The sequence below is a fragment of the Mytilus californianus genome, unplaced genomic scaffold (assembly GCF_021869535.1).
Source record: "Mytilus californianus isolate M0D057914Y unplaced genomic scaffold, xbMytCali1.0.p SCAF_4, whole genome shotgun sequence".
NCBI classification, from domain to species: domain Eukaryota; kingdom Metazoa; phylum Mollusca; class Bivalvia; order Mytilida; family Mytilidae; genus Mytilus; species Mytilus californianus.
This window is the reverse complement of record NW_026262690.1, coordinates 123,461,353-123,533,441: the sequence shown is the minus strand read 5'-3', so window position 1 is coordinate 123,533,441 and position 72,089 is coordinate 123,461,353. Positions and strand designations below refer to the sequence as shown.

The window sequence follows — 72,089 nt, the reverse complement described above, 5'->3', positions numbered from 1 at the left end:
TATTATGTCATATGTGTTATAGGAAGAGCTTTCAAATAAGTATTTAATCTCTGTAATCCTTTCAAAGTAAGTTTTAATGAAACACTCTGTAAATATGGAAACTCTAAATCATTTTGAAAATGCAATAATCTTACTCCATTTATATAATTTTTAATAGAATGCATCGATTTAAAAGACCTGCTAAAAATTGAGCATACAAAATCACAGTATTCAAAATTACTGGTGAAAATTTAAAACCTTAATAAATACAAAATGTTAAAAAAAGTATACCACTGAACTTTGACTTTTTCAAAAGTGCCCCTAGTAAAGGCTGAGTTGCTCGATGTCTGTTGATCCACTTTCAACAAATTCAGCTGTATATCTACAATAACTTTCAAATAATGAGTGAACTGAAAAAGACCTGAATAGACAAATTTCACAAAACATCTATCCATTATTATAACAGACAATGCATAAAATAAGTCTTCAAATCTGGGATCAGATTGATATCTTGACAAAATATCTGCTGTTCTGTTTATAACTCCAGGAAAATGAACAGCCTTAATTTCAAAATTATATTTCGAAGCATCAAATAGAATTTCTATTAAACATCATTGCATAAACGCATCTCTATTTCAAGCAGAGTATTATCACTTTTGAATTTTACAAAATGATCAGATGTGTGAAATAATGATGCTACAAAAAATAGTGTTCCAGATTGTGTCTGCCACACACACCTAACTTATTAATTCTTACACTGAAGAGTTCTGCAAGGGGAAATAACTCTTGTTTAAAATAATGAAGAAAGGGGGAGTTCAATAGGCTTATGTTTCTTAATCAATAAGCATAGACCCCATCAATTTTTGTTTTGATATATGTAGTTTTATATTTTTTCTTTCATATGGGTACCGAAGTAATTCTTCTGATCTTGACAAAATAACTTTTTTTTTTATCAAAAATAGGTAAGCTGGACAGAAAAGAGGGGCGAAAAATACCAGAGGGACAGTCAAACTCACAGACCATAGTACCCATAGCATTTAAATAAATCAATGTTATGTTTTTCTTTATATATATAAGAAGGTCCTTCAAATGTATTTCTAAATTTGAAAAAAATATGTTACCATGCATTTCCAGCTAATATTGGTCTGTACAGATAATTGTTTTTAAAAGCTTACGTGACACATACTCTAACGAAGCAAACAAGTGTTGGTATAATTCTATAGAAAAACAACAAGACTACTTTGACGCAATTTTTATATTTAAACAACCACAAAAGTGCAGTCTGGACTATTTGCAAACGAATTCCATTAGATCAACTTTATATCTACTATTTGTTACGTAAATTTGTCTGAATGTATGCAAAATTCAAATGTGATGAAGCCGAATAATTGAAATCTAAAAATTTATTTCAGATGGCTTAGCAACAATCAGATAACAACCTTGGAGGCAAATTCATTCCAAACCTTGACGGCACTTGAAGATTTGTAAGTAATATTTTTTCTGAAAACACAACTTGTTTTCGCTTGCATTTATCTCACATCCCTTTAACGTCATATGTCATGCGCAATGATAATTTGTGCAAGTATATATATTCAACAATCTTTTCTTTTTATTTAAAAGAAACAACGATTTCCCAATTTCGTAGTAATGTTTAACTTTCGTTTTCAGTGTACTAGTTCTAAGAAATAGAACATAAGTGTGATTTGAATGCTTGTCAACTACTTCTTTGCAAACTCCTCTCTAGGCAATGCATAAGATAACATTCTCAAAGTTGTTATGCATCAGGTCACTTATAAGGTTGTAATACTTTGTTCCAATGCATCAATAAACATGATAACTGCCTCAGAAGATAAGTGCTTAGAAAAATGACTTTCATTGCATCATAAAAATCTGTCCATATATTATGCAGTAGATTAGCTAGTTTCATAAATAATAGCTGATTCTCACATTTGATTGTTTGAACATTTTCTTAGCAAATCTATTGTTATTTTTTAAATTGACGAATAGGGGTAAGCAATATATTTTCAAAATATCATTTTAAGGTGGATGCACAACAACCAGATAGCCATGTTGGACGCAAATGTCTTCAAAGGCTTGACGGCTCTTACAAATATGTAAGTACATTGATGGCCAATATAATGTGTGTCGCACTTTATTTTTATCAAACCGCAGCCTTGTTTTGACGGTAGATGAGGTTTGTTTAACGAAATTCACCTCACGTGCGTACTTATAACTTTTAATGTACGATCTTTATACCTCTCACAAACAAATGTCACATGTATGGTTCGGAATTACAAGCGTTTGTCCATCAACAATTACTAGAGTCACGGCATAATATCATGGTACGCTTAAAGATCTAAGTTGATAATTTGTGTCTATTGAACCATACATATTACTCTTCAGTCTCTGGAACATGATCGCCCATGTCATTTTTTCCAATAGGTATTATGCCTCATGTTCCATCGCATTGTTTTAATTTTTGTGTTCTTTTTTTTTTATTGACGCAATATTTATTTACAATGAGAATGTGACATTCCAGATCCATGTTTTCTAATTCAAAACATAGGATAACAATAACAATCAATTATGACAATAGTTATAGCTAAAGAGTGAAATAAATAAAAGAACCAGCAGTATACCGCATTTTTGCGGCGGCTGTGCAAACTCAGGAGGCTCTAGCTTTGTTAGTATTGTATTTCGATTTAAATTTTTGTCCATTTATATGTTATGGAGGTTAATGGGATGTCTATTTTCATTGAACTAGTTCATATTTTTGTTAAAGGGCCAGCTTAAGTCCTGCACCGGATTGGGATTTGGGCACTCTGTTGAAGGCCCATTGGTGTATCGGGCTGATTTCTGCTTTTGGTGGAGTTGTTGTCTCTTTGAAAATTTTCCAATTTCCATTCTCATTTTTCTAATTCGAGTAAGCAAAAAACAACAATTGCCTCATAAAATTCCTTAATTTATTTTTAAATCTGAAAATAAACATTATATGGAGAGTTGTCGCATTGACCACTTTTTCTTATGTCAAGACATTGAAAAACAAACACGTCAACATGGTTAAGGAACGTCGCTCGTTAAATCCACTACTTTTATACATTTTCTACTACATCTCTTTTGAGTTATATATTTAATGGAATTTAAATTATTTAAGACATACAAGAATGATTGTTTAATGTTTCATAAACACATATCAGTGCATATCCAATAAGGTTACACACTCTCAACTTGTTCAAAGATCTCTATATCATCTTCAGTTGCTTACTTAGGAGAACATGGCATTTGAAAAATCTCTTTTGTATGTCTCTTTATAGTAATCAGATTAATATCATGGTAAATGTTTTTGCTTTTGAAGGCTTGAAAGCTCTAAAAATCTTGTGAGTATATAGTTTGTCCAAAATAATTTTTCAAACCATGTGCTATTTGCATCAAACGTCTCAACACGTTTTACCTTCCATTTCAATGTACAACTACAGTCTATATATATACTAGTAGAATGTTTAATTAAATTTTATACCAAAAAAAAAAAAAAAAAAAAAAAAACCCAGATCGCCAATGGAAATTTAAAAAAAGAAATCCTTTATAGAATCTCCAATATTTCGTATGAAAGGTAAACAACTGTCAAATTCCTAACTTAGTACAGATATTTTTCTAATGAAGAACATTGTGAATAAACCATATTATTTACCTAGTTTAACCTCGCAAGTGTATGCCAGTCTAATAAAAACAAACATACATATTTGATACAAACGTCAAAAATAGGGATAGAGCAGTTAACATTGTAGTATACAAGCTTACCACTATAAAAACAAATAACTGTTTCAACAAAAAAACACAAAATGGCATGGAGACAAATTACATAGGCCAAATTAATGGCAAGAAATCAAAATGTACCATAGCACAATGACACAATGGCGGGATGTATGAGCACAGGTAAAGCAAAAAGATAAACAGTAAGTGCAAAATTAATATTTCTTTTGTATTTATTTACAAGTATTTGTTTTTTAACAATTATTCAAATTAACAATATAAATATACTACCCTCGAATGAAATTGCGATGGTAGATTAACACACGAGGGAAACATTATCACCCAAGACAAAGTAACGGGAGTGAATATTTTTTCACCGAGTGGTTAATAAGGGGACAAAGTCCCCCTTATGGTAAAAAAAAAAAAAACAACATTTGAAAAATTTCCCGCAAAGAAATCATTCTACTAATGAACTCAAAATAACTTTTTTTCAGACTTTTTTTTATTTTCGCGCATTTAAGCAGAAATCTACTTCCTTCTTCCGGTCTCGTTTGTCATGAGACTTTGAGTAAAATATATATATTTATCAGTCTAGTAAAATATAGGAAGGAACACAATACCAATTTCATTTTTCATAATTCTGTGATATGAAAAAAACCGTTACCTGATGATAGTGTTTCTTTGTTAACATTGAATATGACGTCATAACTTATATAACGTCACAACTTAATCCCTAACAACAGAACCAAAATCGGAAACGTTACGGTACTTGCGGTTTTTTTAACAGATTTTGAAGTTAAAATATGTTTGAATTAAAAAAATAATTCATACAGACTTCGTCCCCTTTCACAGGTAATGCCTGCCTCATATTTACCCTAACACCTTCATCCAAGGGCAGTCTATGTTTTACTATACTGAATGCCTTATGATTCAAAAGTGCGCTATTTCATCATGACAATTGTTAAACAATAAAGTGATAAGAACAATAAACTGACATAAATGATGTAGAAATAAGGATCTATAAACCTCGGCTTGAAAGTAGGTTAATTGTTAAAGTTGACAAACCGCGTGATAAACGGTTTTTGATTTCACGTATTAACACTTGTTGCTAACATAAACATATGTTTCTATGGGTTGGAGGGGCTTACGAAAGGCTATTAAAAATAAACAAATGCCGTGTGTCCAATGAAATTAATGGGAAATAGAAGAAATTTGTATAAAGTATAATGAACCTAAATACACTGCACTATTCTTTACGGAAATTTCTATTCCCAGGGTTGCATTTCCTATCATGATTTCCTTGATAGAGGGTTGCTCTGCTCACAAGCAAGCTATTAAACCATTAGTTTCAAATCATGAGCCTGAAATCATCCCTTCGTAAATTTTACTGAAGCTATCACAGGTTGGTTGACCGTTATTGGAATTTCCGTTTCACAGATGATAGCGGATATGTTCCTTAATGCGTAACTAACTACAATCCAGTTCCCTTTTCACGAATATTACCTATAAAATTAGACTTATTACCGGTTTTGTATTAACATAAGCAACATGACGGTTGCAACATTTTGAGCAGTATCTGCTTACCCTTTCAGAGCACTCGAGAACACCCCTAGGTTTTGGTTGGGTTTCTGTTGTTTAGCCTTAATGTTTCTATGTTGTGTTTAATGTACTGGTGTTTTTCTGTATCTCGTTTGTTATTTTAGCCCTGGCGTTGTCAGTTTATTTCCGATTTATCAGTTTGAATGTCCCTCTGGTATCTGTTTACCCTCTACTATTCATGTGTAAAGTTTATCAAATTCAAAGTGATTTAACAATAACATTTTAAAAATATTATTTTTCAGGCTTTTGCTAAACAATCAGATTACAACACTAGAGGAAAATGTATTTAAAGACTTAACGGCGCTTCAATATTTTTAAGTCCATCGATTCCTTTTAAAAATTGTTGTCGCTTTCTGTTTAAAATTTGCTGAAACATTTCATTAACTCAGCTTTATCGGGTGGTAATTGCTCATTATTGGCAAACATTGGGCTCAGCGGTTTCAAATTTTGGGCATTAACACCATTTGCTTATATTATCACATGTTGCTATGACTAGCCGGGGCTTATGAAAGGTTAGTTAAAATAAACAAATGCCGTGTGTCCAATGACGCAGCGATGTTAAGGCAATTTCGATAAGATTTTGTCAGGGGCAGATAACCCCGCAAGAACCTCATTATGTATTCATATATCCATTAATGGCGAAGATTCCGTAAGCTTCGTCTATCGATGAAACTGTATGAAATCAAATTTCATACATGCCTGTTAACTAAAAAAGGGTATCCATATGATGTAATTTGTTTATCGAAACACGAATATTGTATGTTTGTGCTTTAATTATTATGGCAAACAGATGCAATAGCTGTTTTTGTTGACGAGATTGTCGGCTTGTGGACTCCGCCTCCTTTTGCAGATTAACCAATCAGCAGACGATCGCCGTCAAATAGATGTTTGTAGTTTGCAGAATGGAAAGAACTTTGCAGCGAAAATTATTTTCACTTCTATGTGAAAATCTAACCAGAAAAGTAAGTGTGAGCCTCCAAATATGTATTATTTATGAAACATACGTTGTTTTTTGTGTTAATCATTCGCTTCAGAAATCAAAAAACTGTATACTTATAGATAAAAACGAGTTCAGTGTTGGCAAGCATGATATACACGTGGTCATGGTGGGCACAACGAAACTAGACTACAACAAATATCTGAAAGGAGTAGGTCCAATAAGACCCCTTTTTGGCCCGAAAATATAGCAGTTTTACAAAATTGTTAAAATGTAAACTTTTAGTTATTTATTGGAAAGAAGAATGCGTCTGCTACGTAAATATGGGCTGTTTTTGAAAATACAATGCCCATATATCGGGAACTAGCATCATTAATTCGTGCAAAGTTACTGAAATCTTCACAATTTTAACATTTTAGTTAAATTTTAGACGGTTTTCGTCTGAAATGAAAGGGGCCGCATTTGTGTTCATTCTTAATATTGAAATGTAAGTTGTATTTGATGATAATACATAACATATATAAAGGTTGAGGATGAACACGGATGCGGCCACTTTCATTTTTGACAAAAACCATCTGAAAAGTGACATTTTTTGGCATATTTGATCGATTTTTCATATGTAAGCTAGAATCGGAGCGTTTTTAATGACTTAATCAGTTAAAATCTTTCACATGAACTAATTGAATCAACTGAAATAGACACTTAAGTGTTTAAAAAGTGTCCAAAATCTTTCGTCAGATGAACCTGAAATTTGAGGCCAAATTTGGCTCTTACCAGACCTACTCCTTTGAATAATTTATCGAATCCCGTCAATAAATGAACAGAATATCGAATGAAACAAGATCCCTTCATTATACCGAGAGCCCATTCTCAACATTTACCCTGAAATTCGTTTCTAATTTTCGTTTAGCAGGTACCTGCCATTGGGGGAAAAGGGGGGGGGATTCCACTGTTCACTTCTCTCCGGCACCCACATTGCTGGAGCCATGACCCCTACTTTCAAAGCATGGAGCTCTTAATTTGTAACACAGGGCAGACAAACTTGCTCAAAAGGAAGCCTTGCAAGACGTCAAAATTATTTGGACTACCCCCCTCCCCCCCCCCCCCCTCTTTCCAACTTCTACTCCCACCATTTAATTAGTGTGAAGTCCATACTATATTATTTTCTGCTTAGTGCTGTTGGTATTAATCAACTTTGAATTAAAAAGGGCGGTAAAGGGTTAATTTTATGCAATGTTTTCTATTTACCCAGTGTTTATATTTTATTTCACTTGTTTTCGTGTTTTGACGTTTGACCTCTCAATACATGTATCTCGTGTTTGGTTCGATGTGCGTGCTACATGTTTCCCCTTATTTATTTCCATGTTTCCTGTCGTACAATTGATTTCTCATGCTTGTCAAAAAAGTTTTTGCAATTCTATTGAATATTTATGGTTCATGTATGTGATAAAGAACTTCAAATTTAAGTGTTCTATAAATAATATTTTTTTGAAATCGGATGCTTAAGGAAGTTAAAAGGTGACAGCAACATGATTACATCTTAATGTCCATTAAAAATTACAGCAGAAGGCTGAGTATCTGGGTAATTATTTGGTAATATCCTGGACAGTGCGTCTTTCTCTGGAAAAAGCCTGTGCACCTTGAATAAATTATCTTATTATCTGTGAACCAGTATTTTTTAAATCATTACCAAGTCAGAAATATATATATAACCAATTGCAAGTTTATGTACTTAAATTGCTGGCTGAATAGAACAATTTTTAATACATAGTCAAAATAATATTATAATTTCTTGAAAGGCTTTGTTAATGATTAACTGGGACGCCTTCCTCATGTTCTGATGACCGTCATTATTAGGAAGGAATCGCAGCAAAAAATTGAAGAAACTTTTCATGACACAATAATATTATACTAATTAATATGTAGTTTGCTCATCAAGACTGCCCACTTTGACATATTCTTTTTATGTATATGTAGGACTCTAAAGTGCGATGGTCACGCTAAAGTGCGATGATCCAAGCTAAAGTGCGATGATCTAAGCTAAAGTGAGATGGTGTCAGACGCTAAAGTGCGATGGTGTAACGGGAATGGGATTCAGGCGATGGTTTTTGTATTTTTCTGTGTTCATATTAGTTTTTCGTTTATTGTATTGTTTCTAAATCATGTCGTTGTTATTCTCTTTTGAATTGTTTTACACAAGTCATTTCGTGATCCTGTATAGCTTTTTATGCTACGTAAGCCAAGGCTCCACATTGAAGGTCATAACGTTATTAGGTGCATACATCAACGATATTTGGTCTTTGGTGGATATTTGTTCGTTGACAATTACACCACATCTTCTTATCTGTTTTTTTGTTTATTGTTTATTTTCTATATTAATCAGTCCGTAATCTTTCTCGTTTGAATTGTTATACACTGGTCTTTTGATACCCTTTGGTCGTTATAGAATACTTACTATCTGTGGGGTTAGCCATACGGTAACCTATAGTTAATTACATTAATGACATTTAGCATTGGATAGCGACTTGTCGCATTGGCAATCATATTATGATACTACACCTCTGGTCGTTATGTTACTGTCTTGTTGACGAGTATCCATCTCTTTTACAGACATGACGAACCATATTTTAAAAAATTGTTTTTACAAAATTATTCAATTAGAAAGTTAAAAAGTAGCTTTTATTTCACTCAAGTAAAAAATTGAAAACAAAACATTTGATAATTTCATGCGTCCGAAGCGCTTTTCTGGATTTACCTTTATCAGGAACGCTCAAAGCCAAACATTTGAAATCCGAGGATGTATAAGTACCAAAACAGTTGAAGAGCTATATGCTTTCCAGTAAATGACATGGACCGAATTAAATACTTTGACACTTGGTGTATTTTGCCATTTTCGCTCTCTTTTATGGTATACACCTTCCCCTTACTAATGTCAGTTTCAATCTATGTTTATGATAAGTATTTTATTCCAGTATACTGACAGAATCATGTTTGTTCCCGCCGACACAGCGGGATCAAAGGTTTGCATTCTGTTACTGTGGATGATTTTTTGGGAAGTAACTCCTCCGCATACACACTCTTCTAGCACCGACCAAGAATGTTCCGGATTGGGATAATTTGTTTCTTGTCTATTAAAAAATCTGTATCTGCACTAACATTCTCGTTTACCGGCATGTCCATTTTTGTTTGTACAAACGGCTTGTAGCGTCATAATGCGATTTAACGTTGCAAACGTCAATACTTTCGCGAACAAACGCACTTTAGCGTATCGAGGCATCGGACTTTAGCGTGTTCCATTAAATAGCACAGACTATCACACTTTAGCGTATCAAACCATCTCACTTTAGCGTGACCATCGCGTTTTAGCGTCCAAATCTCACTTTAGAGTCCTACATATATATATAAGTAAAACAGTATTTAAATTGAATAGAACACTATCATGCATCATCGTTCTAAAAATAGAGTATTACATAAAATATCTGAACTGTATCCCTGTTGGCAGGAATTAAATCCATTACTCGAAGATAAATCCCCGGTAAACAGAAGGGACCCATTTATAAAATTTCTTTTGGGAGACCACTAGTCAGAGAGGCAGAAAAAAGCCCAATTTGTAATAAAGTCGTTTATTCTGTGACAACAGACCAGTTTGTGGAATCACTAACATGACTAAAGTACGCAAATCACATATTCAATTTATCAAAGGAAAAGGCCACAGCTCTGTAGAAACCCATAGATTAAGGGGGGGGTCTCATATTCTTATTGCTCTGAAAGTAAGTCTACCACCAACCGCTGAGAAAAAAAAATTACGACATGTACAAGTGTTATGGACCAACTAGCGTAACGGTTAAAATGAACCAGACACCATGAACACAAATTAAACAAAAAATGATAATCATAAATTGAATAACAGCTATCACACATATTTGAAAGAAATATATTTTTATTTGGAGCAATGCCTTGCTGATGAATCATTCAGATGATAACTCAAAACAGCTTTCACCAATCTTCATGAAACTTTGGTGAATTGTTTAAATTTATTGACATAAGTTTCCTTTCCATTTCTATTTGATATTTTTGATACCTGGTTTTGGAGTATAGAGACTTTATTCATAATAACGGGTCGAAATTATCGCGTTTTTTTGGACAATGTCTCAAAAACGCTTAAACACATTTTCATGAAACTTGGTGAAATGTAACGTTAGCTCCCTTACGATTTTTAATATATTTTAAATTTTACGTATTCCAGTTATGGGATTTTATTCATAAGAATTATTCATGAATTGTGCCACTGTGCGCAGTTTGTTTTTTTTTTATTTTTATACCCCACTTTTAGTTTTTAAAAAAGTGGGGGTGGGTATACTGTCTTACTTGTGTCTGTACATCCTCAAGTCAGTCAGTCCGTCCGTCCCATGAATATTTTTCTTTGCATCTTTCTCAGGAACTTTACAAGGATTTCTGAAATTTGGTTTCAGGGTTTATATGTGTCAGCTATACGGTGTGATGCTTTTTCAGATTCATCACTCAACAACCTTTGTTTAACTTTTACTTTAAGGGTATGGGGGTATATTAGTAGCTCACAGGTTCACTTGTTTGTTTTATATTTTTTTTTTTTGGGGGGGGGGGGGGGGGGGGCTGGCTTTTTTTTTAACACAGCTCTTTTTTTAGCATACATGTAGGATGCAGCAATTCTAGAAATCCAAGAAAAAATAAGCATTTATTTTATCTATGGAGGAAATCCTGATATCAAATTAGGGTTGTGTGGCAGACGTAATTTCTTTATTTTAAAAATTATATGAATCATTATACATATGTTTATGCTCCTTATTGTAAAAAAAGTACCTATATGTAATTAATATTTATTTCTCTTATTTTTTTTTAGCTCCCCTGTCAATTACAAGATACAGTATGCCATTCCAGCTTTGATGAAATAAAGTAATGGTTTGATTTGGAGAGCTTTATTATTATAGACAGGTAAATTGTTTTATCCTGATATCAGATAACTATTGTACAATGAGACAACTCTCCCCAAGAGTCCAAATGACACAGACATTAACAACTATGGGTCTTTGAATGGCCTTCTACAATGAGTAAAGCCCATTTTGCATATTTGGCTATAAAAGGCCCCCAAATCACAAATGCAAAACATTTCAAAGGAGAAAATTAATGGTCTAATTTATGTAAGCAAAAATGAATGAATAAGAAATATGTAACACAGCAACAAACGACAACCACTGAATTCCAGGAACATACATTGTACATACAGAATGTGGATGGGTTAAACATGTTAGCGAGCCTGGCTTTTCTTCCTGTTTTATAATTTGTGCAAATCATGTACATCGAAATCGCAAAAATATATGTACCCAATAATCATGATAATTTCTTAATTTAATCAATGTTAATGAAGTATCTGTACCAGCAAAAAAAATTATTTACACAGACATGCCAGATATGGATACAATAATATACTGAACTTGCTAGCAAAATTTTTTTAGCTGTGGATTACTGATATTGATATTGAAGTATTCCTGTCGGAAAAGGAGATACAAAACAAAGTAAATTTAAATATTTATTACATAATACATCTTATAGGCACATATGGGTTTTTGTCTCGCCTTGACGGAATCAAAAAGCGAGACATAGGTATGCTGTTTCCGGCGACGACAGCGTCAACAATGTATTAGTTTGTGATTAGGTCAAGTTCATGGTGAACCACAAGTGGTAGGTCAATGATATTTGGTATGCAGTTGTATTAGCATTGGCACATCTCATTACCATGGAGATTATTTGGCCCCGCCCCCACAGTCAAGGTCTATTGACTTTGAAAATTTTCATAGTTTACATGTATTTGTTTGTGATTAGGTCAATTTATGGGGAACCACTAGTGGTAGGTCAATGATATTTGGTATGTAGTTGTATAAGCATTGGCATATCTCATTTCCTTGGAGATTATTTGGCTCCGCCCACTTAGTCATGGTCTAGACTTTGAAAATGTTGCTAAGTTAACATGTATAAGTTTGTGATTAGGTCAGTTCAAGGGAAACATTAGTGGTAGGCCAATGTTAATTGGTGTTCAGTTGTATAAACATTAGCACATCTCATTTCCATGGAGAATATTTGGCCCCGCCCCCTCAGTCATGGTCTATTTACTTTGAAAATTATGCTTAGTTTATATGTATAAGTTTGTGATTAGATCAGTTTAAGATGAACTGCTAATGTTAAGTCAATGATATTTGGTATGCAAATTTATTGGCATTTGCAAGTATCGTTTTCATGGAGATTATATAGCCCCACCGGTTGGTACCTCTGATCATGGTTCATTGACTTTGAAACTTTTACATAGTTTACAAGTTAATGTTTGTGTTTAGGTTTGTTTAAAGGGAACGACTTATAATAAGTCAATGGTATTTGGTATGCAGTTGTATTAGCATTGACACATCTCATTCCATGGAGATTGTTTAGCCATGTACCTTCAGTCATAGTTCATCGACTTTGAATATTTGCATAACTTACATGTTAAAGTATTGCTATTTTAATTTCAACATTTATATTATCAAAATTACAAAAAGGCGAGACATATCTCTGTGATAACAGTTTATTTTTCATTTAACTTTAAAGTTTTATAAAAGTACATGTAGTGCACCTTATTAAAGTGTGTGTGGAAAATTAAATCCTTGTTCAAATGATGAATGAAGACATTATTAAATAAGGACAGGGAAATTATTTTGTTAGCATTTTAACAGTAACTTCTTGAAGAAATATGTTTGCACTAACTTTTGATTACTTTTCACATGTTGAAAATTTCATTTAATATATATTATATTTGCATTTTCATATTTCAGGGATGATGACCTGCAGTAGAAAGTTCCTTATAACTCATCATGGCCATTACGGAAGATCTGATTAACATTTGTTTAGAAAGCCACCAAATATGTCCATGAAAAGTAGCAAAAAGACAGCAATTATACATTATGTACATATATGTACTAAGCAGAAGCATTGTTGACTGTTTCAAGACCAAATGAATTGGAATTTAGTGTTTTGATGCTGAGAGACAGAGGAAAATTAACTGGAAAATTTAGTTTCTTTTTCACCATCATGTACATGTATCACTGAAGTTGATGTTTACCATCTTAAGGAGCTTTTACCTCAGTTAAAATGAATTCTAAATACGGACAGTTTGGAGATTTGTGAATTTTCTTACAATTGGAGTTTCAAAAAAGGATTTCATTTAACAAAATTATATTTCATGGATGTAATTTGTCGTTTCTTTCATGAAATATTTGACAAATCTGCAATACATTTGTATCTGACCAAGTGAGAGATCTACAAATAGATATACGATATTCAGTTGAACTGTAAAGAAGGAGATATTCATTTGTAAGGCTTATATGAGTGTTTTGTTATTTTTATGGCAATTACGGGGAAAAAGGTAGTAATTGATTTAAACATTAATCCTACCTAGATATACATGAGATATACTATCATATACATGTAGGCATACAATTCACTGATGCACCACTAACGGAGTTACATGTAATTATAAAACTAAAAATAAGACATATGATTGCCAATAAATTAACAACTCTTCATCAGAGAACAAGAAGATCATATTATATCATGATTTATATTTCAATTCATTTTCTTTCATAACAGTTAACACAGAATAAAGGTATACAAAAAGTTCAAAATCATAAAAAAGTGTTTTAAATTCAGTTGTCATGGTTGTTGTTCATCTTAAAGTGAATTAGTCATATTGATGTTGGCCTTCAATACTGAGCAAGACCTCTGTAACAGCCACAGATTGTTTGAAGAAAAAAATTATCTATACTTATATATTTGTCTATACTTAAAAATCAGAATTTTTTTTCATTTCTTGTCTAAATTAAAATTGGTTATACAATTGTATACGTTTGGCAAATATAAATTTATTTAAATGATGGTATTATTTGTATCCAGGATTTTCTAAAAATTGCAATAATTAATCTCGCATTTTTAATTGTCCTCATTGTTCAATAATTAAAATTATCTTGGGAATAAATTTACTCAAAAAATTCTGAGTCTTTTTGAAGGATATATAAACTTGGAAACTTGTGATGGAATATTTTCACAGTTACTGTTTTAGAGATTCTTATATCTAGCATGTTTAGCAAAAGATGTTGGGTTTACATGTATGGCAATAAGACAGCATCCCCAAAACAGACAGAAATTGCTTTGTTCTCAGTTTGAAATTGCACACATATTTGTGTATTACAGCTAGAATTTGATATAAAAAAAGATGATCTGGTATAATTGCCAATGAAGTTTTGATTTACAATTAAGTCATTTTTTTACTCTTGTGATTGGTTCAGGTAAAGATTAACCACTGATTGTACCCTTGTCAATGATATTTGTAGGCATTAGTTTTATAAGCATTTACACATTATTTTAATTTCCATGCTGACTAGTTTGTCCTGTCCGCTATGCCATGATTCATTCACCTGACACTGGCTGAAACTTTTGGATTGTGTATATATGTATTAATTGTGATTGAGTTAGTCATTTCTGTGTATTTATATTATATATGGTACATAGAATTTCTTTTATTCTGACAGAAAAGAAATACAATTCAGTTGCCTCCAATTTCAGCAGGTGATGGGAAATAAGTTTTCTGATCTTGACATGTTTGAGATGAACCTTAAAATATTATGGCACTTGATAATGAAAAAACAATTGATTGATTGTGCTGAATGTCATGTAAACACTTTTGGCTATTTCTTGGCTGTCCATTTGTATTGGTGAACACTGGTAGGCAGGGATTTAATATGAAATGAGCAGCAGAAAAAAATAGGTCACTATTTCTAACTGCATGGTATAATAATAAATGTAAACTATTGAGATTTTGAGATGATATATATGACAAGGTTGTTGATTGAATCATAGGTACATGTACATGTAATGAAACTAATTGGATGTGGGTTTCACAGATGCGATAAGAATTAGTCCTGTATATATATATACATCCGATATTTGTCGAACTGGTTATCGCTTTATGATATAGTGTAAGCATAAATAATGAGAGCTCAAGGTACATGTTTTTGAAGTATGGGGTACTCAATGCCGTAGCTTTTTTTTTATAAAAAAAGCAAGCCATACAAAATACTGGCCTGGTAACTGGTGAAAATTCATATTCATCCATAGGCAAAAAAATTACCCTACCCACCAGAATAAAATTCAAAAAGACCTCCCAATCATGAGTTACAAATTGATACCAGTCACACTTGAGATACAGGAGATAATCAACTAGTAAAATGTGAATATTTATATGCAGGTAGGAGTTAATATTTATGATTTAAACATTGTCAATGACAAAGAGCAAACAAAAAAATCATGAATTTTGGTATAAAGTTTCTGTATGAAAATGCAACTTTTTTCATTAAAATTTTAATGGTTCCCAATATACAAGCACTAGAAGAGACTTTATAGTATACTATTAATTATATAATGAAGTTGCATTTGCAAAAATGAGAACTGCACTATGACCCCAGATGCGGATTCCGGATTATGACAAAAAAGGAGGGGCTGCGTGTTCCAACACTAATCGAAGTTATGGACATATAGGAAGTGTATACATTAACTATAAATTGGTTGATACACAAGGGACCAGAGCCTACATGAATCCGCCTCTGCCATTTCAGCCATTTGCGGCGATATACACAAGAGGCGGAATGCAAGAAGATGTAAATATTCTATTTTATGAAAGTCCAGCCTGTCATAATGAAAATTCCCTGAAAAAACCCAATACTGAATAGGAAGCTTCAAATACATTAAGCAAGCAATAAGAGAATATTTGTTTATTCTCTCCAACATGACGTTATTATATGAAACGCTTCACGGTGAGTACAAAAAATACACTGAGTTTTTCCGTCAGCCGATCCGACTACTGCAGGGTCATTCAAACGTTTTTCTCTCGCATTTCAAGGCGATAATGCTACTTCATGCTAAATTAATTGAAAAGGGCAGGTGCAAGAGCTATACCAACCCTCTTGATTCTGGTATTGGTAGAAAGGCCACATTTCAAATTTTTCAAAAAGTGCTGTGCCTAGTTATATAGCGGTCGTGTAAAAGAAATTTCACAACCCGAAGTGCCAAAAAGTCAATTAATCGAAAAAATTCTCCACGTTTTATTGTTTTTTTATTTACAACACCTCTTTTAAAAACTAGGCACAGCATTTTTCCAGTAAAATAAGTTATCCTGATTACAGGGAGCCAAAAACCAGGGCGATCGGATTTCATCTTGCACCTGCCCTTTTGACTTATTAGGAAATGTCCTTACTTTCAGTTTGAAGTCACGTGACACTAGTGTATCTATAATTTTCTATAAATAAAAGTTTGTAATGTGATTCAGAATAGACCCTTTTCCCTCTGTTTACGCTTTTGGCTGCATTTTAACTTTTAAGCAAAAGAAAACTAACTTTGAGTTCAATATAATTTTTCCTGTGTATAAAAATGGGATATTTCTTGAAACGCCCTTAACGTCCCTGCGGAAATGTATGGGTAATAGAAGAAATTGGTAAAAGGTATACATGGTATAACAAACCTAAATATAAAATAAATAAATCTAGCTTACCTATTTATATGATTAAGTTTCCTTTTTAATGCACTAAATGCATCAAAACGACTTGAGCCGGCCAATATCTATATTATTAAACGAGAAGACTTCATTTGGAGTGTCGCTTCTTTTCCTTCCACAACAAATTAATCATCAAGCATATGTGTCCTTATGGTACTATGCATAGTCAAATTTGTCATCCTCATTTAAGATTATTCCGTTTGGGTTTTTTGGGAGGAAAACGAAATTTTATGTCAAAAATAAGACTTCCGTTCAGGACTGTTTAAAATTACACAGCATTGTGGTAAATTTACAAACATCAAAATAATTCATGCATTCCATATATTTGTTTTCATTTTCACATGGCTTGGGTCGTTATATTCGTAAATTGTATCCCTTGCTTACGCTCGGGATAAAATTCCCAGATAACGACCTAGGCTATGTGAAAATTTTCAACAAATCTATGGCTTGCATTCAATATTTCTTAAATACAACATGATTATGTACCGGTTTCAGGGGTCCCAATCGAATTTTTATCGCTTCCAGGGACCTTAGGAATAAATGATACCGGATCCTGTACCTCAGGTACCGAAAACATTGTATACACGTAAGCAAGTTAGAAATTAAAGGTTGTTTGTAAATTTACCCAAATTCTGTGTAACTTTTACCAGTCCCAAAAATTGTGCGTTAATGTTACTACAAATAGATGACCTTTGCGTTGCCATTCTTTCGATTTACATCTGATTTGAACTGATGAAAAATCCCAAGGGTTACATTGACACCCGTTTATGTTTAAGATACCTATGTAATTTTGATTCCTTTTCTGAAATTCTCCAGTCATACAATTAACATCGTTTCAACCACGCTCTAAATGCCCGCGATTTCGCGGGTGAGTTCTAGTTTAGCTTAAATGAGGGATTCATTTGCAAACGATAGAATTGTGGTCAAAGCTACTGCTGCTTCATAATTTACAAAGGATTTTATTATGTTTTTTCAAGAGCACCAGCATTATATTTCTAAAAGTGAATAGAATTACTAGTCCAAAATTGTTTTCGTTTTTTATAAATACGACATCATTGAATAAGTAAAATTCTACTCATAAATACACAAATCTCAAATAACTTAAATTATTAATTCGGAAAGTCATGTTATTTGATTTTAGAAATATTAATGTTTATGCTTTTAAAAAAGATTAAAAGTTACCATTTCGATTCTTGTTGCCAAGCCTTTCCAAAACATTGACATATAGGCCCCATAAAAAGGTCGTCAACATCCCCGACAATATGTGTTTACAACAAGTATACTTGCCTGGTAGCATTTCTATAAACATTCGGCACTCGGGATTAATATTTGTTACTCGTATTGATACAGCATGCAATATGTATTCCGCCATATATTATTCTATATATAAAGCAACATCTGTTGATCAATAGGACATTCCCCAAAAACATATACTTAGAAACAAATATCAAAAGAAACCATTGTGCAAATTATAATTTTTAATTAAGACCTTTGATGGTTTCACGATGACGACCTTAGTAGTGAAATTGAAATGTGTTTACTGGTATTCGTTTCACATAAATTATTTTTGACTGCTTTCAAACAACTCCCCTAACATTAACCCAATCGCTACTAGTGGTGGTGATGTTAAAAATAAGCTGTGATTTTTTTTTCGAAAAAAGAAGCCAATTGAAGTCAGTTCATTTTTTTATTATGTCTGGTAACTGCAAAGATGGTCACTTGCATACGTGTTTTTACATCTGAAACATCTTTACAATTGCGATAGATCTATCTTAAAGGAATCTTTTTCAAATTGATAGTTGATCCAAAAGAAAACGTTATTAATCATAAAAAGTTTAGGGCATACATAAATGGAAATGTTTATTTTTATTTTAGATACACCTTTTAGTACATATGCAAATGGATTGAAAGTTTTAGAACAGCTCATTGTCGTTTGCACTTGCTTATTATTCACTACGTAAATTTGATTGAATTTAACACATGTGATGTAGTAAAAAAATATGATATGTTTTTCAAGGGCTTGGCAAACAATCACATTACAACTATAGATGTAAATGTATTCAACAGCATGACTGATCTTCTAGGCATGTAAGTAGTTTCCAACAACACAATGGGTTAAATGAATGATGTTTTAGATTTGTTGATTTCTTTTAATTGTTCCAATTTATTCTGCAATAAACTTGTCTCAAAGTTAATAAATAAACTTTATATTAATAAAACGTTATTTGATAAAAAAAGAAAATTAATGATCAAGTCTCGAAGGAGTAATAAGGATGAAAATAAAAAAAAAACATTGAAGTTACCCATTTTGAAAATTTTCGTTTGATATCACTACAAACAAATAAAATTCTGAAATTGCCTATATCTGTACTCGACTGTACTTATTTTTATTTCATAAAACTTTATAATACTCGACTGTTGTCTGAACCATACTTAATAGTCTGAACTTGTACTTAACCATTTTAAACGTGTCTGAATAATGATCGACCTAGTCTGTACCATGCTAGACCTAGTCTGAACCTTACTCGACCTAGTCTGAACCATACTCGACCAAGCCTTAACCAACCTAGACCTATTGCTTGTATCTATCTATTGTATTTTATTAATTTAGGAACTCTTTATAACAACAGCTTTTTCCCCTGGCTAGAAATTTGAACAACAATTTGAAATTAAAAATTTATTCATTACAGCATTTATATTTAAACCAAAATGTCACAATAAACATAAGATAACCTCAACACCATATTTATCAACACTAACACACATATATATATATATATATATAACCTTTGAAATAAAAATTAAAACAAGCTGATCAAATAATCGCAAAACTGAATGTAAGTAATATTCTTAATGTTATTCAAAATTGTTTGAATCTTTCAGATATATGTTATTGTTACTGGACACTTTTCATCATTTAAACTTAAGACTAGTATAGATTTAGGGTGTCAGTTGAGTTTAGTTAATAATGCAGTGAATTTTTATTTTTTTTTGATAAAATATATAAACATGTAGAATAGTATATAAAGCAACTTAATAAATGACAGCTTTGATTTGTAAAACCATGAATTTATATTATCATTAAAATAGAACTTCCATAGCAATCCTTGATAACCATTAAGAAAGGAAATGCGTTCAAAGTTGCAGTAAAAATTAATTCATTTCAATTAAATTTAAATATTTCTTGTCATAATTAAAGACATGGCATACAAGAAGCACTTAATAAGGATTAATTACCTCAGTACAAGTGTGTTCTACAGGTGAAAAGAAAGCCCTATTTTCTTAAACTCGTGTATTATTATCTAGTGAATTCAAAAGGCCTTGCGATTTAAGTTGTACAGGATGTTGCAATTTTGAATGAATGTGATTTAGAACTTAATACTCTGACCAGGTGTGATCTGTTTAATGAGTTTGCCCCAAGCAGGAGGTATTAATTTATACTGAACCACTAATCAGAAGAACAATTTAATTAATTTCTTAAAGTTTTATTCCTAATATAAGGTTAAACAATTTGAGTAATTTTGTTGGCTGTTGATACCTCATTAAAAGATAATTATATTACTATCGTATGTAATCATGAAACCTATGTAGTTTTTATTTAGGAATTTAGGAAAATTAAGATTAAAAAAAAACATGCCAAACAAGAGGCACCTTAATAAGGTTTTATTACCCTCAGTATAGGCTTGATAGGTGTGGTTTTTAGGTAACAAAAAATCTTTTTTTAACAAAACTCTCAAACTTTAAAATCAATAAAATCTAATTATTATATAAGATAATGATTTAACCATCTCTATTTGACAAATCTGAGAATCATGTAAGGATGTAAAAATCTATTTTTATATAATATCTTTATTTTATTGTGGCTGTTGTCATGTCAGTTTAAAAAAGAAATTAAAAAAAAGTAGAGGTTCTTTGTCAAGTATGCTTCAGACAGGTCGGGTATTGTTTAGACCTTTGGTCAAGTATGGTTAAGACTAAAGAAAATAGGTCAAGTACAGGCCAATTGAAACGATATTCCCGCGCCTGTATTTCCTATCATGATTTCCTTGATAGAGGGTTGCTGCTTACAAGGAAGCTATTAAACCAAGAGTTCAAAATGGTGAAGTTGTAGTCATCCCTTCGTAAATTTTACGGACGCCATCACGAGTTGGTTGACCGATATGGAATATCCGTTTTACAAATGATATCGGATATGTTTCTTACGTCGTAACTACAATCCCCTTCCCTCTTCATGAATGTGACCTACCGAATTAGACTATTTACCGGGTTTGTAATAACATGGGCAACACGACGGGTGCCACATGTGAAGCATGATCTGCTTACACTTCCGGAGCACCTGAGATCACCCCCCGTTTTTGGTGGGGTTCGTGTTGCTCAATCTTTAGTATTCTATGGTGTTTCTTGTGTACTATTATGTGTCTGTTTGTCTTTTTCATTTTTAGCCATGACGTTGTCAATTTATTTTCGCTTTATGAGTTTGACTGTTCCTCTGGTATCTTTCGCCCCTCTTTCGAGAACGGTTGAGACTGTTTAAGACTGGTTGAGATATAGTTCAGGCTATTTTCAATGGCAAATATAAGGGTCAAGTATAATTTAGTACAGTCGAGTATGGTTAAGACTGGGTTGAGTAATGTCAAGTAAAATTAAGACCAATTCAGACTCGTCGAGAAAAAATCAGTAGGCGTATGCTTTGTCGTTGGAAGAGCCCAGACAAACCACCTACTCAGTTATTGAAATAGGAGTCACTTATTACTGTGTTTTATACCATTATGTAAACCATATTACTCACATTATAGAATACCGAGTCGCTTTCCGATTTTTTTTGTTTCTATAATACGAATGCTGTATGATAAATCTGGCCATTGGCTTCCTTTTTTAATTTTGTTTTACATCGTGTCAGATCACGTATCTTGTGTTGATTACTTTCATGCATAAGTTTTGTTAACTGAAAATTAACTATATAGTGACCCCATTCAGGTCGTCTGTTGATAGTAATTGATTGGCAATCATTCATCAAAAGACAAAGTACAATTAAGGCAACAGTAGTATATTGTAGTCATAAATCCATTAAGCAAAAACAAACCTGGGTAACAAACCACCAAATCCGAGGAATACACATAAACTATAAAAGGAAAACAAAGGAACAACAGAAACACTGAAGTGCAACAATAACAAACACCAACATACAGAGAAATGACCTATTAAATAACAACTGTAGAAGTCTGTATTTGTTTTCCATTCATTCGCAAGAAAATATTCTTAGAATTATAATAAAAAGATCATCATGTTATTGTTTGTGATTATGAGTATACAATCATACTAAGTCTAGTAGGCAAACGCAAATTTAGTTTAGTTACTTTATTGCGTCCAGTTAATACAGAAATATTTTTGAAACCTAAATTTCAAACTTTCCCCAACAAATCAAAATGAACACTCTGTCATGTGTGTGATAAGCCAAATTAAATAGATATAGTCCATAATGTATCTCTTTCATATAGTAGGTGTAAAATATTTCAATAAGAAATGTGCCTAACTTTTATTTTATTTTATTTAAGTGGCAGTAGACATGTTAATATGTTTATGTGATTTAGACTTACCAATCTGATTTATGTAAATAACTGTTTTAAAAGGAGGAAGGACGCACATAATATATATGTTCGTGCTTATCTTTATGTATTAATAAACTTGATTTGAATGTTCTGACAGTAGGCAGGAAACATATGCATATGTATGGCGCTAGAAACTGTTTTATGAGTGTTTCCAAGATGTAACAGAAGCATGAGAGTGTTCGAATCCCGCTGAGAAAAAAAACAAAAATGACCTTACGCAAATTTGAAGATCTAACATTGCTGGGTTAAATTTGAGACGAATAATATATATTTGATGGTTTTAACCCTGTATAATGACGTGTTAGATGTAAATTCGATGCGGCAGCCTAATTATAAACATCATCATCCTTTAGGACAGACAAATAACTGAACTAAAAGATACTCCATGTATTTACTAGTATACATCATGTACTGTGATAAAACTGATAGGAAAAAGCTTTAAATCGTCCAACGAAAGCTATTTTTTTTATCTAGCCAAGGTAGTCAAATGGTCTAGGGTGTTGTAAACGGTTAAAGTGTTGTTGTCACGATGTCAAAGAGGCAAAGGTTCAATCGGAAGAACAGAAGACGTATTACGCAAATTTAAAGATATAACATTTGTGGGTTAAATTTGAGACGAATTATATATATATATATATATATATGTTCTGGGCCATATTAGTTTTAAAAAAATACGCGTTGAAAATTTATCATGTAAAATTGAGAGTTTTTAAAAATGAAACGTTTAACTTATGGAATCTTATTGTAAGAATTGTTACATTTATTATCTATTAAAAAGAAAAATATTACCTAAATGTTTAAGAAATCATTCCTGCGTGTTATGTTCTATGCTCATTTTAACATGGGTAGGCATTATTTTTTTCGATATTTTACACTGAGCGTTCAAATGAGCATAGAGCATGACATGAAATACTTATTTCGATTATAATAGGACAAATACAGTAGTTTTATTGGTCAAATCGTACGAAAATACCGTAAAATATTTGGCTGTTCTCGTTTCATACCCTTGCAGTCAGTACATTACATGTTCATATTAGATAGTTTAAAAGCTAATAGCAGGGTAAATATATGTTGTTTATAATAAAGGTTATGTAAGCTACTAAAGAGTATATATTTTATTAGAATAACAATGAAAAGAACGAGAATATAAACAGTTAATTTCTGCATATGTGTCAAACATATATTGTGCAAATTAGAACACGGCTTTGTTTACAAAGGATAATTAGGACGTCATATTTGAATAGATTACAGTAAAATAATGTGTACATGGTCATTATCGAGTTGTCTTTATGAAACACAATATGTCAGCTTTGCAAAATTGCTTCTAAAAAATTTAAATGAATTAATCATTTGCTTTAAAAACTTTGGATAGTGAACCCTTTCTTTTATTTTTTCATATTTCTTTTGGTGTTTAGTTTTTACTTTATTCCATTTTAATTTTCTTAAATGTTCTTAATAATCATTTTTAGTAAATTCGTTTGTTTGTTCTTTTTCCTTATCATAAGATCTCACAATGACAATAATTTGTTTCTGAAATAATAATTTAAACACTTAGAAAAATAAATCCTTGCCCCAAACACATGTGGTTTCACGTACTGTCGAATATCGACAGTATACAAATGATTTAAATTGCCATTAGCAAATGCAAAATAACAAATACACCAAGATTCAGATAATATGTAAAATGTAATGGAAGTCCGTTAGTTTAACTTTTGTGCCATTTTTTGGGTTAGATAATGAGCTAGGTGCTTCTGCAAAGGAAGTTATACTTATTCGAAAAATACCTATATTGTCTTAAATGTCATATGGTCCGGTCCGTTAATAACCATACGAGTATAATTATCATATGGTCCGGCCATACACGTATTGTCTAAATACTCATATGGTCTGGAGCATATATATTATTGTATTAGCCATATATAACCACATGTTATTCTATGAAGAATGTCTGTCGCAAAGTTGTCACATGTTAAGACGTGTATAATATGGCGACATTTTAATTAACATTATCATCATTTACGACAGACTAAATCTGAAGGGTACACCATCTACTTGTCACTATACGTCATGTACTGTGTAACAACCCTAGGTAACAGCCGACGAGGAAAGGTATTGCATCGACCTGCGAAAGCTACATTTGTATGAAGCCTAGCTAATGGATTGTATAGGAAAATTCATCATAGATACCATGATTGAAATTTTATATCTGCGCCAGACGCGCGTTTCGTTTACAATAGACGTTCGAATAAAAAAATGTTAAAATGGCCGATTAAAGTACGGAGTTTGAAGAACATTGAGGACCAAAAAATCCTAGGGTGCTTGAAAATGTGCAGGCTGTGTTGCCATGATGTCACAGAAGCAATATATGTGATTAGTCTTAATAACAGCCAAACAAAGTAGATTTCCGCAAATTTTTGTTCTTACCTGGTCGGGATTCGAACTCATGCTACTGAGATATCGTGGTAACACATTGTCTTGCACTATGCCCGACTCGCTAGACCACTCAGTTACCTAGGCTCGACAACAAAATCATACTTTCGGTGGCAGGGTGTTATATTTCCTCTTCAGCTTTTATCTAGCGTCGTAACACAGTACTTTATATCACAGGCAAACTGATGATATAACTCTTAGCAAATGTACATTTTATCTTTTTTGACAAACATGTTTTTACACTTTGTTTGCTAAATTTCAACAACCTATACATGTCTTAAAAGTATTTGTTGCACTTGATAATTCTTTTTTCCATGCACTGTGAGGTATCCCTTTCACTATAACTTGTCTTGAGGCAGAACCTTTAACTAAGTCAGTTATAGTGTAATAGTGTTATATGTCATATCTCAAATTTTCATGTTTAATTGTAGAATTAGTTATTCTTTAGAGATATTTAGTACTTCTATCAAATTGATCTAATTGTATTTATTTTTAATTTATTGTGCTAAACAATAACATGAAAGATGAATTTGTTCACGAAAGATTGTAAAATAGATAGTTTATCACTGAACTAGTATTTATTTTTGTTTAGTGCCAGCTGAAGCACGCCTCCGGGTGCGGGAGTTTCTCGCTGCATTGAAGATCCATTGGTGGCCTTCGGCTGTTGACTGCTCTTTAGTCGGGTTGTTGTCTCTTTGACACTTTCCCCATTTCCATTTTCAATTTTATTTCTATTAGGTCTACATTTATTATGTTTTGAGAAATTCGTCAAAGTAAACGTTTTCTGACATGGGGAAAAAAGCTGTGAAAAAAAATATATAACTTCAATGTAAAGTCAAAAAGAGGAATGTCTATAGAACCTAACATAATCAAATTCGTGTCAATATCATCCAACAAAACGAAAAAAATCAAGGACAAAAGACAAACAACAATAAACAAAACACAGCATAAGAGTAAAAGGTGGAGCTTCACGAACACCACTAGACGCTAGGGGTGATCTCAGGCGCTCGTTTAGTGTATGCATATCCTGCTCCACACATGGTCACCATCCTGTTGTCAATGTTATAACAATACCGGTGACAAATCTGTATTTCGTAGGTCACATTAGGGGATCAAATTTAACAGCGTTATACAAACTATTCCATCAAAAATGGCACAACAATTTCAGATGCAGTTGAGTCTTCCTAATATTATGACTTGCATCTAGATATTGATAATGCGGAACTTGAAGCAAAGGGTTTCAATCTCTCTGACGCAGCATTCTAGAAGCGCCTGCACATACATTTTTGTAGAGTAACTATTGTCCTATGTATACGATATACATGATATACCTCAGGTTCCATGTCGTTTTATGATTCAACTGAGATCAAGCCATCACGAGGTGGGTGACTGCCTTGGGATATATATATGCTTTACATAAATTGAGTGTCTTTTGATCGTCTATCATTTTGAGCTATTGTGTTTCATTTTGTTATCGACTTATGAGTTTGGAGAGTATACTGGATATCATCCAAATCGTATTAAACGATGGAAATAAGTTGCATAATCAAAAGTGATACTAAACTATAAAACTTCCTACATAATTAGGACAAACGGTATGAAAAATATAAGAACCAAAAACAATGTGGACAGTTCCAGTTGTATACTTGAGGTTTATTTTTGTTTGTAGTTTTAAAATGTCCACCTTGAACTGAAACTATATCATATACAATCTAACATTAGCATTTACTGTGTTATTACTGAGAAATCTTAATTGTCGAAATAAAACGATAATATTTCTTTTTTTTTACTATAGACACTTAGCTAATAATTTTCTGAACTGCATCAGCTGTAAAATGCAACATCTAAAGCTAATATTACATGGTCTTACTTTCGGAAATCGTTCAGAAGCAGTGTGAGAGGACGGAAAATTGTTATATAACTATGATTTCAACGATTGCCCAGGTAGTAATCTACAAATACATGATTATTTGAAAAGTAACAGTTAACAATAATGTCAAATATTATATATTCGCCATCCTTTACGTGTTTATACGTCAGAATACAGAAGGCAAACACCATTTATACATGAATTGACAAATGAAGGAAGTTTATGTTTAAAAAAAAACGACTTTTAACCAAATAAAACAAAGAAAGCGATATTTTAGTACAACATACAATGACCAAATGTTTAACAACTATCTGTTGTACATTTTGGAAGTGTGCGTCAATGTTTTTTTATCTATTAGGTTCTCCATTATCGACACAATCTTTTATGATAATTTCATAATATGACAGTTAGAAAACAAACTTGAAATAAGTCGAAATAATGTAAACAGTCTACCTCAACATGATGTAAGGGTAAATTAACGAGATAAAATTTTCAGAAAGTCGATTTGAGACAAGAAAATTCATCATGGGTGGTACCAGTGTCTGTTTCTTATAATTAGACATCACGACTTGGTGACGTCTATCAATATAAGAAGATGAGGTATGAGTGCTAATGAGACAACTCTACATCCAAGTCAAAATTTATAAAGGTAAACAATTATAGGTCAAAGTACGGTCGTCAACATGGAGCCTTAGCTCACACTGAACAGCAAGGTATAAAGGGCCCCAAAAATTACTAGTATGAAACCATTGAAACGGGAAAACCAACGGTCTAATCTATATAAAAAACGAGAAACGAGAAACACTTATGAACCAAATCAACAAACGACAACTACTGAACATCAGATTCCTGACTTAGGACAGGTGCAAACAAATGCAGCGGGTTTAAACGTTTTAATGGTACCAAACCTTCATCTTTTTTCTGAAACAATAGTGTAACATCAAAACATAGAAAGACACACTATAAAATATCAACTGAAATAGCTTAACTCAATCAAAGGACATATTAACAGCAGTGAACATACACTGAACAAATAAATTTGACCTATGATACAATGTAAATACAAAATAAATAAACTAAGGGAAGAATAATAAAAGTAACATGTTATACCGCTATGAAATGTTAAACAATATAAGAAAAACAATATGCTCGAACAAAAATATAAGCCATTCGCAATAACTTTAAACACAGGTAAATGAAAATAATTTTGTTGTTAGGTATACGTGTACAATTCAAATAGAGAAAGGAAATATATTTACAAAATAAATAATTTTGATGTTCATAGTACGAAGTGAAAATTTATAGTAATACCAAACACTTATCAAAGCTGGTTTATAAACAAGATATAATCCTGAATAACATTAAATAACAAAAAAGCATTACAATTAGTATCAACAGGTCAAATAAACAAGAAAGTACGAATTGAGAGTACTCGCAGTTACTGACAGCTAGTTAAAAGCCAAAAACAATTAATAATAAAGAATCATGCATCAGAGACTAAAATCAACTAAAACACATCCCAGGGATTTAGTATTTTAACGTCATGGACAGTCAAAGAAGGCATGACTTGTGCAATGCCAAAAATAAATGTATCGACAGGCAGTAGGATAGTTAGGAGTTTAACCTCTTTATAGATCAAAATGAACGTGGGTGTGTCTTTATACATCCCGTTTGAAAAGAATACAAATTTAGTTATGTTTTAATTTGCTGATGACAAAATCGATATTAGTGCCAATGTAAACTATATTCAAAGATCTAATTACAACATTGGTAAGATAACCTTTACTAATAAGTTTGTTTAAAGGTTCGATGAGTTTACACGGATCACATAGTGATTTCCGCGCTTTAAGTACAATATTACCGTAAAATTTAGGATGTGAAATATGGTTTTTAATCAGTTTTCTACAGGTACAGCCAAATTAACTAATCAAATCTTTGTATCTATGAAAGAATTTAGTAAAAGTTTTACGTTATTTATGGTAACAAAATCCCTGACTTAATAATTTACCAGTGATGCATTGATTACGTTCGTTAAAATCTATGAAATCACTACACACACGGGCATAACGAACGAGTTGGGATATATAAACACCGTATGATTGAGCCAAAGGAACATCGCCGTCTAAAAAAGGAAAATTAACAATAGGGAATGAAAAGCGGTCTCTTTTGTGGTAAATTTTCGTATGGAGTTTTCCTTTAGAGATTGAAATGTCCTAATCTAGAAAAGGACAACTACTGCTGTGTATGTTAGATTTAGTTAAAGTAAGTTTATTGGGTAAATTTCGGTAGTATATTTAGAGAACTCTAGATTATTTAACGAAAAAATATCATCTAGATAACGGAAGGTATTGTTGAATGAATCAACTAAATGTAACAATGACGTGTCTTTACTGAGTTTGGTCATAAACTGAGATTCATAGCAATACGGGAATAAATCTGCTATTAAAGGGGCACAGTTAGTGCCCAGAGGAATACCTACTACTTGTCGATACACTTTATCGCCGAAACGTACATATATGTTGTCCAGGGGAAAATTTAAAGCTTCAATCATATCTTCACATTTCCAGTAAGTGTATCTAGCATACTTTCCTCTTTCGATACAGAAAAAGGCTTTAAACGAGTTACGGCAAATAAATTTTCAAGGAGATTTTTCAAAAGACCATTCAATTAAATACGAAAACTTTATCTTGATAAGATTGTGTGGAAGTGTAGAATAGAGAGTAGAAAAATCATAACTGTCAACAGAATTAAAAGGACCATCAAAAGCATGTATTTTATCTAAAACCTCTAAAGAATTTTTAACACTCCAAAATAATTAATACCATTGTTTTCATAAGCATTATTACAAAAGTTAATAACAAGTTCTTTGATAGAAGTAAGGGAGGTAGTTAGAGGCACTGATAGATTGGTAGTAGAACACTTACTAGATGCAGAGATGAAACGGAATTTAATTTTTTTTTTGTGCAATTTAAGTAACCAGTACATAATAGGAACTTTCAAATGTTCGGAAGAGGCTTTAAGCTGGGAAGTGTCAGTGATATGCTTGTTTACAATTTGACTCTCTAGTACGTTTACGCAGCCTGAATGGCTATATAACGGACGTCATTATGAATGGACCGACGTTGACAAGTTTTACCTACAAACAATTTTCTGGTTTGCTCGTGAAACAAAGACACCACTTGTTTCTGTCATAAAAATATCAAATTAAATCCGATAAATCGATTATTAGATTTTCTTCCAGTCGTATTTCGTTTTATCGTCATGGCTTTGTCACATTGTAGAACACTTATGAGTTTGAATATCCTTTTAGTAGTTTTACAATCTTTGCTACTATTTAACAATAACTGTGCCGACACGATTCATGTCATCCAGCAAGCAGATTTTTTCTACAAATGTTGTGTTTTGACAATAAGAAAAAAGAAACGAAAGCAACATAGCATTTGCCAATTGTAATTACTGATAAAAAAAAATTGTTTTACATTTTTCTGTTACAATCCTACAAATTGTTTCTCGTTCGTTAATTGACATGTCAAGAAAATACCCCGAATGCAGAAGGACCGTAATTTGTTTTTTTTTTCTGGACCAGAATTAGTCTAAGCCCTGAAAGTAGATATTGTACTCTAGATCTCAAAAGGAAAAATAGACAAAGTTGATAAAAATATAATTATGCGTATTCTAACCGTAATGTTCATATAGGCTGACTAATATCGTAAAACGTCTTCGATGGTGTTGACTGTATCAACTAGTTTTCAAATTAATGGCCCGTTAGGATTAGTGATTTAAGACAACAGAAAAGTTTTGCAAGCTACTGATCAGTTAAGTTAACATGAATGATGAAAAAGAAAGGCAAAAGATACAAGTGGAACATTCAAACTCATTAATCAAAAATAATCGACAACAACAACGACAACTAGTCCAGGTAAGTACTGGAAGTAGACATTTTACTCTTAACAGGAATAATAGACATGGGAGTAACTACAAAAAATATTAAAACCGTAATGACCATATAGGCTGACTTCTATCATAAAACATATTCAATAGCATTAACTGGAAAAACTAAGGAATAGTTTTTATATTCAAGATTGTGTCAGGCATATATACAGAGAATGTTAGCCCATTAAGACTATGGCTTTTAAATAATCTGTATCTATCATGAGTTTTGTTAAAATCGTAGTTATAAGCAATACTTCACAAATATGCTGAGTACAATACAACTTATCGTTATTCCCGGCTGACCCGATAATCTGTCCCGCTTGCACTATTGACGTCATACCACAATCACTTTTCCATTGGGGCGTCAGATATTATATATTGTGACGTCAAAATTTTACGGGAACCTGTGTGATTTCCAGTAATGGCGGACAAATAGCGATAAGGTGTATGACCTATAGTTGAACTCCGAAAACTTCCATTTGATTTTGCTATTGTCACATGGGTTCATCGTTGATGGTTTTAAACCAATATACAAGTCAAGGTTGTGTCCGGAGCCACAGTACATTAAAGAAAACAAGGACATTTAATTCTTCGAATGCTAGTCTACCCCTAATTTTTCTTGTGTTAACATGTATACTATTTAATACTTTACAATATGCTATTCAACAGTATAATTCTTTTCATCATTTCGTTGCAACCATGTTGTTTTTTTTCATCGCTATCCATTGGATGTCTTTACACTTGTTCATATGATTTTATTTATTAGAGATCAAAACAGAATCTCCCCCTACCACAAGTCTTAATGGAAGCAGATCAGGTAGGACCACGATTACACTAAGAATAAAAAAAGGGCCACCATCTCCACCGTCTATAGAAATATCACTACATATAATAAATCATAGGGCGTAAACAACTAACATGTTCCTTACTTGAATTTGACACCTCACAAATTAAGTAATCTTTTTAACAATTTTACCAAACTTTATGAAGAAATCTGAGTTGTCAAGTCTAGAAAACAAACACATCATCGTGTATTTATCTAGTATTATTCTAAAACAAATGTTGAGGGGGCTGCAATATATTTTATTTTGGCATTAAATTTCAATTGTATATTATATTAATATTCAATTTGCAGTTATAATGCAGTTGCCTTGAGAAACATTTTATCCAATTACAACTTCAACTACATACACATTTTCACAGAGAATATGAATGAAGAAATCATGATAGTATAAGCATGTCAGTGTCTTTTTTTCGTTTGTATTTGATTTTTAGGCATACAAAAAGTTTACAACGGCAACGACAATGCTAAAAATGAAAAGACCAACAGACAATTCAATACAACATCTTTTATTCATTTGTCAAATATGACGCCCAATAATTTGAGCAATACAATAAAGTTAAATTTCATACAAGTGATTACATATGCATACATTGATTATTTAACAATTACACAAAAATCAAGACAAGCAATTGCATACAATATACAACTCAGAAAACAAAAACACACCAATATGAACACCAACAAACAAGGGAATGATCTCAGGTGCTCCGGAAGGGAAAGCAGATCTTGCTCTACAAGTAGCATCAGTCGTGTTGCTCATGTTAGTACAAACCCGGTTAAGAGTTTAATTCAGTAGGTAACATCCGTGGAAAAATGGAAAACTATTAGATAATTAATTCAAGCATCAATGTATTTCAGATTTAACATCAACGAGTTCGACTAATTTACAACGATTAACGGAGCCGCTGTTGATTGTTTTATTCAATTTGTTGCTGTAACCTTTTATTTTGGAACGTTTGTTTGCAACTAGAAAGTTTTTATAAAGGAAGAACATTCTAGGATTTACGTTATTGTATGGAACGACTGTTATTTAACACACATTGACTATAGAGATTATTGTGCGTAGTGCCATTGCCATTGTATGACGTTTACAGTGCTACTATTACATTAGTACATTTATTTTGATTTGTTGAGGCTCTATTAGTACATTCTTCAAGGCATCAGTGTTTCGAAATTTTTAATAGATAATTATAGTCGTGCTATGTACCGGTCAGTGCATATTCGTGCATATATTTGATTCAGCATGGGTTATTGTTATAATTTAATTTCAGGTCAACTAGAATTCTTAGTGCACCATTTCTGTTTGGTTTTACATACATTGCATCCTAAATATAGGCCACAGTTGTATACCGTCAATAATCATAAATCGATTAAATTACGTTCACCTACATGATGATTCGTCAAATGAAATGTGATTTGGACAACCGTCAAACAGAAAATGACTTAAGGAGACTCGAGGGTATAAAATTTAAATTACAGTTTTTCCTTATAATTTGTTGATTGAAACCTCTTAACATATGGATTAAAAAAATGCAAAAAAAATAGGGGGTCACCGACCATCTAAGCAAGTTACAGACTGCTAAAAAAATAGGTTTCCCCCTCATAAATCGTACAATTTTTACAAAGACTAATAGGGAAAATTGCACCTGCGTTGCCTTCATCTTAACCTACTGAGAGAACAAAATTACAGATTTCTATTATACTTTCCATTCTAAGAGAGTTGGTAGTGAAGTTCAGAAAAAGCAAAAAAAAAAAAGTGGGGGTCACCGACCTTTTAAGAGAGGTAGACCACCAAAAGTGTGAAACCATGGCAACCAAAAAAAGGTTATTTTTGAAAAAAAAATCAACTTTTTCTCCGGTATTTTGGCCTTAACTATATGAAATGAAAATGTGTTTATGGTTAACAGTACCCCTTAGTGATGTGCAGGCCAACATTGAATTTTAGGTCATTTTGGTTAAGGTTAAGATTATGATGTTCAAGAACATGATAAATTTATGTTATTTTTGAAAGTTTTGATGAAATTTTTATGAGATCATTCGCTAAGTTAAATCAAAATTACAGATTTCTATTATACTTTCCATTCTTAGAGAGTTGGTAGTGAAGTTCAGAAAAAGCAAAAATAAAGTGGGGGTCACCGACCTTTTAAGAGAGATAGATCACCAAAAGTGTGAAACCATGACAACCAAAAAAGGTAATTTTTGAAAAAAAAAACTTTTTCTCCCGTATTTTGGCCTAAACTATATGAAATGAAAATCTGTATATGATTAACAGTACCCCTAAGTGAAGTGGAGGCCAACATTGAATTTAAGGTCATTTGGTAAATTCGTAAGGTGAAAGGTTAAGGTCATGGTGTTCATGAAAATGATAAATTTATGTTATTTTTGAAAGTTTTGATGAATTTTTTATGAGATCATTCGCTAAGTTAAATCAAATTTTACATATTATTAACTGTCATACATAATGCAACAAAATGTAAAACAAGATTTAAGTGGAAGGCGGACCTGAATGATGAGGGTCTGGAAAGGGGGTCCTTCAACCTTCTATTTTGTATTCTTTAAATCTTTATGTCATTATTCTCTATTCCTAAGTTTTAGCACTCCTTTATTTTCTATTTTTTTTTTTTGGCGATTTTCTCTATTCTTTATATGTTTTGGCCTTAATTTAATTTGCACTTTTTATCCATTATTCTCTATGCTGTAGACCCCATCCAGATACTCAATGATTGTCGAATTCAGTTATCAAAGTCACTATTGTTAGAATAGTCAGACTTATATTGTAGGGAACATTCTAGATGATTTTGAAGGAAAAGTACCAAGATTATATGGGGAAAATGTTCCTTTATAGATCTAACACTGGCGGATCCAGAAATTTTCATTAGTGGGGGCCTACTGACTGCCTATATAATCAACCAAATTATTCCCAAAAAAAGGGGGATCCGGGGCCCCTGCCCCCCCCCCCCCCCCCCTTAAATCCGCCTCTGTCTAATGCCTATAGGGCACATTATGTAACAAAATGAACTAGTCAACTAGATAATTAGATACCTAAAAAATGATTCCTCCACTTTTCCTCCAAGTTTGACATGGGAAACCTCGAACATCATTATAGTTCCATCAAAAAATAAAATAGGTGCATAATGTATTTTGAATTATGTTTCCTTGAAGACTTCCGGACTTATATGTCACATTTGGTTGTTTTCTATTAAGGAGTTAATGGTTTAGATTAAGATGTAGTCTGTGTCTGTCCCAAGTCAGGAGTCTGTAGTTCAGTGTTTGTGGTTTGTTGCTGTATATATCTTTCATTTTCATTTATTGTTCTGTACATAAACCAGGCCTCTGATGATATAAGAATGGATGGTCAAGGGTTAATCTATTTCATAGCCCATCCACATTTGTGGTGGGCATAACAAAATATAATCTTTCTTTCTACATAAAATACAAATAACAACTTGCAGTATAGGTGATATAAGTATTTATTGATGGACATATTTATGGTCCCATATATTAACTGATCCATTTAACATTAAATCCAAAATCAATTAATCAAAGATATTGTTTAAAAGCATGGTTTGATTTGTGGCACTTATTTCATTCATATAACAAGACATTTCACAGTGCAATAGGGAGTGTAATTATCCTGTTCTGCCAGGCATTTTATACAAATACCGCCTTTTTTTTTACATTTCCTTCAGAATACTAATTCTTATCTTGAAAGATAAATTAAAGGCATAATTTATTCCTTAAAATACAACTAGGCAAAAGGTAAGATACTTCATTTGCCAAAGAAACATAATTGGATACAATTAGACTGTACCAGTAATGAGTGATATCATTTTGCAATGCATCTGGTAAAGATTGTTTTTCTCATTGACAAAAATACTACCAGAAATACAACTTTAAATATCTCCCATTGGGTTTCTATCAATAAGCTTTTAACTTCACTGATGGCCATTTTGAATTTATACCACAGTCAAAACACTTGTTTAGGACCTTGAAATAAATAAACATCTACTTTTTTTTAATTCAATCTATAATGCTGTTATCAAATAAATAAACATTGAAATGTGTACTGAACTGACCCTTTAAGCTCCTTCCTAGGACCAAAGCTAGTAGCTCGAACTGATCATTTTACAAAGTTTGTCACTTAATATCATTTGTAGTTAAAATATAAAGCAACATGCAAATTGACATTTAGTTTTTATGTAAACTAGTGATCTTTGCTGGCTCTTATTTTGATTGGCAATAAGATAACACCACTTGTTCAATACCTTGATCGGAAAATAAATAAATGTACTATATTTTGTTTCAATCCCTACAGGATTTCTTGAGAAGAAGGTTTCAATCAAGATTAACCAATGACAATTTACATTCAGACAGGATGGCTATCTATCTTTACTAATTGTCACCTAATCTTCAACAATTAAAAAGGACATTAATTGATAGAAATAATTTATCTGCAAAGTTTGATAAAATTCTGTTCACTATTCCTCAAGCAGGATATAAAAAATAATGTTTACAGGCAATTGATGACTAGTGATGGCAATTGCCCACAAGGTTAGCTGAAAAAGATATAATATATAATTCCAGTATAAAAACAAAGAATTATCAACTAGCTTTCAGGAGTAAGGAAGTCAAATATTTTTCAAATGACCTTCATGCAATTTGTGACTCGAACATTTCCTCTGTCAGTTTTTTCAGACAATAAAGCTTTTAATCCTTCTAGTCCCATTCTCTCAACAGAAAGTTTAAGATGAGAGAGCTTTAAGTTTGATTTAGAAGCCTTCAAAGCAGTCGCTCGTGTAATTGCTTTACAAGCAATGGCTTCATTATAAGACTTAAGATTGTCTTTCTGGACTATACAATCATAAGGATGCATGACTTGCAGGAAATACAAATGAATCCAGATTGTTTAAGGCTTTTGAGGTTAATAATTTAAACAATGCTCTAGTCTCATCATATGCATTGTGTGCACAAAAGTTTTCACCAAGAAGTTGTGACACCAACAATGACCAATGAAGTTTGAGAATATGATGGTAATCCTGGCATTATTTTCTTGAATAACTCCATGGTGTCTATGAATCCACATATGTGAGATGAAAACTCATTCCAGATCTGATTTGCCTTTAAAGAATGGTACAAAACATGGCAATCAACGCGTTTGATGTTGTGTCCTACAAGAACTGGCTTTGATGGATATTTGGAAAGAAATGTTATAAAATCAGTGAGAGCTTCATGTGGTAATTTGTACGAAACAGGTTGTAAATTATAAAACATCTGGGACCTGTTGTTCATCTTGTCGTTATTTTAACGATTGATTAAATTTAACGAGTCGTTACATAACGAGTCATTTGTTTTCTGTTGTTCAACAATATTTAACGCGTTGATTAAATAATCAATGAATTAAAATTTAATCAACTGATTATTCAATGCGTTAAAATTTAATCAACTGATCAATCAAGTGATTAAATAAAACCTACCCATCATTCATTGTTTATGAGCTTCCTGTCTGTAAAAAAATGGCTGAACCAGTTGAACAAACCCCAAGCAAACTGAAAAGGCTAATGAAGACCAATTTTACTGTGGCAGAAGAAGACTTGATACAACAGCTTGTGGAAAAAAACTCCAACATCATAAATGGAAAATTAACAAACACAGTAACAAATAAGTTACAAAAACACATTTGGGATGAGATTACCATCAAGGTAAATTCTCTTGGAGTTGCTCTTCGTACTTCAACAGAAGTACGAAACAAATGGAGGAACACCACAAGAGTGGCCAAGGCCGTTTATTCAAAACACAGGAATGAAATATTCAAAACTGGGGGAGGACCAGCTCCAAAGCAACCCAGCACAGCAGTGGAGAGGGTTATCCACCTGATGAAGGACACCACCAGCTTCAGAGGGATTCATTCCAGACAAGTATGTAAATAATATTTAGCACATAAGAATATATCCCCAAATGTTTTTTTTCCCTTAATTAGAACTTCTCAAGGCTCTACCCTTTTTATTGCACCTTGTAAAAAAGTGAACTTTAACAGTTTCAATCAACTAAATGTTTTTAATTTTCATAAACAAACAATTTTTGGCAAAATTTTGTTTTGAAGGAGTTTTTTTATTGTTATTGTTAATTTTTAATGAAATACGATGAAAATAACACACATATTCGTAGCCTTTTTAATCCCGGGATACATAGTTTCCCTTATTCAATTTTAGTAAAAGTTTCGTCTGCTCCGCCGTCACAACAAGTAGGGGAATTCCCAACTGATATCACGTGACTGAAAACAATTTATTTTGACCAATTTTCTGTTACTTAAATGATTGCCAACGTGTTTCTTGTTGGTTTGAAGGTTCTGCTCTTGTTTTACTATTGCAAGATTGCATTTGTTTAAACTGATAACGGTTTTAAAGTGTTATTTTCAACATTTGTTCACAAGTGGCAGGGGGCCGCCAAGTCGGGTAGACTCTACGTATCACTAGCCTAGGGTAGTATGAATATTCATGAGTTTTATGAAGCAACGCGGGATCCAAGATCACGTCATTGGCGCGATTATCTAATTTCACAGAACTATCAGCAAGCGGAAAACAAAAATATGTTCAGAAGTTCTTAGATATTTCCCAAGATGTAGGGCATATATCACTGGAATAGAGACGATACCAAAATAAGTATTTTGAATACTGAATCAGCTTTAGATATTGTGCACAAACACGGCATCTAGGCACTCAAAAGACGATTATTAAAAGGGGGAGTTACACGCAACGAATGCATACGAGGGCTACCCTATGTGTTACATATGAAAACATACAGAAGAGCTATATTAAACCAGCGACAGTAACAGATCCAAATTTTCATTAGGAAAGGGGGGGGGGGGGGGAGTGGGGCTGCTCCAGTCAATGGCATAGGGACTTCAGTCTTGACTACGGGTCAAATATATGTAATACATTATAGCGCGTCAATCGTCTACATGCATTTTAAAAAAAAACGTATGCCCCTACTGTAGACGATTTATTGGCTATATATCTGATCTGTAGTCCAGTCCCTATATATGCTCCAGTCATGCCTGGGTGATTCCCTATATATCCACCAATTTTCCCTACAAGAGGAGGGTCCAATGCACCCTGCTCACCCCCTAAATCAGTGTTTGAGAGACACATATTCACTTGTATATATGTCTCAGAATAAACCAATGTAAAACCAAACCTTAGCCTAACTCAAGTACTGATTAGACCAATAATTATGATGTCTTGAAAGGCTATTTTATTTTTTTTGGTCATAATTATCTGGACTACTGCTACCTATGATCCCATCATTAACATATGGTCGAAGGGGGTGGGGCTAGGGTGTTTGTTTCATCTTGCACACAGTTACAGGGTTTGGTACAGACATCTGGCTGTTGTTGTAAACCAGACACCCCAATCATATACATTTATTATACATGTATTTTTGTTTGCAAGAATCTGTACATATATACCCTTTGTTCATATAAATTTCAGAAGAAAATCATTACCCATTGATCCATAAATATATATTTTCCAAGCTATCATAAATATAAACTATGACATCTTTAGATGTAACTAAAAACCTGGATTCTTTCATGTTATTGAACAAAAACATCAGTACACAATTTTACAGACATCTAAGATTATCATAACATTTAAACATGCTATCTGGTTATTAACTTTAACTGATTTTATAAATTTTTTGTAGTAATCCTTGCATTCTGTTTATTTTTTAAGGAATGCATTGACCATACAAAAGAATATATGTTTGTTTGCCCTAACCTTACCTACATGTACTCAAAACATAGCTGCCTACCCAAATTCTTTTATTGTTCTGATGTGAAAAAGTTTTCTTTGAATCTGATAGGCATGAAGACTAAAAAACATCTGACACTTCAATTTCCCTTTGCTGTGAGAAAAAAGAAAATGCCTACCAACCTACCCACTGTCTCTAAAATGTACTTTTGGGTAGGGTAAGGCCTAACTAAAATATTTATAAGTGTAGCCTTACAAATGTGACATCAAAATTTATGAGTGTAAAAATTATTTCAGGTTTAAATAGTCTTCTTGAAAACTTGGACATAATGACGTAAAAATCTGCTAAGAGGTGTGCAAATTGAGCAGGGGATGCCCCACAAACCCTTTCTATTAGTTAACATTTACAGTGTCCAGTTATGTACCCCTTTAAGTTTATTCTGTCCTTTTAAATTTGTGAATAAAGGAAGTATCTTTATTTATAATTTATATATACATGTATATATGCTCTTCAAAGGTAAATTTACAAATGATATATTATGTTCAAAACAAGCTGATTACTTTTTGTTTAGTTCTAAGTAAAAACTAGGAGTAAGGGAATTTTCTGCTAAGGGAATTTAGACAATTTTTTTAAAATTTCAACCTAAGGTCAAATATATAAATTTCACTTGTCCACTTAATCATGTTAATATGAAAAACTAAAGTGCAAGGAGTATTTATTTATCTACATTTCTTGTTTCAGCAATTGCTGTACCTTTCCAGTTACTTATTATGTGTTGTGTATTAATTTGACTATAACACTTTTGAGTGACTGGATAGGTTGATAATATTCATCAATTGAAAAAAAAACTGGAGAGATTGGTAATAGTTTTAGACAGCTGCAATTGAAGGTACACAAATTTAGGTTGTCATATCAGCCTACAAAGTCATATCAATAGCCCAGGCTAGTGGTCAATAAGCATGAGTCATCAGACATCAGTCATATCAATGGCCTAGGGTAATGGTCAATTATCAGGAGTGATCAGTCAACAGTCCTATCAGTAGCCTAGGGTAGTGGACAGTTATCTGGAATGACCAGTTAACAAAGTCATATCACTAGCCTAGGGTAGTAGTCAATTATCTGGAATGACCAGTTAACAAAATCATATCACTAGCCTAGGGTAGTAGTCAATTATCTTGAATGACCAGTTAACAAAGCCATACCACTAGTATAGGGTAGTGGTCATTTATCAGATCAGTTAAGTTAACAAATCCATATCACTAGCCTAGAGTAGTGGTTAATTATCAGGAGTGATCAGTTAACAAAGTCACATCACTAGCCTAGGGTAGTGGTCAATTATTAATAGTGATCAGTTAACAGAGACATATCACTAGCCTAGGGTAGTGATCAATTTTTAGGAGTGATGAGTTAACAGAGACATATCACCAGCCTAGGGTAATAGTCAATTATATCTGGAATGACCAGTTAACAAAGCCATATCACTAGCCTAGGGTAGTGGTCAATTATCTTAAATGACCAGTTAACAAATTCATATCACTAGCCTAGGGTAGTGGTCAATTATCTTGAATGACCAGTTAACAAAGGCATATCACTAGCCTAAGGTAGTGGTCAATTATCAGGACTGATCAGTTTACAAAGTCATATCACTAGCCTAGGGTAGTGGTCAATTTTTTTAGGAGTGATCAGTTAACAGAGACATATCACCAGCCTAGGGTAATAGTCAATTATCTGGAATGACCTGTTAACAAAGTCATATCACTAGCCTAGGGTAGTGGTCAATTATCTGGCATGACCAGTTAACAAAGTCATATCACTAGCCTAGGGTAGTGGTCAATTATTAGGAGTGATCAGTTAACAGAAACATATCACTAGCCTAGGGTAGTGATCAAATTTTAGGAGTGATCAGTTAACATAGTCATCACCAGCCTAGGGTAATAGTCAATTATCTGGAATGACCAGTTAACAAAGCCATATCACTAGCCTAGGGTAGTGGTCAATTATCTGGAATGACCTGTAAACAAAGTCATATCACTTGCCTAGGGTAGTGGTCAATTATCTGGAGTGATCAGTTAACCAAGTCACATCACTAGCCTAGGGTAGTGGTCAATTATTAGGAGTGATCAGTTTACAGAGACATATCAACCAGCCTAGGGTAATAGTCAATTATCTGGAATGACCAGTTAACAAAGTCATATCACTAGCCTAGGGTAGTGGTCAATTATCTGGAATGACCAGTTAACAAAGCCATTTCACTAGCCTAGGGTAATAGTCAATTATCTGGAATGACCTGTTAACAAAGACATATCACTTGCCTAGGGTATTGGTCGATTATCTTGAATGACCAGTTAACAAAGTCATATCACTAGCCTAGGGTAGTGGTCAATTATCTTGAATGACCAGTTAACAAAGACATATCACTAGCCTAGGGTTATAGTCAATTATCTGGAATGACCAGTTAACAAAGCCATATCACTAGCCTAGGGTAGTGGTCAATTATCTTGAATGACCAGTTAACAAAGTCATATCACTAGCCTAGGGAAGTGGTCAATTATCTGGAATGACCAGTTAACAAAGTCATATCACTAGCCTAGGGTACAAGTCAATTATCTGGAATGACCAGTTAACAAAGCCATATCACTAGTATAGGGTAGTGGTCATTTATCAATTCAGTTAAGTTTACAAAACCATATCACTAGCCTATGTTAGTGGTCAAATATCAGGAGTCATCAGTTAACAAAGTCATATTACTAGCCAAGGGTAGTGGTCAATTATCAGGAGTGATCAGTTAACAGAGACATATTACAAGCATAGGGTAGTGGTCAAATACAAAGAGTCATCAGTAAACAAAGCCATATCACTAGCCTAGGGTAGTGGTCAATTATCAGGAGTCATCAGTTAACAAAGTCATATCACTAGCCTAGGGTAGTGGTCAATTATCTGGAGTGATCAGTTAACAAAGGCATACAGCACTAGCCTAAGGTAGTGGTCATTTATCAGATCAGTTAACAAAGCCATATCACTAGCCTAGGGTAGTGGTCAATTATCAGGAATGATCAGTTAACAAAGCCATATCACTAGCCTAGGGAAGTGGGCAATTATCAGAAATAACCCGTTAACAAAGTCAAATCACTAGCCTAGGGTAGTGGTCATTTACCAGGACTGATCATTTAACAAAGTCATATGACTATCCTAGGGTAGTAGTCAGCTATCAGGAGTCATCAGTTAACAAAGCCATATCACTAGCCTAGGGTAGTGGTCATTTATCTGGAATGACCAGTTAACAAAGCCATATCACTAGCCTTGGGTAGTGGTCATTTATCAGTTCAGTTAACAAAGCCACATCACTAGCCTAGAGTAGTGGTCAATTATCAGTAGTGTTCAGTTAACAAAGTGATATCACTAGCCTAAGGTAGTGGTCAATTATCAGGAGTGATCAGTTAACAAAGCCATATCACTAGCCTAGGGTAGTGGTCATTTATTTGGAATGGCCAGTTAACAAAGCCATATCACTAGTATAGGGTAGTATCGGATCATTCAACAATGTCATATCAATAGCCTATGGTAGTTACCAATTATGTGTAAGATCACTAGCCTAGGGTAGTTGTCATATCACTAGCCTTGAATAGTTATCAGTTATGTGTTATATCACTAGCCTATGGTAGTTGTCAGTTATGTGTCATATCACTAGCCTTGAATAGTTGTCAGTTATGTGTTATATCACTAGCATATGGTAGTTGTCAGTTATGTGTCATATCACTAACCTACGATAGTTGTCAGCTATGTGTCATAAAACAACAAAGTTATATTACTGGCCTAGGGTAGTTGTCAGTTATGTGTAATGTCACTAGCTCAGGGTAGTTTTTAGTTATGAGTCATTATAAAACAACAGATATATCACTAGCCTAAGGTAGTTGTCAGTAATGTGTCATATAACTAGCCTAGGGGAGTTGTCAGTAATTTGTCATATCACTACTCTAGAGTAGTTGTCAGTAGTGTGTCATATAATCATTATCCTGGTAGTTGTCCGTTACTTGTCATTATAAAACAACAAAGTTATATCACTAGCCTAGGGTAGTTATCAGTATTTTGTCATCACTAGCTTATGGTAGTTGTCAGTAGTGTGTTATATCACTATCCTAGGGAAGTTGTCAGTTATTTGTCATATCACTGACTAGCCTAGAGTACTTTTCAGTTATGTGTCATATCACTACCCATGGGTAGTTGTCAGTTATAATTATGTGATATCACCATCCTAGGGTAGTTGTCAGTTATGTGTCATATCACTAGCTTTTTGTAGTTGTCAGTAACGTATCATTTCATCTCCTAAGGTAGTTGTCATTAATGTCTCATATCACTAGCCTATGGTAGTTGTCGTTAATGTCTCATATCACTAGCCTAGTGTAGTTGTCATTAATGTCTCGTATCACTAACTTAAGGTGGTTGTCATAAATGGGTGATATCACTAGCCTAGGGTGGTTGTCAGTAATGTCTCATATCACTAACCTAGGTAAGTCGTGATTAATGTGTCATATCACTAACCTAGCACTAGGTAGTTGTCAGTAGGCTGATGATATAACACGTTACTGAAAACTACCGTAGGCTAGTGATATGACCCATAACTGACAACTACCATAGGGTATAATATGAGGCACAAATGACAACTACTCTATGCTAGTGATATAAGACATTCCTGACAACTACCCTAGGCTAGTGATATGAGGCATTAATGACAACTACCCTAGGCTGTTGATATGAGACACTACTGACAATTACCGTTGGCTGATGATATGACACGTTACTGACAACTACCGTAGGCTAGTGATATGACACATTACTGACAACTGCTCTAGGCTAGTGATATTACACATAAATGACAACTACCCTAATTTAGTGATATGAGACATTACTGACAACTACCCTGGGCTAGTGATATGACACATAACTAACAACTTCCATAGGCTAGTGATATGACACATTACTGATAACTACCGTATGCTAGCTGATAAGTGATCACTACCCTTGCTTAATCCTGTTGTCCCTTGGTGGAGCAAAGGGCACTAACGATATTTCTCCACCTTGTTCTGTTTTTTTGCTAGCCTCTCCAGATCATGCCACTTGTACCCTTCTTTCTCCATCTCTACTGCAACGTTCCTTCTCCACGTGTATCTTGGACTGCCCCTGATATGACTTTGTGAACTGATCATTCTTGATAATTGACTTCTACCCTAGGCTAGTGATATGACACATTACTGACAACTACCATATGCTAGCTGATAAGTGACCACTACCCTAGGCTAGTGATATGACTTTGTGAACTGATCACTCCTGATAATTGACCACTGCTCTAGGCTAGTGATATGGATTTGTTAACTAAACTGGCCTGCTAAATGACCATTACCCTATACTAGTGATATGGCTTTGTTAACTGGTCATTCCAGATAAATGACCACTACCCTAGGCTAGTGATATGGCTTTGTTAACTTAACTGATCATTCCTGATAATTGACTACTACCCTTGGCTAGTGATATGACACGTTACTGACAACTACCGTAGGCTAGTGAAATGACACATTACTGACAACTACTCTAGGCTAGGGATATAACACATAGATGACAACTACCCTAAGCTAGTGATATGACAAATAACTTACAATTTCCCTAGACTAGTGATATGACACATAACTGACAACTACCCTGGGCTAGTGATATAACACATAACTGACAACTTCCTTTGGCTAATGCTATGACACATCACTGACAACGTCCCTATGCTAATGATATGACACATAACTGACAACTTCCCTAGGCTTGTGATATGACACATTACTGACAACTACCGTATGCTAGCTGATAAGTGACCACTACCCTAGGCTAGTGATATGACTTTGTTAACTGATCATTCCTGATAATTGACCATTACCCTAGGCTAGTGATATGGCTTTGTTAACTGATCTGATAATGACCACTACACTAGGCTAGTGATATGACTTTGTGAGCTGATCATTCCTAATAATTGACCACTACCCTAGGCTAGTGATATGACTTTGTTAACTGGTCATTCCAGATAATTGACCACTACCATAGGCTAGTGATATGACTTTGTTAACTGGTCATTCAAAATAATTGACCACTACCCTAGGCTAGTGATATGGCTTTGTTAACTGGTCATTCAAGATAATTGACCACTACCCTAGGCTAGTGATATGGCTTTGTTAACTGATCACTCCTAATAATTGACTACTACCCTAGGCTAGTGATGTGACTTTGTTAACTGATCACTCCTGATAATTAACCACTACTCTAGGCTAGTGATATGGATTTGTTAACTTAACTGACCTTATAAATGAACACTACCCTAGGCTAGTGATATGACTTTGTAAACTGATCACTCCTGATAATTGAACACTACCCTAGGCTTGTAATATGGCTTTGTTAACTGGTCATTCCAGATAATTAACCACTACCCTAGGCTAGTGATATGACTTTGTTAACTGGTCATTCCAGATAATTGACCACTACCCTAGGCTAGTCATATGACTTTGTTAACTGGTCATTACAGATAACTGACCACTACCCTAGGCTATTGATAGGACTGTTGACTGATCAGTCCTGATAATTGACCACTACCCTAGGCTAGTGATATGGCTTTGTTAACTGGTCATTCAAGATAATTGACCACTACCCTAGGCAAGTGATATGACTTTGTTAACTGGTCATTTCAGATAATTGACCACTACCCTAGGGTAGTGATATGACTTTGTTAACTGGTCATTCCAGATAATTGACAACTACCCTAGGCTAGTGATATGACTTTGTTAACTGGTCATTCCAGATAATTGACCACTACCCTAGGCTAGTGATATGACTTTGTTAACTGGTCATTCCAGATAATTGACCACTGCCGTAGGCAAGTGATATGACTGTTAACTGGTCATTCCAGATAATTGACCACTACCCTAGGCTAGTGATATGACTTTGTTAACTGGTCATTCCAGATAATTGACTGCTACCCTAGGCTAGTGATATGACTTTGTTAACTGGTCATTCCAGATAATTGACTGCTACCCTAGGCTAGTGATATGACTTTGTTAACTTGACTGATCATTCCTGATAATTGACTACTACCTTTGGCTAGTGATATGACACGTTACTGACAACTACCGTAGGCTAGTGAAATGACACATTACTGACAACTACTATAGGCTAGGGATATAACACATAGATGACAACTACACTAAGCTAGTGATATGACAAATAACTTACAATTTCCCTAGACTAGTGATATGACACATAACTGACAACTACCCTGGGCTAGTGATATAACACATAACTGACAACTTCCTTTGGCTAATGATATGACACATAACTGACAACGTCCCTATGCTAATGATATGACACATAACTGACAACTTCCCTAGGCTTGTGATATGGCTTCGTTAACTGGTCATTCCAGATAATTGACCACTACCCTAGGCTAGTGATATGACTTTGCAAACTGATCACTCCTTATAATTGACCACTACCCTAGGCTAGTGATATGGCTTTGTTAACTGGTCATTCAAGATAATTGACCACTACCCTAGGCTAGTGATATGGCTTTGTTAACTGATCACTCCTAATAATTGACTACTACCCTAGGCTAGTGACGTGACTTTGTTAACTGATCACTCCTGATAATTAACCACTGTAGGCTAGTGATATGACTTTGTAAACTGATCACTCCTGATAATTGACCACTACCCTAGGCTAGTGACATGACTTTGTTAACTGGTCATTCCAGATAATTTACTTCTACCCTAGGCTAGTGATATGACTTTGTTAACTGGTCATTCCAGATAATTGACTACTACCTTAGGCTTGTGATATGACTTTGTTAACTGGTCATTCCAGATAACTGACCACTACCCTAGGCTATTGATAGGACTGTTGACTGATCACTCCTGATAATTGACCACTACCCTAGGCCATTGATATGACTGATGTCTGATGACTCATGCTTATTGACCACTAGCCTGGGCTTTTGATATGACTTTGTAGGCTGATATGACAACCTTAATTTGTGTACCTTCAATTGCTGCTGTGTAAAACCATTACCAATCTCTCCAGTTTCTTTTTCGATTGATGAATATTATCAACCTATCCAGTCACTCAAAAGTGTTATAGTCAAATTAATACACAACACATAATAAGTAACTGGAAAGGTACAGCAATTGCTGAAACAAGAAATGTAGATAAATAAATACTCCTTGCACTTTAGTTTTTCATATTAACATGATTAAGTGGACAAGTGAAATTTATATATTTGACCTTAGGTTGAAATTTTAAAAAAATTGTCTAAATTCCCTTAGCAGAAAATTCCCTTACTCCTAGTTTTTACTTAGAACTAAACAAAAAGTAATCAGCTTGTTTTGAACATAATATATCATTTGTAAATTTACCTTTGAAGAGCATATATACATGTATATATAAATTATAAATAAAGATACTTCCTTTATTCACAAATTTAAAAGGACAGAATAAACTTAAAGGGGTACATAACTGGACACTGTAAATGTTAACTAATAGAAAGGGTTTGTGGGGCATCCCCTGCTCAATTTGCACACCTCTTAGCAGATTTTTACGTCATTATGTCCAAGTTTTCAAGAAGACTGTTTAAACCTGAAATAATTTTTACACTGATAAATTTTGATGTCACATTTGTAAGGCTACACTTATAAATATTTTAGTTTGCCCTTACCCTACCCAAAGATACATTTTAGAGACAGTGGGTAGGTTGGTAGGCATTTTCTTTTTTCTCACAGCAAAGGGAAATTGAAGTGTCAGATGTTTTTTAGTCTTCATGCCTATCAGATTCAAAGAAAACTTTTTCACATCAGAACAATAAAAGAATTTGGGTAGGCAGCTATGTTTATGGTAGGTAGGGTTAGGGCAAACAAACATATATTCTTTTGTATGGTCAATGCATTCCTTTAAAAATAAACAGAATGCAAGGATTACTACAAAAAATTTATAAAATCAGTTAGTTAATAACCAGATAGCATGTCTAAATGTTATGATAATCTTAGATGTCTGTAAAATTGTGTACTGATGTTTTTGTTCAATAATATGAAAGAACCCAGGTTTTTAGTTACATCTAAAGATGTCATAGTTTATATTTATGGTAGCTTGGAAAATATATATTTATGGATCAATGGGTAATGATTTTCTTCTGAAAATTATATGAACAACGGGTATATATACATGTCCAGATTCTTGCAAACAAAAATACATGTACAATAAATGTATATGAATGGGGTGTCTGGTTTACAACAACAGCCAGATGTCTGTACGAAACCCTGTAACTGTGTGCAAGATGAAACAAACACCCTAGCCCCACCCCCTTCGACCATATGTTAATGATGGGATCATAGGTAGCAGTAGTCCAGATAATTATGACCAAAAAAATAAAATAGCCTTTCAAGACATCATAATTATTGGTCTAATCAGTAATTGAGTTAGGCTAAGGTTTGGTTTTACATTGGTTTATTCTGAGACATATATACAAGTGAATATGTGTCTCTCAAACACTGATTTAGGGGGTGAGCAGGGTGCATTGGACCCCCCTCTTGTAGGGAAAATTTGGTGGATATAAAGGGAATCACCCAGGCATGACTGGAGCATAAATAGGGACTGGACTACAGATCAGATATATTATATAGCCAATAAATCGTCTACAGTAGGGGCATACGTTTTTTCGTTTTTTTTAAATGTATGTAGACGATTGACGCGCTATACTATATTACATATATTTGACCTGTAGTCAAGACTGAAGTCATAGGCGGATCCAAGGGGGAGGGGGGGGGGGGCTGGGTGTCATGGGCCCCCCTTTTCGTGTGAAAAATTTGGTTGATTATATAGGGAATCACTGAAGCATGACTGGAGCGGGCCCCCACTTAGGTCAGTCAGCGGGCACCCCTTATGAAAAGTTCTGGATCCGCCACTGGAAGTCCCTATGGCGGCTATGCCATGGACTGGAGCAGCCCCCCTAAATGAAAATTTGGATCTGTTACTGTCGCTGGTTTAATATAGCTCTTCTGTATGTTTTCATATGTAACACATAGGGTAGCCCTCGTATGCATTCGTTGCGTGTAACTCCCCCCTTTAATAATCGTCTTGTGAGTGCTTAGATGCCGTGTTTGTACACAATATCTAAAGCTGATTCAGTATTCAAAATACTTATTTTGGTATCGTCTCTGTTCCAGTGATATATGCCCTACATCTTGGGAAATATCTAAGAACTTCTGAACATATTTTTGTTTTCCGCTTGCTGATAGTTCTGTGAAATTAGATAATCGCGCCAATGACGTGATCACGTATCCCGCGTTGCTTCATAAAACTCATGAATATTCATACTACCCTAGGCTAGTGATACGTAGAGTCTACCGCCAAGTCGTCTTCAAACTGGTATCTGTTGTTAGATTAAAAGGAACAACAGAAGATAATTTGGAGCGAAAACCAGTCATGATTTATAATACTAAAACACATACGGACTGGTTATCATAAATCCGGAATAAAGTTTATCTATTTGTTGTTGCAGTCTGAACCTAGACAGGAACACATAGTTTTTAGCTGAGACCCATAATAATATTTAAAGGGTTGAAATAGGGTCTTATTTAGTCTTGTGCAATTTTTTTTTACTTGCAATTTAAAGTACATTGTATCTGAATTTAATGTATGATGATATGTTTCCATTGTCCCGGCCCCATGATAAACAGATAGATAAAATACCCAAACACAGTATCAACAAGTCAATTTACTCTCATTTATTACAGATCCACCAACTATCACTGCCACATTACCAGAAGAAGATGCCAGCCAGGATCTCTATGAGTCGGCAGCATCACTTATCAGTGACTGTCCACCCCTTCTCAGTCCACAGAGTCCATCTCTACTGACTGGATATGACCCTATCCTAACACAAACAGTTGTTCCAGTACAAACAAGTATTACAGAAAAGCGGAAGTAAGTTTAAAATAAATATAAAAAAGAAAATATGTTATGATTGCCAATGAGACAACTCTCCACAAGAGACCAAAATGACACTGAAATTAAAAGTAAGGCCTTCAACAAGGATTTGTATAGTAAGATATGCTACTATACAAATCCTTGCCTGCAACAAGAACTCTTTAAAAATGTGTTGTGTAAACAGGTTCCGCTAGGTTATTGGGTGAACACTTTTTTCTTGATACAATGTATAAAATTAGATTTGTCAATGCATGTTTATATTTCCAACAATGAACCTCAAAGTGAGATTTTGCTATCGGTTCTTCATGACAATGCAGTCATTAATATTACTAAACGTGGCAATCTTTCAAACCTAAACCTAAAAAGTATTGACAAATTCTGCTAAGGATAGAACTATATGGTATAGTGATTTATAGTGATATATTTCCTTATAATAACTTTAAATGTATTCAAGTTTTAGTCATTTCAGCACCTAAGTAAGCATCAGGGATGGTGGTGGTGGTGGTGGTGGTGGTGGTGGGGGGATCAATATTTGATTGATAGGGGTGCCGCTGGGGTTCTAGAGTGACCCCACCCTATTAATATAATTAAGATATTAAAAATGTATAGTCTTTTTCCTATATTGCGTAGTTAATAATGTAACCTTTTCTCATATTTGTTGTGTTTCGTGTGGTTATTTCAGAGGCAGATTTGGTGGGTGGGCCCAGGGGGCTTGTGCCCCCATCCCTTCCCCCTTTTGTGGGAAAAATTTGGTTGATTATATAGAGAATCACTGAAGCATGACTGGAGTGGGCCCCCTCTTGTGAAAATTTCTGGATCTGCCAATGAAATAAGGGCTAAGATTCTGTATGTAATGTTAATTCAACTTAAGGCGAGACTTTTTATGATGTGAAAAATGACAGTCTCAGACAGGGCTTTTTAGTATACAAGTAATTGGAACTTTTTTTACCTTTCATATATTTCTGACAGTTTTCCCCACCTATTTACATATTTCAAGCCGGAAAACATGACATATTCCAACGGCACGTCGTTCAATCACTTTGTATATAGAAAGTGGCCCCGGAGTTGTAAGTAGCTATTTGGTAGAATTATTCCTGGGTATCGATCAATATCTTTTCAATCTTTTAAAAAAATCATTATGTTTTTTTTATTTGTAGGATAGTGAGAACACCCTCAAAAAAGGTAACAGTGCAGGACATACATGACATACAGTATCGTGCACTGCAGGGTAAATTAGTGATACAAGAGAAGAAGAACATTCAAATGGACTTGGAAAAAAAAAACTGGAACTCCAAATTGAGCTTTTGCAAAAGTTAGTGGGTGGCAATTCAGAACCAGTCACACTCTCCCAGGCACTTGCCTCTATGTTTTGAACGTATTAAATTCATTGTTATATTGTTGATTTTTATTTTAGAAATTATTATGAGGCCACCAAATTCATTTTGTGTACACACTCCTATGTAAAAGAAAATAGTAATTACAATTTAGCAACACCCAATGCACCTCCATCATTCAAAGAATCATAAGGGAGCTACCATTTAATTTTTATGATGGGGGGGGGGGGGGGGGGGCTAGGATGAATTTGAAAAAAAAAGGCAGGACAAGAGTTTTGAGTAAAAAAAATGGCAGGATGAGCAACTTGGCAAAAAAAAAGGCAGGATGACAATTTATGTAAAAAAAGTCAGGATAATCTAATAAAAAAAAGACAGGACAGAGATTACACTTAACAAAAAATGCAAGACAAAATTTTTCATTCTAGCCCCCCCCCCCCCTATAAAAATCAAATGGTAGCTATACCTAAGTGATGCATGAATCAAAAACTTATAAACAAATGACAAGTATTTCAACCAAAAACTCAATGATCTAAGGATGTAATAATGCAGCTACATGAACAGGAAGCTAGCTCCGATGTTTCGTTTTTGACTTCTTGCAAGGAATGAAATGTCTTTAGATCCTCGCTGCAATTATTCTACATGTACCTTCCCAAAATCAGGAGCCTGTAATTTTAATGGTTGTCTGTTGTTAATGTATTTCATATTTGTTTTTTTTTTGGTTTATTTATTATATAATTCTGGCGATTGGTTTAACTTATCTGAATTGTTTTACAATTGTTGCACTGGAACCTATAATTGCTGATATTGAGGACATTTGGTCTTGGGTAAATTGTTGTTTCAGGATACCCCATCGTCTCATTGGCAATCAGGATGATGGAAGTTTTAAATGAACTTGACTGGCTATATATATAGCCCTTGCACTGCTGGACCTGGCTTGCGCCTTTTTGGGCATTTAAATAATTTAATTTTTACCATATGGTAATTGATATAATCAATTGGCAATCATACCACATATTCTTATTTTTATACTGAAGTACAGTTGCATGGCTACTGGGTTTTTAATTTCATAGGCGACTAACTGCTCACTATTTACCATACCAATTTTTAAGCCGAAAATGCACACTTCCTCTGTCGACAGATTGTCAAAATGATCATATAAAGATTTGTTGCTATTTTCAAATTTCCTCATTTTTTTAATGAATGACAATGTATCAAAATATGAAAAAATAAAAACATGCAATTTGTTAGGCAAAAAAAGTGGTAGCAAAATGGTCCTGTATGCCTTTTCCGTCCTGTGGACCATTATAGGATGGCATCTGAGGTTGATTGTCAATTAATTGTTCTTCTGCAACGTCAGGTTCATTCCTTATGATGGCAATATTGTGCAGAACACCACAAGCAATGATGATACAGCAAGCTTTATCTGGTTTCATTCGGATCTGGAATACAATTTAAAAACATTTATTTCTTATTTTAAAGTGTGACAGAAATACTATTTGTAAGTAGCATGATGCAACGTTGTTCATGAATAAGGCTGAGATTAAATAAATCTATTACGAAAAAAATTACTTTCAGTAACAGAAACACAATGTGACGTGTGCATATTTTTAACACTATTAATGAAAAAAGGACAAAATCAGGTATGAAGCTGAGCAAAAAGTCCAACTGATGATGTACTGTTTCATTCACGATTTATTATAGTTACAGTAATGACTAACATGGAGCATCTACCCCAACAGGACTTCCTGAATTTACCGAACCAACATTACCTATTTTCCAACTGGATCCCTGTTCTCCGTATAATTTTAGGGTTTTGATCTGTGTGATGAATTGTGTTTTTGTCAGGGCTTGACATTTTACGTGTTTCTGAGGTCAGCTTCATCGGCCCTTTAATATACAACTGATTTTTCAGTTTTCTCGTTTTCTTTTTACATATAAAAATAAGGAGATTTGGTATGATTGTCAATTTTATAACTAAAAATGTATATATCCTACAAAGTTAAAATGAATTAAGTGGATGAAAGCAATTATAGGCAACCGTACGGCCGTCATCAATAAAAAAAATACTGTATTAAGTAGGCTATAAAAGGCCCTGACATAGAAGGGGACAATTATGAATACCTAAACCAAAATTTAGAGAAATAGAAAAAATGTACTAATGAAAGATTAAGTAGACAGCTCTCACAAGAAGAAATAAAATGCTTCGCTGGGGCACAGCTTGATACGACCGCAGAGGTCGAACCCTGAACAGTTGGGGCAAGTATGGACACAACATTCAAGCTTGATACAGCTCTGAATTTGGATTGTTATTAAATATTTGACACAGCATAGGTTTCTGACACAGAAAGAATTTGGTCTAAGAACTTGAATTTTTTTAATTTACCTATTATGGTCCAATGTCCAAAATCAAAATACATGGTTAGATTCAGCATATCAAAGAACCCCATATATTCAATTTTTGTTAAAATCAAACAAAGTTTAATTTTGGACCCCTACTTGGACAAACTTGAAAACTTGGCCCATAATCAAAAATCTAAACACATGTTTAGATTCAGCATATCAAAGAACCCCAAGAATTCAATTTTTGCTAAAATCAAACTATGTTTAATTTTGGACCCTTTGGACCTTAATGTAGACCAATTTAAAAAACGGGACTTAAAATTAAAAATCTAAATACACGGTTAGATTTGGAATATCAAAGAAATAATTTCTGTGTCATTTAATCTCTTGTGGAGAGTTGTCTCATTAGTAATAATACCACATCTTCTTTTTTATGCATGCATAGTTTGTCCATTATAGTTCCAGTCATTAAAATATTGGCCGAATTTGGAATGTGGTGAAAACAAAATATGTATAGTAACAATTCAGATAAACAATACATTGCATAGAAGTTATGCTCCCTTTTTTTTAAATGTATTGAACAATGACTGGCTTGGGGATTGGTCACTATTTCTGTCTCCTCTGACACAGAAACATTTAGAGGTAGATCCAGAATTTCTGCAAACTACATGAGGCACACTATTTACGTTGTCGTTTCAAAGTTTAAGCCTGACCAAATTCTACCTGAAGCAGATAAGGGGTGGATGGGCACATCTTTACAACTATTTTGATCAATAAATTTATGTATTAAGCATAAACGATCATAAACACCTAGCAGTTCACTCGATCCATCATATTTGAAAGTGAAACAGTAAACGCATTGATTTTACGGATCCAATAAAAAGTATATGACAAGATTGAGTTGTCCATCTTTTTTCATCAATTTTCAAATTAGCTGAAAACCAGTTCAACAGAAAACCAGCCAATATTGTATATGGTTAAGGACGATTGAAGGTCAAGAAAAAGGACGCACACAATGCATGTTGTAAACATAAAATAGGTAGAATATAGTGTTTTAAATTACCTTCATGGTCACAAATGGCTTGTACGTTGATGCTGTGGAACCCCTTTCTGTTAACAAATGCTGGTTCATCAATGCTAGGCCCAGTAATCCTTATGTGGGTCCCATCAATGCATCCAACCACGTTTGGAAAACCAGCCTTTTTATAAAACCCAGCCCTTATTACGTTATTCCTCTGGTTATCTGGCCACGACATGAACTCGTCCTTCCTGGCAACTAATAACTCCGTCACGCGGTCGATCACCCGAGACACAGTTGATTTGTCAAATCCCATTGTGTCCCCAACAACTTGCAAGTGAGATCCACTGCCATAAAACCTCAAGGCAATCATAACTTGTTGTTCCACTGAAAGGGCTGTCTCCTTATTTGTCCCAAGCTCCAGATCCCCTCTCATTAAATCAGACAAGTACTCAATGGTCTCTCTGCCAAATCTATACCTCTGCCTTAGCTCCTCATCAGAAAATTCCCTTTCAAGAGGGTCAAAACCACGAAAATGTCGCTCTCTCCGTACAACAGGTGGTAGAAACAATACATTGACAGCCATCTTAGATTGAGGGTAATCAACTGATTAAAATTTAATCAACCTCAATGAGGTCGATTAAATATAACGACACTTTGACAATTTTAAATGACTCGTTAAATTTAACGACAAGTTGAACAACATGATAATGGACTGATTAAATTTAACGCAGTGATTAGTAAAATTTAACGACTCGTTTACTTTAACGACAAGTTGAACAACAGACCCCTGATTTGCAGAAACGGTATTTTTTTGTAATTTCGAGGGCCTGTTTTGAGATAGGTTGGTTTGGAAAGATGTAACTGCTAAATTCATTATTGTTTGAAGTTGCAGCAATCTGTATAACATCTGAGGTTCTATCTGAAAAAAAAAATTAGTTTAGTTTTTCTTATTTCAATATTTCTCAATAAATACAAAATATGTTACCTGCTAATTCAATAGTTTTAGCAATGTATGGGTTAATCTTATCACCAAAATGGCCTGAAAAGGAAACTAATTATTTTTTTCATGATTTATTATTCTAATAAAGTGTTTACAATATCTAATGTTCACTTTTCTCTTTTAGTTTTTCATGTGAGGGTCTGTTAAAGCCTCCTGTGTGATATAGGTTTATGATTTTCATTGTTGAAGTCTGTATGATTGCCTATAATTGCCTACTTTCACTCTATTTGAACTTTGGGGGGATACAGTCTCATTAATTAATAAATTGGCAATCATACCACATCTCCATTTTTTATGTAGACAATTTAAGAAATTTGTATGGGCAATTTTCCTGCTGTGTTATACATTTATCTCTAACTTTAATATTTGAGTGATATATATATAAAAGTATTACTTCAAAAAGAAGAATGAAAAGCTGGTTCCATGTGCAATAACCAATATACAATGTATATAAGCATATAAAGTTTTCATATAATTTATTTTATCATATACTTAGCATTAATATGATAGCTTTTGCATATGTGTAATGAACGGAAGTACACAAGCCATAATTTCCCACCCGGGCTGTTAACCCATATCAGGGGCCTCTCGTGCAAGTTACTTCCGTTATTTCCGGTATCGTCTGTTTAATTTTCCATTGTGGCGTCAGATATTTTTTATTATGACGTCAAAATTTTACGGGAACTTTTGTGATGTCCAGTAATGGCGGACAAATAGCGATAAGGTGTATTGGATCCAGTGGTAAATTCGTTTGTACAGAACCACCTGTTATTGAAAAACAGATGTTAACATGGCTAAATCCAATAATATAGATTCTCAAAATGATGATAGTTAAGTACTTGCTAACAAATGCCATTGACAATTATGAATCATCTCATAGTACAACATGTAGTAATAATGATCATAAAACTGTAAATACTTCTTTGCTTCCAAATTTTCAATGTTTCAAAATGCCTCTATAGGAAATGGTAACATAAATATATATATGGAGGTAGTGATGCTATTGTTGGACAATGATAGTGTATTTGTTGGATTCATAATTTAACTTCTTTATAAAGTTTTTGACTGTTTTAGTTATTTCATTTGTGTATTTGCCTTACATAAAACAATTGTCGGAAGTATATGATAAAGAGATTAATACATGGCCTTTTCCATATCGGCCCGGGTATCATCCCTCGACCCATATCAGCACCTCGACTACGTCTCGGGTTGATACCCGGGCCAATATGAGAACAATTTTTCTATATATTTATATATTAACGACTTACATAGGAGGGCTTGTAGTTTCTAAATCAAGGACTACCAGTGGAGCTGTAGAAATATCTATCGGTATACATGAAGATGCATTCATTGGAGCAGGGATTTCTTCATCTAACTTCTCATTGTTCATTCCTATAACACATCAAGTTTTGTAAAAACAAAATTGCAGATTTTAATTGTAATATATGGTGTAAAATGTGTTTGTACAAAAGTAAATGAAACATCAAATGTTTAAAGTATGTTCTATTTTATAACTTTGATAATCCTTATTGCATGTCATGCATCAATCTTACAGACCAAAAAAGGGGCCCTCCGCTAATCAATTATAAGTACGAAAGACAGAGAAAGTTTAAAAATCATACTTTGGTTAAATTTGCAATAAGTTAAATGAATTAACAAGTCAAAGTTTAAATTCTAAGACAGTTTAAAAAGTTAAGGATGTACCTATTTCACTTTCATAAGTTCTTCCTTCTCTTATATCAACACCGGTACTTTTTCCTGATCTTTCTTTATTTTAAAATTGATTCTTCTTTTTTTGTGCTGCTTTGTTTTGGCTCTTTCAGATTTTTTATTCCTCTTTCTATTCAATCGTATAGCCCTCTTGATAGTCTCATTCCCAACCCGTATGAACTGGAGTTCAACTGGACTCTAGCTAGACTTGAGACGTATTCCAGTCTGACATTGAAAAGTCCAGTCTGACATGAGCCGTACACGTACTTTTTCTTATACTTGGGTTATTTGCCAGCCGGTATTTTCTAAAAAGTCCAACCGCACTTTTTGTAATGCTTACAAGAAATAAACACGGCTGGACTTTTGAGGAAATTTATTCCTTTCTGTAGAATGATCAGCAGGATTTTTGTCTTAGAAAATTTTACATTCATTTATGAGCAGGAATTTAGACTTGGAAAATTTTCATCAGCCAAATCTACCCTTACAGAAATAAAAAGTTTGCTACATTAGATTCTGTTCTTTGAAAGGAACAATTCTTTTTCTGTTCTTTAAAAGGAACAATTCTTTCAAAATGTAAAACAGTTAAAAATGAAAGTTTGCAAGTAATTAATAATAATGATAAAATATTTTTTTGCAATATACTTTTAGTTCAAACTATAAGATGTGATACTTTCCCTAGATTTTCAATTCCATTTAGGGCATTATGAAATATTTAACATAGACTGTTGATGGAAAGTTAAAATTTAATTTTGGTGACTTTTGATTGAATTATATCCAAGTTAATATGTTTAATATACAGCAATTATTTAACATTTCTACTTTTTTCATAAAAAAAAACACTAGCAACATCTGTTACAGGTCAAATTTATACATTTTCTAGTATATTTATATTTAATTAGATGAATGCATAAAATTTATAATTATCATTCATAATCTTTAACATCAATTAGAAACTTGAGCCATATAATAGTGATCAACAGTGATTTAATAGCAGTTAGTCTTGTAGAAATGTGCCATCTGTTTTCAATTAACCTCAGTCTGGACAGGTCACAGGAAGTACTATCTCCACAGAGATTGAGGCCATATGTGGGAGAATACATTTCGAAATACATATTTCTGCAATTACTATCACTTTTATTAAAAATTTCATAATTAAACAAATTAATAATTGATTTTCTTTTTTTAATATATCACATATTCAAAATTAAGGCACATGCAATTAGTCATAAGAGGAACATTTAAAACAACTCCTTAACATGTTAAACAACCTCATGTATTGCAATACAACAACATTTGAATTTGGAATAAACAGGAAGATGTGTCTTCTTTCTTGAACAAAATGAGAATTTTATATATCATTGGATGTAAAGCAAATGTTTGGAAGTAATTCTTTTCACATTAAATAGAGAAGATGGGTTATTCTGACTGGCATCAATGACAATTTAGGAAGATTGCTGTTTGCATGTGTTTTGGATTGCATAATTCTGGTAAGTACAATAAATTGAATTCCACCATGTTGGTGATATTATCAGATATGCTCTTTTTATTCAACTTATTAATAAAATAATTATAATATTATAAATAGCTTAATTCTTATTTTTGAAGAGTAAAAAGAATAAAAAACCTACATCAACTATTTATATTCATGCAATAATCTTCATCTTGTCTGTTATGTCCCTGTCACTTCCTGTTTTGAATTGTTGTGTTAAAAAATGTATTGTTATATTTTTTAATCCCTCGATCTGTATTAAGGAATGGTTATTATTTGAGTTGTTTTGAAAGGATTTCAGGCCTCTACAATAACTTTTTTTTCAACTTGTCCAGTAGGACAAGTACATACCAAAACTTACTTGTCCGAATGAAATTGTAACTTGTCCAAAAAAAATCTTAATAATAACCATTTTTGCATTTTAAGTTGATTCAAGGAACAAAATGAATTAAAACAAAAGAACAGAATTTGATTGATATCTTTTGAAATACTTTACAAAAATATGAGTCGAGAACAACTGAATCTAGTCATGTCACAGGACTTACGTTCTAGCTTTCTTTAGTGCCAAAGTCTCATCAGACTCTGCACATGAGGCACTGTCTGATAAGCCTGTCAATGTACACTCATTGGATTTGTATCTTGGTTTTTAGGTTGAAAAAAGTTTTTTCAAATGCAATCAATAAAAAAAAAGATGAGGTATGATGCCAATGAGACAACTCTCTGCAAGAGACCAAATGACACAGAAATTAAAATATATAGGTCACCGTATTGCAAGTATTGTTTTTTTTCTACAAATGATGAAATATGATTTTGTGAATTTTATGGTAAATAATTTCTTCATTTTTTTTTTTTAAATATTTTTTGTTAAAAAAATTACCGGTATGGTATTTATTATAAAGCAACAGAATAAGTTCGAAAACCAGGTACTGATTTGTTTTGGTCCCGAAATGTCTCCTGCGTTGCCAAACTGTCTATTAATCATGTCTATTAAATATGTCTCCTAGGTGCCAAACTGTCTATTAAATTTGGAGCGGAATCGTTTTTCCAGCTGGTGACAACTGTCTTGAAAAGTTTCCTTATCTACAAAGCCGATCAGTAAGAGGGTTACACTAATGACTGGACCCAATGACACCCTCAGTAAGACTGGTTTCCGAGAAAAGTATGCCTTTTACCTCTAAAAAAGTACCTGACAAAGAACCAGTTTTAAAGTATCGATTGCAAGTAAACATGTCAAATTAGTACTTGTTTTTATCTTCTTTTCTTGTTTTTTGTTTATAATTACTTTGTTCATCAAAGTTGGATTAAATTTATTTTCTGCAGAATAATTTTACTTGTCCCGTCGGACAAGCTTGATATAGCTTTTACTTGTCCGACCTTTTTTTCCTCTGGTACCGGACAATCGGACAAGTGTTATTGTCGAGGCCTGGATTTCTACACTTTAAGTGATTTTGAAAGCCAACTTTATTTTATTTTTAGCCACTTTAAAATTATTTAGGTTATTAAATAACCACAATTTTTTGTAAGTTATCATTTAGCTTCTCAATACCCCATTTCTTGGTTTTGCCAGTAAGACAGTACAAAAAAGAAAAAGAAATAACCAGTATATATGCATAATGTCATCTGTTTTTTTTTCTATTTTCAGATTATAGCAAGGGATCCATGATGCAAATTAAATCAGAAAGAATCAACCATCTGAAGAAAAACTGAGCAGTGGCGGATCCAGGGGGAGGGTTCCGGGGGTTGGAACCCCCCATTATTTTGACGATCAATACATTTGAATGGGGACATATGGTTGGACCCCCTCCCCCTATCCCCCCCCCCCTTCCTTTTGAAAATAGCTGGATTCACCCCTGCTGAGATCATCTTTAAAAGTCAAACTGCACTTTTTGAAGTCCAGCTGAACTTTATAGAGTCCATATTTTTGCCAGTAATGCCGGCTGGATTTTTTTTCAGACGCACTTTTATTAAAGTCCAGCTGGACTTTATGAACCGGACTCCTGCTAATTTAAATATTTCGAGCCGGTTTACGGCTAATTTCGCTGAAAGTCCTGCCGGGGTATCTATTATAAGCAATTCAAAGAAAAGTCCAAATGAATATTATAAGTACGGTTCTCAGTACTGCTACAGTACGGCTACTGTCCGACAGGAGTACGTGTCATGTTTATCATACGGGAGGTGACAACCCTGCTGCTTCACTAACCTTAAAAAATAAATAAATAACAACATGTATAAATTCAATATGAGGATGGTCTTAACAGTTATTTAAGAAATGACTGTTCCTCTTTGTTGCAAAGTTTTATTTTGATGTAAAAGCATTGATCAAAGCACATTTTACATGAATCACTTTAGGTTTTTATACCCTATAAAACTACAAAAATAATGAAGAAGGAACAAGGATGCGAGATTTTCTTGCTGTGTTGAAGACCCATTAATGGACTTTGGCTGTTTTCTGTTTTGGTTAGGTTTGCTGTCTGTTTAACACATTCCCCATTTCAATTCTAAATTTTATTTCTTAAAATTACATTTCACCTTTAAAATATACTTTTTGTATAGTGTAATAACAAATTTCCCTTATTTTGTTTTGAAACATTAGTGAGCAACCATTGAACATCAAGGGGGGTAATGATCTGTTGTTTGAGTCATAAAATATTTTTCATGCAGAGCAATTTTATTTACTTTTTGTCGCTAGTAATCAAACTTTTTTTCTTCAAAACTTAACACTATAAGGTAATGGGGAAATCTGGATTCAGAATATTTTTTTGTCATCTGCTTGAACAGAATATTTTTTTCATCAAACTTGGGATCAGAATATTTTTTTTGGGAAAAAACCATAAAAGTATAATTTGCAAATATTACCTTTGACAAATAACCATATCCCTCATTTTTTTGTAAGACTGCTGCACTGACACGATAATTTAAACTTGAGGAACCAGAATAATGCTTATTTTTTCCTGCTTTGGTTGAGACCGTATGGTTAAAGCTTTCATTTGCTTGGGAACTAGCAAGTTTTGACAGTTTCTTTGATTGGCTTTCAATTTTTCCCATAAACAATTTCTCTAGATCAGCTTTGAGGCTTTCAGATGTCAAGTCCTTTCCGAGGGGTAAGTTTGTGTGCCTGTATGATGTTCTGTCTTTTAGATAACCACACCATTTCATATCACAGGTTTGGTGTTTCCCATACATATGGTCAATCATCCCTCTGACTCCTTTTTCAATTTTTTCTGGACTGCCTTGGTTTTGTGCCAACATGTAGGAATAATTCTTGGTAATTGCATTTATTACCATTGGCGTCAACTCCTTTTGCTTTGGTTTTAGGCTGTACAGCTTTTTGATGATATTTTTGATTATATGATTTCTATCACTGGTTTTTGCCATTTTAGAATTTGGAAGAAGTTTCTTTGCCCTGTCAAACCCAACAGAATCATCATCACCTGCCAGTTCATTAATTTCAATATTTTGTTCATGTACATCCTTCACCAACTGTACTACCATGTCTGGTTCCATGCCCTTTGCTGTCCCTGACCAGTTTTTTTTACAATTGTGTGGTATTAGGTGGTCTTCCATTCTTTTGTGCATTACGACATATACGGCAGCTGGATATTCTGAGGGTGTGATGCACAATTTTCCCTGTTTTTTCCCCTATCAGTGATGCCACACCTGAAAAGTTAAATGTATATGCTAATGCAAGTAAGTGTAAATATGGAGTAATCATGCTGCTATAAAAGTATTTCAAATTGATTGTGTAATAATTCTTAAATGATTTGCATATCTATAAATACTTGAATTGGATTGGTCAATTAGAATTTTTCTCTTGGTTTACACTTAGATAAACCATGTTTCCGAAACTAATTTCATAATCTATTCATGCACGATACATATGCTTGCAGGGATCCCGTGATTTTCAGCAAATTGAAATTAAAAAACAAATTTGGCTTAAGAATTATAAGGTTTAAACACATTTTTTCTAGAGGGTATTGATGTGTAAACCGGGGCTCTTACTCACAAACTCTAGAAAAAAATGTGTTTAATCCTGTAATGAAGGCGTCAACCTAATTTTAGTAAAAGCCACTTTTTGTCGGAATAAAAGACAGAAACCATATATTTCTTTGAGTATTGCATTAGTCATAAGGTAAACTTACTTTGAGATAGTAAAATACACGATCTACAGCAGCAAAGTTTAGAATGGAATACAAAAAGGAGCCAAAAACAAGCATTTTTCTTGTTTCGGGACAATAACTTGTGTATAAGTGTAAGAATCTTTATGAAATTGTACCACATGGTTCCATACCTCAAAAGGAATGTTGGGATTTATTTTGTGGGAAATGGCCTAAACCATTTAGGAATAAGGCACCAAAAGGTGCAAATAAACTAGAATGTTCTGGTTGCCTGACAATTACTTGAGTATAAGTCTATGGATCTCTTTGAATTTGTACCACAAGGATCCATACCAAACAAGAGGATCTCAAGAGCCTGAATCGCTCACCTGTATTTCAGAGGAGAAGATTTTTAAATGTTAGCAAACTTGATGAACAAATTGTGTAAAATTGTCTTTAAAGGGCAATAACTCCTTAAGGGGTCAATTGACAATTATGGTCATATTCACTTTTTTGTAGATCTTACTTTGCTGAACATTATTCCTGCTTACAGTTTATATATATATTCTATAATAATATTCAAAATAATAACAAAAAACTGCAAAATTTTGTTAAAACTACCAATTCGGTGGCAGCAACCCAACAATGGGTTGTTCCATTTGTCTGAAAATTTCAGGGCAGATAGATCTTGACCAATTAAACAAATTTACCCCAGTCACATTTGCTCTAAAAGATTTAGTTTTTGAGATATAAGCCAAAAACTGCATTTGACCCTTATGTTCTATTTTTAGCCATGGCGGCCATGTTTGGTGATGGATACACATTTGGTTGTCGATTCGTCTGAAAATTTCAGAGCTTATTGATCTTGACCAATTAAACAATTTTACCCCATGTCAGATTTGCTCTAAAAGCTTTAGTTTTTGAGATATAAGCCAAAAACTGCATTTGACCCTTATGTTCTATTTTTAGCCATGGCGGCCATGTTTGTTGATGGATCAAAACTTCGGATACAATTTATAAACTAGATACCCTAAGGAACATTTAGTTAAAGATTGAAGGTATTTGGCCCAGTAGTTTCAGATGAGAAGATTTTTGATATAGTTTACGACGACAGACGACGACGGACGCCAAGTGATGGCATAAGCTCACATGGGGCCCTTTGGGCCCCGTTGAGCTAAAAAGAAAGGTTGGGATTGATTTTGAGGTTTATGGCCCTAACATTTTAGGGAATAAGGCCAAAAACAATACTTTTCTGATACTTTGTATACATTTGCTTATTTCCTGACCTATTTCCATGGGGTTTAATTCTAAGTCTTAAAAACTTGGGGTTGTTTAATAGAAAGAATCTAACTGTGTATTTATATTTTGGATTGTGATCCCGTGTGTAAATTGGTACACATTGAGGTCCAAAGGATCCAATTTAACTTTGTTTGATTTCTTAAGAAATATAGATTTTTTTGGGTTCTTTTATATGGTGATTCTCATGTGTATTCAGATTTTTTATCTTGGGGCCAGTTTCAAACAAGTCCACATTAAGGTCCAAAGGGTCCAAACATAAACTTTGATTTCAACAAATATTTAGTTCTTGATTTTTTTTGATATGCCTAATCTGTGTATTTTTAGATTTTATGATTTTTCTGCCCTGTTTTGTAATTGGTCCACATTAAGGTCCAAAGGGTCCAAAATAAAACATTGATTGATTACAACAAATACAAATTTATGGGGTTCTATGATAAGCTGATTATTACCCTGTATTCATATTTTGGATTTTGTGCCCAGTTATAAAATTTGTCCGTATTTAGGTCCTAAAATACACTCAGTTTGAATTCATCCATTATTGAAATCTTTTGGTTCTTTCATTTGCTGAATCAAACCATGTAGTTAGATCTTTTATATAAATGGACCATAATCATGATAATAGGTAAATGACTGACTATTTTCACTCTGTGTCAGAACCTATGCTATGTCAAGTATATAATCACAATCCAGAATCAGAGCTGAATTGCACAATTAATAATATAGATTAAAAGAAGGGAATTACCACTTGAAAAGTCCAATTTAATTTTTTTCAAATCTTAGGCCACATTCATTCTATGTCAAAAACCTATGCTGAGTCAAATATTTAATCACAATCCAAGTTCAGAGCTGTACAAAGCTTGAATTTGGTGTCCATACTTGCCCCAACTGTTAAGTTTTTGACAACTGCAGTCATACCAAGATGAGCATTTTATAACTAGTATGATTTTTTTTTAAATATTTGAATATCTGTACACTTGCCTTTAATGCATGTACATTTTTTGGGTTTGTTTTTATATAGTGCACTATGATTTTATATGTACCTGACAAACTATTGTAAGCCCTTCCAGAACCTTTCTTCTGCCAACAAGTGTCTGTGGATGCATTAATACCTGCTTGTTCATTACCTTCTGTAAAAAAAGATTAAATTCATAATACAGTAACCAGAAAATATGTATTCAAAAACAGATCTCAAGCCCTAAAAACATGAACCAAAAGGTAAAACTTAACTATAGTCACTCAAAGTGGCCCAAGTGTTGTAGAGCTTAATTGTCCTTTATACATGAGGACTGTAGCTGAGAATTATCATTGATTTATTATGAAATGTTTTCACAGAAATAAACCTAAACACAAAACTCAACCATGAAATTAAGGTGATAGTAACCAGTCAGGGGTACTACTTAAACAAGTGATTTCAGAATCACTTGCTCGAGTGATTTTGGCTGTGAAATATTAAAAATTTTCACACAGACTTTTTAAAATCACTGAAACAAGTAATTTTAGAAGTTAAAATGTAATCACTTTAATAAGTGTTTATAACATTTTCTTGATATTTTTCCCACAAGCTTGATTTTTTTATTGGTAAAAAGACAACAATTCCATTGAAAAAACAACTATGTACATGCAGAAATTGTCTTTTGCTTGATAAGCCTGACACTTTTACAGTTTTTTTAAAATATGCAAAAACTGGAATAGTTTGTAGATCAGGTCATAACCTTGAAGTAGATCATTCTAACTCTAAAGAAAACCAATCAGGTTACCTAATATTGTTGATCTTTGTCTGATAGTAAGAGTAGTTAATGAATTTTTGATTACAGAACAATTCCCAAGGGTACTTTTAAAAGCTTTAGCGCACTAACTTACTGCCCAAGCGCACTGGTGAAATAAATATACAAAGAAAAAGGGATAATTGATTTATGTAGGAAAATTATAGAAAAGATTGTGAAAATATGGAAAATCAATGAAATTAGCATTTGAAGATCAAAGAAAACACTAAAATCACTTAAATAGGTGATAACTGAATTTATCAAATCACTGAAATAAGTGATGATGAAATCACTTGTTTAAGTAGCACCTCTGACTGATTAAACCCTTTTCAACTGATTTTATATTTTGTTCATATATTGCGCTGTTACAACACTGTCCCAGGTTGGGCACCTGCAAAAAATTAAACCCCTCCATATGCTGTATGTGCTTGTCCCAAGTCAGGTGCCTGTAATTTAGTGATTGAAGTTTAATGCTGTGTAACATATTTGTTTTTTCATTCATTGTTAAGTACTAAAATTGTTGTTAGTTTTTTTGTTTGAATTGTTTTACAATTATCATTTGGGGCATTTTATAGCTGACTATGTGGTATGGGTTTTGCTCATTGTTAAAGGTTGGACGGTGACCTAAAGCTGTTAACTCATATGTATTTGGTCTCTGTTGGAAAGTGGTCTTATTGGCAATCATACCACATCTTCTTATTTTTATATGTAGTACAATTTTTTATATTGACCAAACTATATCATTATCATAATTGGAAGAACATTTGTTTACCTGCAGCTAATTTTGTAATATTGACATCAAATGTACATGTACCAACTCCTTTTCTACTACTATTTGCATGATGTGTCTTCCCTAATCTATTTCGGGCAATATCACCACATTCTGTACATTGAATATACAAAATACCAGCAACACCATAAGGTTTAACTCCCAACGAATTATGTAATTGTAATGGGACCTCACATTTGGAACATTGTTTCAACTGCTGAACAATATAGTCTAGTTCGACAACATATCTACAGTGGTTTAAGGGAAGTAAATCAGTAGGTAATGGTAATAAGTCAAAATCAACATTTATATTATATTCATCATCAACCACTACTTCATGATCTTGTATATCAGGTACAGACTCAAAAGCAACATTATACAAATCAGATGTTTCAATGGTTTTCAGTTGGGCATATGAGTGGTCAGGTTCTAAGTTTTGACAATGGACTGAGTCAAATGATGGTATATCGTGGTGGTCAGGTTCTAAGTTTTGACAATGGACTGAGTCAAATGATGGTATATTGTGGTGGTCTGTTTGCAATCCACTCCTGTGAAAAAACTAGCCCTTGGATTTGTTGGTTTTTCTCTAAATTCTTCTTTTTTGAAAATTTGCCTTGTTTTTTCCTTTGAGACATTGTTCAGCAGACGATACAATATTTTACGATTGTCGTGATTTTATAAAAATTTTCATCATTCAAGGATTTGCAATATTTCAGTGACTAATTGATAATTCTGAACGTACTTTTTAGATACTCACCACGATATCTCTTTCTTTGGGTGGATCTACGTGTTGAAAATTAGTAAGACAGCTTAAAAATATACCGAAATGAATACAAATTATAACAAAAATTGATAGTCATTCTAGTATACATATAAAAGCTGGTTAGTAACCGTTACTTGTCAAAATATTGAAAGCAAGTTTCTTCCGAGATTCCAAAATGGCCAATCTCGATGTCAACAAACCGTAAAAAGGTCGACTTTGTAGTTTTAAATACCGTCCTTGATTTAATTTCTGTGAATTATGAATCGAGAAAGAACTAACTTAGAACAAAAATGGCTAGTGTTTTTATATTGTTTTTAATCGAGAAGAAAGTAAATATTTTGCGACGTTCGACCGATTCAGTTCAGTTCAGTTTCTTGTATATTCCTCCATTAATTGTGGAGCACTACCCATAGGGTATAATTGTAGCAACTATATACACCTTAAGAACATAAGGAAGCATTTAATTATGTACAGTTGACTGAATTTAGGCAATAATAATTACTAAAAATTAATATTATAACTAATTCATAGGATTGTCATCATAAAATTTTAAAAATAATATTCATAATGTGCTGAAGTGTAAGAATAAGTTAAGTAAGAACTGGATATATTTACAAATAAGAATTTAGAATTTAAGTGGTCTTAAATTAAACTTTCTTATAATTGTTAGTTAAAGGTGCTATACGTACATCAGAATTTATAATGAGAAGGTTATTTTATAGGACTTATGTAAAAGGGTTGGGGTTTAAAACAATTCATCATATATACATAAGTTTACCTTCACAGTTTAAAGTTACCTTATTTCGGATCTTATCGTTATTCTTTAAAGGTAACTGGATATCTTAAAACTTTGCAAAATTTTTTATTTTATTTAATTTAGGTCCTAATACGTCATAAAATAGTAAGATGGTAAAGTAGGGAACTATTTTATTTTAAAAAGGTTTACTTATACTGTACTAAGTCTTGTGTTCAAGTTTTTAATCCTTTTTGTGCGCAGCATGTGCATCTCGTAGCACATATTTCTAGCCAGAGTTTCAATGTTTTCATACACAGTTGAGTAACAGTTTATGTCCTTGCTAGTACAGTCCGGGGTCCATTATGAGCTGCAGTAAATTCCCTTCTTGTATGATCTTCTTGTATGTTGAGGTATCGATTTCATCCATTGTCTGTTCTATTTTTGAGCAATATTTAGATCTTATTTGCTCCAATTCTTTGCAGCGTAGAATAAAATGTTCCAGATCTTCATTTTCCTGTTCGCAGATTGTACATATCGGGTTAACTTTCGGATCGAACTTAGCTCTTTTGGATTGTAATATGTACGTTTGAGTACTTATTCTTGCTTTTATTTCTCCTGCCTTTACATCTTTACTATTGTTTTTTACGCTTTTCCATATATTGTGTGCTTCATTTAATGGATTGTTCTGTATCTCTATGTATTTAAGTGATGTTTTTTCCATTTTTTCATAGTGACATTCATGTTTCCAGTATTCCTTGATCTTTATTCCTACTAGTCTTTTCCATTCGATTTTTTTAAGTGGTTTTTCTATGTAGTAACTACTAGATTTCAAATTGTATTTTGATAGAGTTTTTTCCACTCTGTTGATAAAGTCTTTTCCTCTTTGGTCTGAGAATGCTATTTGTCGACGCATGCAGAATTTCACATTCTATGGTTCCTGAATTTCGAACAATATTCATGAAGAAGGTAAGTAGATTTTTGTCTAATGTGATGGCAATAGGTTCTGCTCCTACCAGGGTATAGACAGCCATATTTGCTGTATTATTTGGAAGCCCTTGAATTTGTCGGAGGATTTTTCTCTCTGCCAGTTCTAGCATATCCTTTTCTTTTGCAAGTAAGTTCATCACCTCAAGTCCGTAGATGCTTCTTGGTACTGCACATGTTCTCCATAGCTTGTATGCGACCATGGGTGAGAATCCCCTTCTGATATGTAAACCGGCTCCGAGAAGGCTGTATATTGTTGCCCTGTCGGTTCTTATTCTTTCAGAGATATTTGCCCGGTTTTGCTCGTTTCTTTTGATACCTAGATGTTTGGTTTCATTGGTTATATTGATTTCATCGTCTTCGAATCGCAGTGTTGTTATGTTTGAGCCTTTTGCATTATATAAAACCGCTTCAGATTTAGTTGGATTGATTTTAACTAGATCTCTGCTTGTATGGTGCTGTACTATGTCTAATATTCCTTGTGCGTCTGCAGTACTATTTGCCAGGACAGCAATGTCATCGGCACATGTAGGTGCAGGGACTTGTATATTACCAATACATGCTCCAAGTCCACTTTTTAAAATGTTATCCAGTATGACGTTGTTGTAGCATTTATATAGCGTTGTAGATAGTTTTGCACCTTGTTGAATTCCTTGTAACACCATTACATCTTCTGTACATTGACCTTCCCATTTGACCTTAATGCTCATGCCTTTATACATGTTTCTCAGTAGTATCCACAGTTTTCCTTTTATTCCATAATGGTACAACTTGTTGAATAGTATTTCATGGTTTAGTTTGTCAAATGCTTTTTCTGCATCAAGAGTTATTAAAATCATCAGTATCTTTAATTTCTTACTTTCTTCGATTGCTTCTGATGTGAGGAAAGCTGCGCATAGTGATGATACTCCTTCTGTAACATCACTATGCGCAGCTTTCCTTTATCGTAATGGCTGCGCACCAATCGACGCAACGGGCGCGAAAATTTAAACCCGCCAGCCCCCTTAATTATGAGGCTTAAATAATTGCCCTTTTTTCAATGACACTTAAGCGTAAAATTGCCCTTTTTCTGACTAGCACCCTGCCCTTTTCAAATCCTGGCTAGAACACTGCATAGCAACAAAGGACAACCACTAAACAAGAGATTCCTGACTTAGGACAGGTGCATTTAATATATGCAGTTGGTTTGAAACTTCACCCTAACTTATACAGCCGTATAACATTACATCAAAAAAAGACTCACACTGAATTTTAATGTGCGTATTGTTATGCGTTTACTTTTCTACATTGGCTAGAGGTATAGGGGGAGGGTTGAGATCTCATAAACATGTTTAACCCCGCCGCATTTCTGCGCCTGTCCCAAGTCAGGAGCCTCTAGCCTTTGTTAGTCTTGTATTATTTTTAATTTTAGTTTCTTGTGTACAATTTGGAGTTTAGTATGGCGTTCATTATCACTGAACTAGTATATATATTTGTTTAGGGGCCAGCTGAAGGACGCCTCCGGGTGCGGGAATTTCTCGCTGCATTGAAGACCTGTTGGTGGCCTTCTGCTGTTGTCTGTTCTGTGGTCGGGTTGTTGTCTCTTTGACACATTCCCCATTTCCATTCTCAATTTTACACTATAAAATAGTAATTGTAAATGGCTTACATGTAACTCTATCAAAATACAAAAATTACACAAAACACAACTATACGAATAAGAATACTTTGTGACACAGTTTAAAAACAATAATAAAACGCATGTGCCTATAAAACATAGACGTTACAGTTAGTAATAAAAAAAGGGACTCATGAAGAACTTTTATCCTGAACAAAATGGTGGTTAATAATCCATTTCAAATCTCACATGTAAATTGAAAATATAATAATTTTGTAGTTCGACCCTGAGTACGGACAACTGGAAATAAAAAAAAATATATTAACATGTTTTGTTGACTTTCTGAAAGCATCCGATAAAGTCATACACATTGGTATTATGTATAAACTGCAACTGTGTAATACAAACAATTATTTTTAGGGAATATTGTATGTATACTAATGACAGGTTATAAATGTGTATAAGTGGAAGATAAAATGAAAGTCTCAGTTCTTTACAGCAGGTGTTGGCGTAAGGCAAGGGGATGTTTTAAGTCCCAATTTATTGAAGTCTATGGAGTATGTAGGTGAAAAATTATTGTAATATATATCTTGGATACAGATAATAAAACTGTAGTTAAAAAGGAGGATTATGGAAGGGAAAGTTGGTCGTAATACTCAATACTTATAAAAGGTGGTACACATTCAAAATTAGCAAGACGAGAAATTAAGATATATAACAAAATATGATAACATGAAATTACAGATATACATTACAAATTGTGTATAAAGACCAACTTAACACACAAATAAAGATTTGAGAGTACTCAAAGTTAAAAGCCAAAAACAATCAACAAAAAAAATCATATATCAGAGACTAAAATCAATCAAAACACATC

General features: G+C 33.5%; 2 protein-coding genes and 2 long non-coding RNA genes across 5 annotated transcripts; 2 read left to right on the top strand and 2 right to left on the bottom strand.

Annotated features, from left to right (window-relative positions):
- The first annotated feature begins 6,190 nt into the window (after window positions 1-6,190).
- Window positions 6,191-13,349, top strand: LOC127737040 (uncharacterized). Its single transcript, XR_007999276.1, has 3 exons — window positions 6,191-6,290; window positions 11,145-11,236; window positions 13,105-13,349. It is a non-coding gene; the product is annotated as an uncharacterized LOC127737040 (long non-coding RNA).
- Window positions 13,350-30,609: 17,260 nt separating this feature from the next.
- On the top strand, window positions 30,610-51,713 carry LOC127737220 (uncharacterized). Its single transcript, XM_052247754.1, has 3 exons — window positions 30,610-30,702; window positions 50,087-50,310; window positions 51,471-51,713. The coding sequence occupies exons 1-3, from the start codon at window positions 30,610-30,612 to the stop codon at window positions 51,628-51,630; spliced, it is 477 nt and encodes a 158-aa protein (XP_052103714.1). The 3' UTR covers window positions 51,631-51,713.
- Window positions 51,714-52,822: 1,109 nt separating this feature from the next.
- Window positions 52,823-59,500, bottom strand: LOC127739308 (uncharacterized). Its single transcript, XR_008000390.1, has 4 exons — window positions 57,713-59,500; window positions 57,277-57,400; window positions 55,051-55,927; window positions 52,823-53,086 (listed from the first exon to the last, which is right to left on the bottom strand). It is a non-coding gene; the product is annotated as an uncharacterized LOC127739308 (long non-coding RNA).
- Window positions 59,501-61,037: 1,537 nt separating this feature from the next.
- LOC127739307 (uncharacterized) lies at window positions 61,038-68,080 on the bottom strand. 2 transcript variants are annotated; one of them, XR_008000389.1, is made up of 4 exons: window positions 67,890-68,080; window positions 65,641-65,727; window positions 62,064-62,864; window positions 61,038-61,407 (listed from the first exon to the last, which is right to left on the bottom strand). XR_008000389.1 is itself a non-coding variant. In XM_052250980.1 (2 exons), exons 1-2 carry the CDS (start codon window positions 62,781-62,783, stop codon window positions 61,372-61,374), a joined length of 756 nt encoding a protein of 251 aa, XP_052106940.1. In that variant the 5' UTR covers window positions 62,784-62,846; the 3' UTR covers window positions 61,038-61,371. The 2 variants fall into 2 exon arrangements, 1 of the variants encoding a protein (XP_052106940.1); XM_052250980.1 differs by lacking the exons at window positions 65,641-65,727; window positions 67,890-68,080 and having other exon boundaries at window positions 62,064-62,846.
- Between the last annotated feature and the right edge of the window lie 4,009 nt (window positions 68,081-72,089).

Bases quoted from the DNA above. Each gene is read 5' to 3' on its own strand.
- LOC127737220 (XM_052247754.1), top strand. From the start codon at position 30,610: ATGAATGATGAAAAAGAAAGGCAAAAGATACAAGTGGAACATTCAAAC. The intron at 30,703-50,086 runs GTAAGTACTGGA...ACCCAAACACAG, and splicing joins AACAACGACAACTAGTCCAG to TATCAACAAGTCAATTTACT. The intron at 50,311-51,470 runs GTAAGTTTAAAA...TTTTATTTGTAG, and splicing joins AGTATTACAGAAAAGCGGAA to GATAGTGAGAACACCCTCAA.
- LOC127739307 (XM_052250980.1), bottom strand. From the start codon at position 62,783: ATGCACAAAAGAATGGAAGACCACCTAATACCACACAATTGTAAAAAA. The intron at 61,408-62,063 runs GTAATATTTGCA...TTATTTTTTAAG, and splicing joins GATATGGTTATTTGTCAAAG to GTTAGTGAAGCAGCAGGGTT.